At 45.0% G+C, this 72,089-nt stretch overlaps 1 protein-coding gene across 1 annotated transcript; it reads right to left on the bottom strand.

Moving 5' to 3' along the window:
- Positions 1–36,432: 36,432 nt before the first annotated feature.
- Positions 36,433–59,659, bottom strand: LOC144673017 (putative G-protein coupled receptor 139). The gene is made up of 2 exons (XM_078535015.1): positions 59,455–59,659; positions 36,433–37,343 (listed from the first exon to the last, which is right to left on the bottom strand). Exons 1-2 carry the CDS (start codon positions 59,657–59,659, stop codon positions 36,433–36,435), a joined length of 1,116 nt encoding a protein of 371 aa, XP_078391141.1.
- Positions 59,660–72,089: the final 12,430 nt, after the last annotated feature.

The raw sequence follows: 72,089 nt of genomic DNA, 5'->3' as shown, positions 1-72,089 counted from the left end.
GAGACAAACATAGAGATATACACAGAGACAAACACACAGAGAGATATACACTGAGACAAACACACAGTGAGATGTACACAGAGACAGACACACAGAGAGATATACACAGAGACAGACAAACAGAGATATATACACAGAGACAAAAGCAGAGACAGAAATACACAGAGACAAAAACACAGAGAGATTTACACAGAGACAAACACACATAGAGAGATATACACAGAGACAAAAACACAGAGAGACTTACACAGAGACAAACACACAAACAGATGTACACAGAGACAAACACACATAGAGATAGACAGAGAGACAGACACACATAGAGATATACACAGAGATAAATAGACACAGAGATATACACAGAGACAAACACACAGAGAGATATACACAGAGACAAACACACATAGAGATATACACAGAGACAAACACACAAAGAGTTATACACAGAGATAAACACACAGAGAGATATACACAGAGACAGACAAACAGAGATACATACACAGAGACAAAAACACAGACAGATATAGACAGAGACAGAAACACAGAGAGATTTACACAGAGACAAACACACATAGAGAGATATACGCAGAGACAAACAAACAGATAGATAAACACAGAGACAGGCACACATAGAGATTTACACAGAGACAAAAACACAGAGAGATATACACAGAGACAGACACACATAGAGATATACACAGAGATAAACAGACACAGAGATATACACAGAGACAATAACACAGAGAGATATACACAGAGACAAACACACATAGAGATATACACAGAGATAAAACACACAAAGAGATATACACAGAGATAAATACACATAGAGATATACACAGAGACAAACACACAGAGATATACACAGAGACAGGCACGCATAGCGATATAAACAGAGACATTCACAGAGAGAGACATACACAAAAGCAATCACACAGAGAGATATACACAGAGACAGAGACATTAGAAATATACAGAGACAGATACACATAGAGATATACACAGAGAAAAACACACAGAGAGATATACACAGAGACAAACACACAGAGAGATATACACAAAGACAGACAAACACAGAGATATACACAGAGACAGACAAACAGAGATATATACACAGAGACAAAAACACAGACAGATATACACAGAGACAAAAACACAGAGAGATTTACACAGAGACAAACACACATAGAGAGATATACGCAGAGACAAACAAACAGATAGATATACACAGAGACAGGCACACATAGAGATTAACACAGAGACGAAAACACAGAGAGATATTCACAGAGACAGACACACAGAGAGATATACACAGAGACAGACACACAGAGAAATATACACAGAGAGAAAAACACAGACAGATATACACAGAGTCAAAAACACAGAGAGATTTACACAGAGACAAACAAACATAGAGAGATATACACAGTGACAGACACACAGAGACAAACACAGAGAGTGTTATACACAGAGACAAACACACAGAGACAAATACACATAGGGATATACACAGAGACAAACACACATAGGGATATATAACAAATGATAGAGAGAGATACAGAGACAGGAACACACACAGAGATATACCGAGTAATAGAGATACACACAGAGACAAGCACACATAGAGGTATACACAGAGAAAGACACACAGAGAGATATACACAGAGACAAACACACAGAGAGATATGCACAGAGACAAACACACGGAGATATACACAGAGACAGATACACATAGAGATATACACAGAGACAAACACACATAGAGATATACACAGAGACAAACACACATAGAGATATACACAGAGACAAACACACATAGAGGTATACACAGAGACAAACACACATAGAGATATACACAGAGATTGACACACATAGAGATATACACAGAGACAAACACACATAGAGATATACACAGAGACAAACACACAGAGAGATATACACAGAGACAAACACACAGAGAGATATACAAAGAGGCAATCACACAGAGAGATATAGACAGAGACAGAGACATATAGTAATATACAGACAGACACACATAGAGATATACACAGAGACAAACACACATAGAGATATACACAGAGACAGACACACATAGAGATATACACAGAGACAGACAAACATAGAGATATACACTGAGATAAACACACACAGAGATATACACAGAGACAAAAACACAGAGAGATATACACAGAGACAAACACACGTACAGATATTCACAGAGACAAACACACAATGAGATATACACAGAGACAGGCACTACATAGCGATATAAACAGCGACAAACACACAGAGAGATATACACAGAAGCAATCACACAGAGAGATAAACACAGAGACGGAGACATTAGAAATATACAGAGAGAGACAAACATAGAGATATACACAGAGACAAACACACAGAGAGATATACACTGAGACAAACACACAGTGAGATGTACACAGAGACAGACACACAGAGAGATATACACAGAGACAGACAAACAGAGATATATACACAGAGACAAAAACAGAGACAGAAATACACAGAGACAAAAACACAGAGAGATTTACACAGAGACAAACACACATAGAGAGATATACACAGAGACAAAAACACAGAGAGACTTACACAGAGACAAACACACAAACAGATGTACACAGAGACAAACACACATAGAGATAGACAGAGAGACAGACACACATAGAGATATACACAGAGATAAATAGACACAGAGATATACACAGAGACAAACACACAGAGAGATATACACAGAGACAAACACACATAGAGATATACACAGAGACAAACACACAAAGAGTTATACACAGAGATAAACACACAGAGAGATATACACAGAGACAGACAAACAGAGATACATACACAGAGACAAAAACACAGACAGATATAGACAGAGACAGAAACACAGAGAGATTTACACAGAGACAAACACACATAGAGAGATATACGCAGAGACAAACAAACAGATAGATATACACAGAGACAGGCACACATAGAGATTTACACAGAGACAGAAACACAGAGAGATATACACAGAGACAGACACACATAGAGATATACACAGAGATAAACAGACACAGAGATATACACAGAGACAATAACACAGAGAGATATACACAGAGACAAACACACATAGAGATATACACAGAGATAAAACACACAAAGAGATATACACAGAGATAAATACACATAGAGATATACACAGAGACAAACACACAGAGATATACACAGAGACAGGCACGCATAGCGATATAAACAGAGACATTCACAGAGAGAGACATACACAGAAGCAATCACACAGAGAGATATACACAGAGACAGAGACATTAGAAATATACAGAGACAGATACACATAGAGATATACACAGAGAAAAACACACAGAGAGATATACACAGAGACAAACACACAGAGAGATATACACAAAGACAGACAAACACAGAGATATACACAGAGACAGACAAACAGAGATATATACACAGAGACAAAAACACAGACAGATATACACAGAGACAAAAACACAGAGAGATTTACACAGAGACAAACACACATAGAGAGATATACGCAGAGACAAACAAACAGATAGATATACACAGAGACAGGCACACATAGAGATTAACACAGAGACGAAAACACAGAGAGATATTCACAGAGACAGACACACAGAGAGATATACACAGAGACAGACACACAGAGAAATATACACAGAGAGAAAAACACAGACAGATATACACAGAGTCAAAACACAGAGAGATTTACACAGAGACAAACAAACATAGAGAGATATACACAGTGACAGACACACAGAGATATACACAGAGACAAACACAGAGAGTGTTATACACAGAGACAAACACACAGAGACAAATACACATAGGGATATACACAGAGACAAACACACATAGGGATATATAACAAATGATAGAGAGAGATACAGAGACAGGAACACACACAGAGATATACCGAGTAATAGAGATACACACAGAGACAAGCACACATAGAGGTATACACAGAGAAAGACACACAGAGAGATATACACAGAGACAAACACACAGAGAGATATGCACAGAGACAAACACACGGAGATATACACAGAGACAGATACACATAGAGATATACACAGAGACAAACACACATAGAGATATACACAGAGACAAACACACATAGAGATATACACAGAGACAAACACACATAGAGGTAGACACAGAGACAAACACACATAGAGATATACACAGAGATTGACACACATAGAGATATACACAGAGACAAACACACATAGAGATATACACAGAGACAAACACACAGAGAGATATACACAGAGACAAACACACAGAGAGATATACAAAGAGGCAATCACACAGAGAGATATAGACAGAGACAGAGACATATAGAAATATACAGACAGACACACATAGAGATATACACAGAGACAAACACACATAGAGATATACACAGAGACAGACACACATAGAGATATACACAGAGACAGACAAACATAGAGATATACACTGAGATAAACACACACAGAGATATACACAGAGACAAAAACACAGAGAGATATACACAGAGACAAACACACGTACAGATATTCACAGAGACAAACACACAATGAGATATACACAGAGACAGATACACGTAGAGATATACACAGAGATAAACAGACACAGAGATATACACAGAGACAAACACACAGAGAGATATACACCGAGACAAACACAGAGGGAGATATACACTGCGACAAACACACATAGAGATATACACAGAGACAAACACACATAGAGATATACACAGAGACAGACACACATAGAGATATACACAGAGACAGACAAACATAGAGATATACACTGAGATAAACACACACAGAGATATACACAGAGACAAAAACACAGAGAGATATACACAGAGACAAACACACGTACAGATATACACAGAGACAAACACACAATGAGATATACACAGAGACAGATACATATAGAGATATACACCGAGACAAACACAGAGAGAGATATACAATGAGACAAACACACAGAGAGATAAACACAGAGACGGAGACATTAGAAATATACAGAGAGAGACAAACATAGAGATATACACAGAGACAAACACACAGAGAGATATACACTGAGACAAACACACAGTGAGATGTACACAGAGACAGACACACAGAGAGATATACACAGAGACAGACAAACAGAGATATATACACAGAGACAAAAACAGAGACAGAAATACATAGAGACAAAAACACAGAGAGATTTACACAGAGACAAACACACATAGAGAGATATACACAGAGACAAAAACACAGAGAGACTTACACAGAGACAAACACACAAACAGATGTACACAGAGACAAACACACATAGAGATAGACAGAGAGACAGACACACATAGAGATATACACAGAGATAAATAGACACAGAGATATACACAGAGACAAACACACAGAGAGATATACACAGAGACAAACACACATAGAGATATACACAGAGACAAACACACAAAGAGTTATACACAGAGATAAACACACAGAGAGATATACACAGAGACAGACAAACAGAGATACATACACAGAGACAAAAACACAGACAGATATAGACAGAGACAGAAACACAGAGAGATTTACACAGAGACAAACACACATAGAGAGATATACGCAGAGACAAACAAACAGATAGATATACACAGAGACAGGCACACATAGAGATTTACACAGAGACAGAAACACAGAGAGATATACACAGAGACAGACACACATAGAGATATACACAGAGATAAACAGACACAGAGATATACACAGAGACAATAACACAGAGAGATATACACAGAGACAAACACACATAGAGATATACACAGAGATAAAACACACAAAGAGATATACACAGAGATAAATACACATAGAGATATACACAGAGACAAACACACAGAGATATACACAGAGACAGGCACGCATAGCGATATAAACAGAGACATTCACAGAGAGAGACATACACAGAAGCAATCACACAGAGAGATATACACAGAGACAGAGACATTAGAAATATACAGAGACAGATACACATAGAGATATACACAGAGAAAAACACACAGAGAGATATACACAGAGACAAACACACAGAGAGATATACACAAAGACAGACAAACACAGAGATATACACAGAGACAGACAAACAGAGATATATACACAGAGACAAAAACACAGACAGATATACACAGAGACAAAAACACAGAGAGATTTACACAGAGACAAACACACATAGAGAGATATACGCAGAGACAAACAAACAGATAGATATACACAGAGACAGGCACACATAGAGATTAACACAGAGACGAAAACACAGAGAGATATTCACAGAGACAGACACACAGAGAGATATACACAGAGACAGACACACAGAGAAATATACACAGAGAGAAAAACACAGACAGATATACACAGAGTCAAAAACACAGAGAGATTTACACAGAGACAAACAAACATAGAGAGATATACACAGTGACAGACACACAGAGATATACACAGAGACAAACACAGAGAGTGTTATACACAGAGACAAACACACAGAGACAAATACACATAGGGATATACACAGAGACAAACACACATAGGGATATATAACAAATGATAGAGAGAGATACAGAGACAGGAACACACACAGAGATATACCGAGTAATAGAGATACACACAGAGACAAGCACACATAGAGGTATACACAGAGAAAGACACACAGAGAGATATACACAGAGACAAACACACAGAGAGATATGCACAGAGACAAACACACGGAGATATACACAGAGACAGATACACATAGAGATATACACAGAGACAAACACACATAGAGATATACACAGAGACAAACACACATAGAGATATACACAGAGAAAGACACACAGAGAGATATACACAGAGACAAACACACATAGAGATATACACAGAGACAGGCACACATAGAGATTTACACAGAGACAAAAACACAGAGAGATATACACAGAGACAGACACACATAGAGTTATACACAGAGATAAACAGACTCAGAGATATACACAGAGACAAAAACACAGAGAGATATACACAGAGACAAACACACATAGAGATATTCACAGAGATAAAACACACAAAGAGATATACACAGAGATAAATACACATAGAGATATACACAGAGACAAACACACAGAGATATACACAGAGAAAGACACACAGAGAGATATACACAGAGACAGACACACATAGAGATATACACAGAGACAAACACACAGAGAGATATACACAGAGACAAACACACAGAGATATACACAGAGACAGTCACACATAGAGATATACACAGAGACAAACACACAGAGAGATATACACAGAGACAAACACACAGAGAGATATACAGAGAGGCAATCACACAGAGTGATATACACAGAGGCAGAGACACATAGAAATATCCAGAGACAGACAGACATAGAGATATACACAGAGACAAACACACAGAGAGATATACACAGAGACAAAAACACAGAGAGATTTGCACATAGACAAACACACAGAGAGATATACACAGAGACAAACACACATAGAGATATACACAGAGACAAAATCACAGAGAGATTTACACGTAGAAAAAGACACAGAGAGATATACACAGAGACAAACACACATAGAGATATACACAGAGGCAATCACACAGAGTGATATACACAGAGACAGAGACACATAGAAATATACAGAGACAGACAGACATAGAGATATACACAGAGGCAATCACACAGAGTGATATACACAGAGACAGAGACACATAGAAATATACAGAGACAGACAGACATAGAGATATACACAGAGACAGACACACAGAGAGATATACACAGAGACAAAAATATAGAGAGATTTAGACAGAGACAAACACACAAAGAGATATACACAGAGACAAAAACACAGAGAGATTTACAGAGAGACAAACACACATAGAGATATATACACAGAGACAAACACGCAGATACAAATACACGTAGAGATATAAACAGAGACAAACACACATAGCGATATGGACCAAATGATAGAGAGAGATACAGAGATAGGAACACACACAGAGATATACCGAGTAACAGAGATATACACAGAGACAAACACACAGAGAGATATACACAGAGACAAACACACAGAGAGATATACAAAGAGAGAAACACACGGAGATATACACAGAGACAGGCACACATAGAGATATACACAGAGACAAACACACAGAGAGATATACACAGAAGAAATCACACAGAGTGATATACGCAGAGACAGAGACACATAGAAATATACAGAGACAGACAGACATAGATATATACACAGAGACAAACACACAGAGAGATATACACAGAGACAGCCACACATAGAGATTTACACAGAGACAGACACACAGAGAGCTATACACAGAGACAACGACACAGAGAGATTTACACAGGGACAAACACACAGAGAGATATACACAGAGACAAACACTCATAGAGATATACACTAGGAGAAACAAACAGAGAGATATACACAGAGACAAACACACAGAGATATACACAGAGACAGGCACACGTAGCAATATACACAGAGACAAACACACAGAGAGATATACACAGAGACAGACACACAGAGAGATATACACAGAGACAAAAACACAGAGAGATTTACACAGAGACAAACACACAGAGAGAAAAACACAGAGACAAACACACAGAGATATACACAGAGACAGGCACACATAGAGATATACACAGAGACAAAAACACAGAGAGATTTACACAGAGACAAACACACAGAGACATACACAGAGACAAACACAAAGAGAGATATACACAGAGACAAACAAACAGAGAGAAATACACAGAGACAAACACACAGAGATATACACAGAGACAGGCACACATAGAGATATACACAGAGACAAACACACAGAGAGATATACACAGAGACACACACACACACAGAGATATACACAGAGGCACTCACACAGAGAGATATACACAGAGACAGAGACACATAAAAATGTACAGAGACAGACACACATAGAGATATACACAGAGACAAACACTCAGAGGGATATACACAGAGACAAACATACAGAGAGATATACACAGAGACAGGCGCACATAGAGATTTACACAGAGACAAAAGCAAAGAGAGATATACACAGAGACAGACGCACAGAGAGATATACACAGAGACAGACACACAGAGATATATACACAGAGACAAAAACACAGAGAATTACACAGAGACAAACACACAGAGAGATAGACAGAGACAAACGCACATAGAGAGATATACACAGAGACAAACACACAGAGAGATATACACAGAGACAGACACACAGAGATATACACAGAGACAAACACATAGAGAGATATACACAGAGACAAACACACATAGGGATATATACCAAATGATAGGGAGAGATACAGAGACAGGAACACACACAGAGATAGACCGAGTAATAGAGATATACACAGTGACAAACACACATAGAGATATACACAGAGACAGACACACAGAGAGATACACAGAGAGACAACCACACAGAGAGATATACCAATTAATAGAGAGATACACAGAGACAGGCACAAAGATACAGTGATGCATAGAGGGAGATACACAGAGGCACACACACACACACACACACACACACACACACTGATATACCGAGTAATAAATACAGAGACAGACACAAAGATACAGAGATGCACACAGCGAGATACACAGAGGCACACACACAAACACACACAGACACAAACACAAACAGATATACCAAGTGATACAGAGAGATACAGAGACACACACAAAGATACGGAGATACACACAGAGAGATACACAAAGACACACACACACTGACATACGGAGTGATACAGCGAGATACACAGAAACAGACACAGAGATACAGAGATTCACACAGAGAAATACGCAGAGACAACACAAAGAGATATACGGAGAGACACGGGGATACACAGGCATGGAGATACAAAGATACACACAGAGAGGTACACAGTGACAAACGCACACAAAACTTTACTGAGAGATGCAGAGAGACAGACACACACACCGATATATGGAGTGATACAGAGAGATACACAGAGACAGACACACACAGATATACAGAGTGATACAGAGAGATACACAGAGATAGACACACAGATATACAGAGTGATAGAGAGAGATACACAGAGGCAGACACACACACAGATATACAGAGTGGTACAGAGAGATACACAGAGACAGACACAGACACAGATATACAGAGTGATACAGAGAGACACGCACAGGGGGCAGAGTTTTCCATTTGTGAGATTAAGTGAGATATTGGGTGGTTTTCGCGGTACCCACCAGGCTAGCCAGAATGACGAGCACTCGTGCCCGATTCCCTGCTTGGAAGCTCATTAATTCTGCCCGGGCGAGTATCAGCCCCATTCCTCTGATGGGGTGAGAGCTGAAACGTCAGCTGATGGGGTCAAAGGTCCAGGTGCCATATTTAAATGCCAATCAATCAAATACGGGGTCAAAATCATGGAACGCCCCTCCTAACAGCACTGTGGCTGAACTACTCTCCACACCCTTGTGTGACGCCAGGGAGATGTGTTTAAATCTTTACTGGAAGTGTGTGGTGTAAGCGTTTCTATCCCTTCTTCCTCAAGGAAAACTATTGAGTGAGGGCAGCTCATCAGGATTGATATTCTGGTGGCATGCGTGCCTTCTCAGTGTTAGTGGCACAAGGAAAGACATGCACGGGAGGAGGAGATCACTAGGAATCTCCACATCTCAGTTGCAGTAGTGTTTGCATCATTAGAGAGCGGTGAAGACTTCAAGTCTTCTCTCGCATCGATCTTGTTGCTCAAGGGACTCTCAGTTCCCAGTTCTCACTCACAGGGCCCCACGGACCAAAGCAAAGCCCATGGCCTGGCCATTCCTAAGCTCAGAATGTGCAAGTGTGAATGCGGGGCTCGTTCTGACTGAAAGTGGGCAGGGACAGGCCCTGAGTTGAAAAAAGTGGCATTGAGGGCGAGGAGAGATGTGCCCCTTTGCCCTCACTTAACTTCACCCTTCCTGGGACCTGTCAGCGATCAGTGTATCACGGGCACGTCTCCCACATCTTCCCTCCTCCATGATGTGATGGCACTCACACTGACCCTCAGCAGCCCCCTGAAGTTCCTGGACCTCCGGGTCATCATCCTCTGATCAGCTCCCATCCTCCTCCAGGTCATCCTCTGGCAGGGAGTCACCTCTTTGCATAGCCAGATTGTGAAGGGAGCACCACACCTGCGATGATGCGGGGGACCCTGTCGGGAGTGTATTGGAGTGAGCCACCTGAGCGGTCCAAGTATCTGAAACTGCATCTTCAGGCGCCCTCTGGCCTGCTCTGTAAGGGAGTGTGTGGAGCTGTGAGCAGCGTTGCACCTCTCCTCGGGACGACTATGAGGGCGACACACTGGTCTCACCCGCCAGCACTTCAGTGGGTACCAGTTAACCCAAAGCCCCCTTTTCTGTAGACGTAATGCTCCCTCGAAAATCTCAGGAACCTGGGAGTGACTCAGGATGTAGGAGTCTCGGCAACTCCCAGGGCACCATGCACAAACGTGCTGTTCGTTCTTCCGGTGACCACCTGACAGTTGTTCACTGATGGAATGATAGCTCTTGCGGTTTATAAACATTAGGGGCAGCTGCCATGAAGCCTGTATAGCCACATGGGTGCCTCAATTGCACCCTGCACTCTTGGGAAGCCTGAGATGGTGGCGAAGCAGGTGAATCTCGCAGCCTGGCAATCTTCATCCAGAGCAAACCTGGCATAATGATGGGCCTTCCTGCAAAGCCTGCACAACCCTCCCTATCTCTGTAACCTCCTCCAGCCCCTACAACCCTCCCTATCTCTGTAACCTCCTCCAGCCCCTACAACCCTCCCTATATCTGTAGCCTCCTCCAGCCCCTAAAACCCTCCCTATCTGTGTATCCGCCTCCAGCCCCTACAACCCTCCCTATCTCTGTAACCTCCTCCAGCCGCCCCTAAAAACCTTACTATTTCTGTAGCCTCCTACAGCCCTGACAGCCCTCCTTATCTCCTTAACCTCCGCCAGCCCCTAAACCCCCCCTTTCTCTCAAACCTCCTCCAGCGCCTACTATCCTCCCTATCTCTGTAGCCTCCTGCAGCCCTTACAACCATCCCTATCTCTGTGGCCTCCTCCAGCCCCTACAACCCTCCCTACCTCTGTAACCAGCTCCAGCCCCTTCAACCCTCCCTATCTCTTTCACCTCCTCCAGCCTCTGCAACCCTCCCTATCTCTGTAGCCTCCTCCAGCCCCTGCAACACTCCCTATCTCTTTAAACTCCTCCAGCCCCTACAAATCTCTCTATCTCTGTAGCCTTCTCCAGCCACTACAACACTCCCTATCTCTGTAACCTCCTCCAGCCCTGACAACACTCCTTAACTCTGTAACCTCCTCCAGCCCCTATACTCCTCCATATCTCTGTAACATCCTCCAGCCCCTACACCCCTCTCTATCTCTGTAACCTCCTCCAGCCCCTACAGACCTATGTATTTCTGTAACCTCTTCCAGCCCCTACAACCCTCCCTATCTCTGTAACCTCCTCCTGCCCCTAGACCCCTCCCTATCACTGTAACATGCTCGAGCCCCTAAACCATTCCCTATCCCTGTAACCTCCTCCAGCCCCTACACCCTTCCTTATCCCTGTAACCTCCTCCAGCCCCTACAACTCACCCTATCTCTGTAACCTACTCCAGTCATTACAACCCTCCCTATTTCTGTAACCTCCTCCTGCCCCTACCACCCTTCCTGTCTCTGTAACCTCCTCTAGCCCCAACACCCCTCCCTGTCTCTGTAACCTCCTCAAGCCCCTACAGACCTCCCTATATCTGTAACCTCCTCCAGCCCCTAACATACCTCCCTATCTCTGTAAGCTCTTCCAGCCCCTGCAAACCTCCCTATCTCTGTAACCTACTCCAGCCCCTACAGACCTATCAATTTCTGTAACCTCCTCAAGCCCCTACAATCCTCCCTATCTCAGTAACCTCCTCCAGCCCCTAGACCCCTCCCTATCACTGTAAAATGCTCGAAACCCTAAACCATTCCCTATCCCTGTAACCTCCTCCAGCCACTACAACCTTCCTTATCCCTGTAACCTCCTCCAGCCCCTTCAACCCTCCCTATCTCTGTAACCTACACCAGTCACTACAACCCTCCCTATTTCTATAACCTCCTCATGCCCCTACCACCCTCCCTGTCTCTGTAACCGCCTCTAGCCCCAGCACCCCTCCCTGTCTCAGTAACCTCCTCAAGCCCCTACATACCATCCTATCTCTGTAACCTCCTCCTGCCCTTACATACTTCCCTATCTCTGTAAGCTCTTCCAGCCCCTACAACCCTCCCTATCTCTGTAAACCTCCTCCAGCCAACTACAACCCTCCCTATTTCTGTAACCTCCTCCAGCCCCTACAACCCTCCCTATATCTGTAACCTCCTCCAGCCCCCTACAACACTCCCTATCTCAGTTACCTCCACCAGCCCCTACAAACCTCCCTATCTCTGTAACCTCCTCCAGCCCCTACAACCCTCCCTATGTCTGTAAACTCCACCAGCTCCCACAACCCTCCCTATCTCTGTAACCACCTCCAGCCCCTTCAACCCTCCCTATCTCTGTAACCACCTCCAGCCCCTACAACCCTCCCTATCTCTGTAACCTCCTCCAGCCCCCTCCAACCCTCCCTATCTCTGTAACCTTCTCCAGCCACTGCAACCCTCCCGATCTCTGTAACCTCCTCCAGCCACTACAACCCTCCCTACTCTTTAACCTCCTCCAGTCACTGCAACCCTCACTATCTCTTTAACCTCCTCCAACCCACGAAAACCCTCCTTATCTCTGTAACCTCCTCCAGCCACTACAACCCTTCCTATATCTGTAACCTCCTCCAGCCCCAACAACCCTCCCTGTATCTGTAACCTCCTCCAGCCCCCTACAACACTCCCTATCTCTGTAACCTCCTCCAGCCCCAACAACACTCCCTATCTCGGTAACCTCCTCCAGCCCCTACAACACTCCCTATCTCTATAACCTCCTCCAGCCCCCTACAACACTCCCTATCTCTCTAACTTCCTCCAGCCCCCTACAACACTCCATATCCCTGTAACCTCCTCCAGCCCCTACCACCCTCCCTATCTCTGTAACCTCCTCCAGCCCCCTACAAATCTCCCTATCCCTGTAACATCCTCCAGCCCCCTACTACCCTCCCTATCTCTGTAACCTCCTGCAACTCCTAAAACCCTCCCTATCTCTGTAACATCCTCCAGCCCCCTACAACCCTCCCTATCTCTGTAACCTCCTTCAGCCACCTGCCACCCTCCGAGATATCCTCACTTCTCCAATTCTGGCCTCTTGAACATCCCGAATCATTACTGCTCGCACATTGGCGGGTTGTGCGTTCAGTCGCCTGGGCCCTTCAGCTCTGGAATCCCCACCCCCCAAATCTCTCCACCTCTCTCTCCCTCACTTCCCTGCTTTGGGTCACTCCTTTAACCTACTTCTTTGAACCGAGGTTTCCTGTTGAATCCTGAGGCACTGGACAGGTTTCAACAAGAAACAGACAAACTTTATGCCAGAGGAGTTGTCATTTGCTACATTCTTGAACTGGGTCCCTCGACAAGAAGCCCCGCCCTTGGATTACCCACGCTTGGAGCTCATTGGTCACCAACCACATCACGTGATCCCTGATAGACAGGAGGTAGAGGCTGTACCTTCAGATGCCACAGGTCTGGTCACTGGAGCTCATTTCTCCTCATGGGGCTCCCTGGTTTAATTTGTTTTATAATGTTCCTGTGCCACGCCCTGGGACTTTTCCTGATGTTTAGGGTGATACGTAAATTGGAAGTTGTTGTTGTTATGAAACTCTTTGCGACATTCTGGCAAACTGAAGGACTCTGTACCCAGGGGGAGTTCTGTGTTTCGGTTTGGCATCTCAGGGTTGTTACATTTCCACCCCTCAGTGGTGCGGGGGTGGGGAGTGGAGTGAGGGGGAAGATGTCACCTCCAAAGACAACAGAAGAGCTGAACTTGAAAGAAAATTTGGCCGCGTCTTATTTCTCGACGTTGGGGAGATTGGGACAACATTTCGTACAAGCCCCTGGAGGAACAGGTGGGAGGAACACGTTGTTTGGTGTAATTTTGGGATGGGTCCGGGGGGCGCCTGGAGAGGGGAGAATCTCCCAGTTCCTGCGGGTCTGTGGGGAAGAGCACATGCCTGCAATAAACGCCGAGACCATCGTGCGCCTGTGTCCGATTGGGCGATCGACGGGACTCAAAGATACGGAGACATCACCAAATACAACGCTGAGCTTGACCTTAAGAGTTTTCACTATCCCCGAACCATTTCTCCACGGACACTGAGAGGTTATTCGAGAATCCCGGGTCTTTCGGAGGATGGATGAATCCAACGGGCCAAAGAGACGAGATTCGGGAGATTCAATTCCAGGTCCCTCCATAGGTGAAAGGGCCTGGAAGTTTGTAAATAAGACATTCCTTGTGCCAATTATAACTTACGGTGTGGCTGTCTGCAAATACTCATTAAAGGAAAGGCAAGAGGGAGCCTTACTCCCTCATGATGAGAACTGTGGGGTCAGGCGGGTGTTGTATCTTAACCCTCCACTCGAGAGGTAATGAAAGAGTTGAGGTGGGGCTGGGGTGGGGCGAGTTTGGTCCTTTGACAGTTCACCACCAGACATTTCCCTGGCGGGACTGTTTTCTGATCACCATGGAGACCATGGTCACTCTGGGTAGATCAGGATTATGTCTCTACAAGTGATGCTGCATGAAAAATTCACCCACCCGCCCCCCCCTCTCAAGCTTCCAAACCCTCAACCCCCATCCCATCTACCGAACACCCCCCTGACCCCGTCCCCACATTCCCACCTCCTCTTCACACACCACCAGCTCTCCTTCTACCTAAAGATCAAAACACTGCCCTCACCAAAATCGCCAAACCATCCCCTTTCCAAACCAACATAGAAAGCTGGAAGGGGTGAATGGCCTCCCCCTGTTCCTGCGTAACAGGCTGGTGATTGGGGTTGTGGTGGATAAATGGCCTCCTCCTCTTTGTGTGTAACACGCTGGTGAAAGAGATGAATGACCACCTCCTGTTCCTGTGTAAAAGACTCGAGGGGCTATATCGCCTCCCGTTGATGTTTAACAGGCTCCAATAGAGGCCAGACCAGGTAAGGATTGCAGATTTCCTTTGCTAAAGGACACCTGGTCTTCCTGGTGGTGACAGGTGGACAGTAGAGGGGCAGTTGTCAGAGAAGAACACTGATTGACTTTGATGAATCTGACTGTGAATACTCGGGACTCAAACAGCAAGTCTATCCGGGAGTTGGACACTTCCGGCCACGTGACCAGGTGTATGTACACTGTGCTCCATCTACCTTGACCAGGTGTATGTACACTGTGCTCCATCTACCTTGACAAGGTGTATGTACGCTGTGCCCCATCTACCATGACCAGGTGTATGTACACTGTGCTCCATCAACCGTGACCAGGTGTATGTACATTGCCCTCTGGCTACTACACATATACTGACACACACACACACACACACACACACACGCTGGGTTTTAATTGAATTGCAGACAGTCCATCTGGAACTTTTGAGTTATCAAAAGGGAAGCTGGGTTCGAAATGCTAAATACGTAAACATGGCTGCAGTTTTGGAATGTGAGGTGTAAGAAAGATTACATTTTTAGATAAACCAGTGTAGTTTGAATTGCAAAGAAATGGTAAGGTGTTGCACTTATCCTAAACAAGTTAAGCCAAACAGCGTGATTATTTTTTCCATAGGTTACTGATAATATGAGTACTATGGAAGATGTGTATTATGGGAAAAGTTAAGTTGCAAATGCATATTGGGACAATGGAATTCACATTAAAAAGGGAGAAACATGTATAAAGGAAGTGACATTCTGTGTAAGGAGAAAGGAATTCTAAGATCTAACACAAGTGCGAAAATTCTCCAGCCTCTGTGCATTAAGTTGCTGTCTACAGGAACCGAAACTAAGGAATCTCACTGGAAATATCTCTGTCCAGGGTATTGTGTGATGTGCCTGGGTCTGTTGAAATCTATTTCGTTTTACTGCTGGTATAAAAGGGAGCTAGGTTAATAAGATTTAAGATTTATTATAGTCGTGTTTTGTAGGCCTACGTATGTGCTTAAAATATTTCCTGCCATTAATAAATGGTTAATTTAGTTTTGTAAAAAAAAACTCTAAGACTGGGTGGCCTTGTTAATACTGAATTCAAGGCTTGCATCTCGAAATAAACATACAAATTGCAAAGCAGTTGCGGCAACTGGTTGACGTTTCCCTCTAGGATTTGAACAGCTCGCTATTTTGCATCGGTTGTGCCACAACACACATACACACACACGCATGCACAGTGAAACACACACACATATAATCATGCACACAGACACAGGCATGCACACACACACACACGCACACACACAACCCTAATCTTCAGCAATCTCCCATTGCCCCTCGGGCCTTCTCCACCATCCAATAGGATCATGGCTGATCTGATTGCAATCTCCCCGCTAACTGCAACAAACCTCCGCCACCTTGTTTATCCAGACTCTTTATAACTCCAACTTCAATCAGTCAAAGGCCCTGCTTCCACCATCCTTAGAGGAAGGGACTTCCAAAGACTCACTCACCTCGGAGGGAAAGAAAAATCTCCTAATTTCTGTTTTAAATGAGCGACCCCCTTATTTTTAAACAGTGACCCCCCTCGTTCCAGAACCTCCCACAAGAGGAAACGTCCTCTCCACATCCCCCCCTGTCTTGGAACCCTCAGGATGTTTCATGTTTCAATCAGATCAATATTCAAAAAGTCATAATCACACACAATCACTATTCACCAGTGTATAAGCTGGTATTTAATTACTAAATGTGAATTGATAACCAATGCAGAGGAATGAAGTTGCTGTTCTATGCTTTATTGGACATGATAACTGATCCATAGGGTCTACACTTAGATCTTCCTTGTTAAAGTGAGCTTGGCAGCCTATACTCCGAGCGGTAAAGTGACTGCGAATTGTGAATTGGACATTATGATCATTACACAGAATATAAACTTGCAGCTCATTTTTATAGGGGGCTTGAAAACACCACGTGGGGCGAAAACTGCAGGCAGTTCTGACTTGGCGCTTATATGCCATTAACATTGAAAAGCACTGTGGACTGTGAGGAGGACTGTCCCGAATTTCAAAAGGACATCGGGCAAGTTGGTGCAATGAGTGGTCAGTGAGCGGGTGAAGTACAACACAGAGTAATGTGAAGTGAATCAATTTGGTATAATCCTATAAAATAGAGGGTGCGACTGGAAAGGGGCTGCAGGAGCAGAAGGACCTAGGGGTACATGTGCCAGAGTCATTGAAGGTGGCAGGGCAGGTTGAGAGTGCGCCCAGTGAAGCTTACCTGGGTTTCATTAATGTGTGTATGGAGAACAAGAACATGGGTTGTGGGTGAACTTGGAAAGACATTAGCTCTTTTCCGATTTTTATTCTTTCATTGGATGTGGGCACTGCTGGCTAGGGCTGCTTTTATTGCCCATTCCTATTTGCCCCTTGAGAAGGTGGTGGGTGAGCTGCCTTCTTGAACCGCTGCAGCCCCATGTGGTGTAGGTACACCCACAGTGCTGTTAGGGAGGGAGGTCCAGGATTGTGACCCAGCGACATTGAAGGAACGGCCGATATATTCCCAAGTCGGGATGGTGAGTGGGTCGGAGGGGAACTTCCACGTGGTGGTGTTCCCCATGTGTCTGCTGCCCTTGTCCTTCTACGTTGTAAAGGTTGTGGGTTTGGAAGGTGCTGTCTAAGGAGGTTTGGTGACTGTGTGCAGTGCATCTTGTAGATGGTGTGCACACTGCTGCTACTGTGGTTGATGGGGTGCCAAGCAAGCGGGGCTTCTTTGTCCTGGATGGTGTCGAGCTTCTCGAGTGTTGTTGGATCTGTACACATCCAGGCAAGTGGGAAGTATTCTCGCCGAAACTGTTCCCATCCGTGACAAGTTCGGGGGCCAGAGGGTACAGATTGAATGCAATTAGTAAAAGAGGCAAATACGATGTGAGGAGAAACCTTTTCACACAACGAGTGGTTAAGGAATGGAAATCACTGCCTGAAAGTCTGGTAGAGGCAGGTACAATTGAAGCAATTAAGGAGGGAATTAGACTGTTATCTGCCGGGTTACAAAAAGGAGGTGGGATAATGTCAACGAGGGAACTGCTCATCCGGAAGCCGGAAGCAGACAAGATGGGCTGAAAGGCCTCATTCTGCAACTTGTGGTCAGCACGGATCATGGCCTCAAATTGCTTACGGACATATTGAAGTTTAAAGTAAGGAATGTGCTTTTTAAAAAAGGACCTACAAGCAAAAGTTGGACGGGACTGTAAAGTACCCATTGGCTGGGAAATGCCTATGTGGATTACAAATGGCCAACTATCCAGAGAATGGAATGTCACACCGAAAATTCATCAAGGCCGACATCAGGCAGAGGCACTTCAAAGGAAGAGATGCAAAGCAAAATTAAAAAAAAAAACGGATCAACTCTCTCAGCAAGAATTATCTCCTGTTGAGTTTTCTCCCAGACTGTGGAAACGATCTAAGTTAAAAGAAAGCAGTTTCTGTGCAAATGACATGTTTGTTCTATTTGTTTTTCCCTTCCAGGAATACACAAGAAAAGTGGTTAAAAAGCCAACTGCAACCCTGCTCGCTGTGTGCTAGTGTTGACGTTGCAGGCCTGGTGTGGGAGGATGCGCTGTGAAGGTCACAGCTGAAGAACATCATCCAGGCATCCCTGCACTTGTGGGTAAAGAAGTCCCTTCTCTCTGATCGCAGGGACCATGTCACAATCAGCAAAGCCACAGCAGAAACGGGGAGCAGGGCAACCCCTTTCAGCCCACCTGCAGGACTGAGAATCGCCAAACCCACTGCACAACTGGCAAAGTCACCTCTACCGGAATCACCCAGCTTAATGGCCGCAACGCTTCACCTCACGGACAAGACAAAGACTCATTCGTATATATTACTTAACTTTTACTTTTGGACTCAAGACTCATTTCTAATCCGTGTGCTTGTGTTGCATTTATATCATTTTTGATCTCCTTATATTAATTAATACGCTCACTTTTTCTTTAACTCAAGAGAGCCTGGTTAAATTGGCTCCTTTTAAAACACAAATACTTTTGAACTGGGAAAAGGTACCAAGAGGGAAGGGGACCTTTTTAAGGAGCAACCGAGAGGGTTGATTAAGGAATGGGAGCCAGTTGGTCCCTCCGCCCCCGGGAGCAGAACAACTTGGGGTCCCTCCTCTGGGGTTATAAGAAATTGAGGCAACCTCGCCTGTGGACTGGTCATAACAGCTTAAATAATTCTGTGAATCTGCTATTTTATTTTGTGCTGGCTCTTCCCTGGGTCCCTCTTCTCTCACCCTCTGAACATCAAGGAAATATAGTTGCCCGACCCTAATTCCTCAGCGTGTCTCTGCTTTAAGAGGCGTTGCTCACGGCTCCCATCAGGAGCGGGCGACATGACGTCATGACGCTGGGCGGTGACCCTGTGGGAATTCCACTCCGGGGCTGCAATCACGATTGGTTCACAAGCCTCAAGGGCACCCTCGGATTGGCTTGCGGGAATGTCAATCACACTGTGTCTTTGGTGTGGAAGGGGTGGGAGGGCCGACGAGATTGCTCTGTGATTGGTCTGAAAATGACGCCTTATTTGCATTTCTCCGGGTGGGGGTGTGCAAGGGCTAGGACGGTCCTCTGATTGGATGACAAAACAAAAACAGAATTACCTGGAAAAACTCAGCAGGTCTGGCAGCATCGGCGGAGAAGAAAAGAATTGACGTTTCGAGTCCTCATGACCCTTCAACAGAACTGAGAAAAAATAGGAGAGGGGTGAAATATAAGCTGGTTTAAGGTGGGGGGTGGGGCGGGTTGGGGGAGAGAAGTTGGGGGGGGCGGTGGTTGTTGGGACAAGCAATCAGTGATAGGAGGAGATAATCAAATGATGTCACAGACAAAGGATCAAAGAGGTGTTGAAGGTGGTGATATTATCTAAGAGAATGTGCTAATTAAGAATGGGTGGCAGGACACGCAAGGTACAGCTCTAGTGGGGGTGGGGTGAAAAGACTGACAGGGCATTACAGGTATAGATTTAAAAATAATGGAAGTAGGTGGGAAAAGAAAAATCTATATAAATGTAAAGGGGGTGGGGATGGAGGAGGGAATCCAAGATCTAAAGTTGTTGAATTCAATGTTCAGTCCGGAAGGCTGTAAAGCGGCTAGTCGGTAGATGAGGTGCTGTTTCTCCAGTTTGCGTTGGAATAAAATGAAACTGAGGGCATGCGCATCTTTGAAAAAGGGTGCGGCGGTGCTGCTGGAGGGAGAGGTCGAGTGTGTTCATACAGCGGCGCATGGCACTGAGTGTGGATCTCAGAATGCGACGGGAACAGCAGTCCGAGAAACGTTTTATGTCCCGGTGATACCTGTAATCCTGGGCGGGTTCGAAACAAGAGGGATGGTATTTCATTTGAAATCCACGTGGGGTGAGTCGGAGATGGAGACAGTCTCTGAGAAAGGAAATCTGGCTGTGAAAGCAGGTTTTAGTAAACACCTTGTCAAACACCAGGAGAGAAATGGAAAGCAATGAAGGTGAACAAGGCAGAGGACAGATACGAAAATCCTGTCGGAGAGCAGAGCAGCACTTCTTCAAGGTAAGCATTTCTTGAAGAGAGGTGGCAGTTAATTAAACACAAAGATAAAAACATCTTAATGGATGAGGCAGCTGTCATTCAGGCACCGGTCGTCTCCAATTGGACAGGTTGGGTGCAGCTTGCACTTTCTATTGGTCGGGCCACCTCTCAGTCGCACCTCACCACCTCCCCTCCGATTGGCCATTAGGCCACGCGGGATGCGGGAATCGGATTGGCCTGCCCGATTGGTTGGGGCCAATTGTCACTCCCGGAAGGATCTCGTTGATTGTCTGAGGCGGCTGTCACTTAGCGGGAACAGCCTTCTCATTGGTGGAAGAAGAGGTCAGTCACAGTCCGAGCTGTCTGATTAACTGAGGCGGCTGCCAATCACTGGCCGGAGCGCCCTGATTGGCTGATCCGGCTGCCAAACGCTGGCCGGAGCTCCCTGATTGCCTGAGGCGGCTGCCAATCGTTGGCCGGAGCTCCCTGATTGGCTGAAGGCAGAATCGGTGGAGGCGGGAGGTTTAGGTCCAGCCCTGCAGACGTCAGCTCCTCCCCCATGGTTCACTGACTCTGCCCTGTAACTATTGGGAGTTTGCCGATAAATATTCCATTCATGGGCAGGAAACCCTGGGAGTCGCTCCTGGGCTGTTCTCAGATGTTTTCCTTCTTCATTAATTGAACAATGGGTGTAAGTGGATATTTCACCGCCTTCTTGACCTGTTCTCTGAACTTGGACTGAGTCACCCCATAAATAAATGTGTTTGTGCAGCAACTGAGATTACTCAGCACAAATCCGACTTCCCCAAATATATATTCGGGATCGGTGTAATCACTGGGATCTCTTCCTGTGATGGTGTAATATAAGAAATCTATAACTAACACCGACCACAGGAGAATGAAGCTGCCGGAGATGGTGAAGAGTAAAATCACAGATTTCCTCCTGCTCTCCATCTCTGGGTCACTGCGATTCTCTCCCTGGCTCTGACCCCTCAGTCCCTTACGTACCCGACTGGCCACTAAAATGTGTCTGACTGTCAGAGCGTTGAGCGACAGGATTAAAGCGAAAGGGAGCAGTGGGGTTAAAACCGTATCAAACCAGTCAAATCCCACCCATCCGGGATCAGTAAAATAGCTTGGCATGGTATTACAGAACCAGGGTACATTGTCGATTATCTCTCCAGGTTCCTGTGTTAAGTAATGTGGGGTGTTTTTTAAAGAGAGCAGAACGCAGGTTGTTGCTAGAACCATAGCCGCAGTTTTCTCAGTGCAATATGTTGTTTTCAGCTTCTGGCAACAAATGGCCACAAATCGGTCAAAGGAGAACGTGACGGTGAACCAGACGGAACAGTCTGTGGCTGCATGAAGCAGGACCACGACAACACTACACACAGGGGTGATGTTCAGGAAACAGTGTGGGAAATAGTAATAACTGAGCCTCCACAGTATGACGTTAGTGATAACGAGCAGTAGATCCGCCGTTGCCATGGCCACCAGGTAGCGAGTGGTGCAGGTGGAGAGGCCACACTTTCCCCGGGATAGGATCACAATCGACAGGAAATTAACTGTAAGAGGGAGAAGGGAAAAGAGACTGGAAATGAAATGATCAAACATACCCTGTGTCTGACACGGACACTAGGGGATGGATTGAAGCACCAAAAGACGTCAGTAGGGAATGTGTGAGAGGCTGATATTTGAAAATATAAACCCTCATCCCGAACCAACACATCACCATCCTGCACAATTCCGCGAGCACAATTCCACATACCCACTTGCACATTATCACCGGTCCTGAGTGAAGCAGATCCCTCTGAACCACCTATCGGCTTCCCTGGTAACTATCTCAGATCGATGACCTCCGGTTATGCCCCTTCGCACAAGAAGAAATATTCTCTCTGTACCTACTCTATCAAAATCGTTCATTATTTTACATTTTTAATTACCGCACCCCTCAGACTTCTTACCCCAGGAGAAAAAGGCAAAGCCTGTCAATCCGCTCCTGATATTTATACCCACGCATATCTGATATGATCCATGTAAATCATCTCTCCACCCTCTCCGGTGCCTGTATATCTTTTTTAGATATAATATCCGACCAGAACTGTATCCACTGTTCAACATGTAGTTGAACCAAGGTTCGATACAGGTTTAGCATATCTGCTCAACTTTTCAATTCTTTCCCTCCGAAATAAATTCTTGTGTATGGTCCTGCTAATCTGCCACACAACATTTAGTGATTCGTCTATTTGTATTGCGAGATCCCTTTCTAACTCACCCACAATTAGCTGTGCACATCTCAAGTAATAAGTGACCTCAATGTTTTCCCCACCAAAATGTACCACTTCATATTTAGGTGTGTTGAACCTAATTTGTTAAGTGATCCCCTCCGGTTAGTGACCTAAACTCAGTACAATTCTACACTGATAGATACTCCCGCTAATACACAGTAACTGGGGTCAGGTATTTCCCTCCAATAGTGACCCATCCTCAGTACAATTCTACATTGATAGCTACTCCCTGTAATACACGCTGACTGGTGTCAACCGGACCCTCACTGATTACCGTTCTACACGGGTAGATACTCCCAATAATAGTCTTTCTGTGAGTTGCCTGAACTGATTCTAGAGCTCCTGATATTCCACTGGAGAACATAAGGTGATATTTCACTGTGTGTGAGAGTAATTGGCAACGCCTGATTTTCAGTTGAAGCAATGGAACGAATCGATAGAGATAATCCAGGTTATTTGACTGTAGAAGATCCTACCACTGATCGGGTGTCTACATAACTCCACCACTAGGTTAACATGTAACATTATGAGTATCAGAATAAAATCACAGAACAGCTCACATACAGTTTTACAGACATTCAATGCACACATCCACTTACCCGGTACACCTATGATTGCCAGGATCAGGTAAAATATTTTCTTGAAACTGTTAAATGTTTCAAGCATATTCTCTGTGAAATGATGTGTTCCTTCGTGCAGCCGGCAATCCCTCTGTATTAAACTGTGGGGCGATACATTCCCAAAGCCTTTAATTTATACCCTGTGAGAGTGCCTCGGGGAATTTGAAGTTGAACCTTTACCTAAACTTGCACAAGCAGACCACGAAAGTGAGTTAATTCCCTATTGTGTTAGCATGTATTTAGCACAGAGACTCTATTGGACGATTCTGATCACATCAATTAGCTAACAAAAAAACATGGAATTTCTTATTCACACAAAACTTATCTGCTCACTGGAAAAAAAGACACATTTTGAAAACAACATTCAGACATCGAATGGTAGACCATCTCTGTCTCTGTCCCTCTCCCTCTCTCTCTCTCTCACACACACTCTGTCCCTCTCGCTCTCTCTCTCTCTCTTACACACACACACTCTGTCTCTCTCCCTCTATCTCTCACACACACTCTGTCCCTCTCCCTCTCTCTCTCTCACATACAGACTTTGTCTCTCTCTCTCACTCGCAGGGATGTGACTGCCCTCATTAATTGTAGTCCTACATTCAAAGTGTAGAATGTGTCAGTGAGGGTCACAGATTTACACAATCTAAATTTTTGCCATACAATTGAACATTTCAAATGAGGTCTCTAAAGGAATAGGTTAAACTTGTGTAAAAAAAAAGAGCTGCTGGTAAATCTCAGTTGGGATAAAGCGACTATTTCCCATCTGGCAGGCTGATAGTACTGTGACTCTACACGGATCTGTGCAAAGACCAAAGCGATTAACAATATACATCAGAGACTCAGATGAAGGGTCCGAATGTAATGTATCCAGGATTATCAGCTTCCCGGCCTTTTGGCTAAGATCAAGTGTAGGCATGAAGCGATGGCTGTAACCAGTCCAGCCCAATACCATGGGGGACCTAACACCGTCCGGGTGAGGGTGAAGGACAGTGAAGGTGGGGAACCCATGGATCAGGCCTTCTTCATCAAGCGGTTCCTGTTGAAGGGCGTGTGGATTTGAAGCGGAGGAGATCTACTCCCTGCAGGACCCTGCATGTTTCGAGGTGACTTTCAAGCGAGTTGCAGCTGGCGTCCAGTTACTGAAGGTGTTCGAGGAGAAGAGAGACCAGCCGGAGATGAAGATCCTGACGGTGGAGGACAATCTTTGCTCTGTCGTTGCAACGTGACCGGGTGGTGTTGGTGCATCTCTACAAACTCCACGTCCCTGTCGCCGACGTGTTCACCTTCCTCACTGGGTACTTCGACAAGGTTGGGAATGGCACCGAGTTTAGAGACGCCTTGGGATTTGGACATGCCAACGCGAGATTAAGGTGACTGACGGTAAGGGAGCCATCTTCCAGCCTCGTTCCAGCTTCGCTATCGGGGGAAGCCGTGGCTACCTTGGCTACGCTGGGCAGCCCCAAACTTTGTCGCTCATGCGGTAAGTCTGGTCCTGTGGTGGCCAACTGCAGTGCCGTCCTCTCTCCCCTGTCCTGTTTGTGTGTTGCATAGAACACTTTGCTGAGTCCATCAGGAAGGATCCGGGCATAAGAGGAGTGACGATCCCAGGCAGTGGAGGCACTCAGGTCAAAGCTTCCGTGTACATGGACGATGTCACCGTCTTCTGCTCGGATCCGCTGTCGGTGCGCAGACTGATCCACATCTGCGACCAGTTCGTACTGGCCTCTGGAGCCAAGATAAATCGTGGGAAGAGTGAGGCCATGTTCTTTGGGAACTCGGCTGACCGATCCTTTGTCCCCTCCACTGTCAGGGCTGACGGCCTGAAGGTGCTGGGGATATGGTTCGGAGGAACCGGGGCATGCGTTAGAAACTGGAAGGAGCGAGTGCCTATGGTGAAAAGGAACCTGGGCATGTGGGAGCGACGCTCCCTCCCCATTGCGGGTAAGAACCGGGTCATCAGGTGTGAGGCACTCTCGCTGTTGCTGTACGTGGCGCAGGTCTGGCCCATTCCAGACTCCTGCGCGATGGAGATCACCCGAGCCATCTTTCACTTTATCAAGAGGTCGAAAATGGATCATGTCCCCAGGGACATAATGAACAAGCCTCTAGATAAAGGGGGAAAAAACCTGCCCAACATCGCCCTCATACTGATGGCCACCTTTGTGTGCAGCTGCATCAAACTGTGCGTAGAACCTCGGTACACAAGCACCTAGTGCCACTACATGCTGAGGTTCTACCTGTCCCCAGTGTTGTGAAGGATGGGTCTGGCCATGCTGCCGCAGAACTCTCCAAGTAATTGGACCGTGCCGGACCACCTGTCCCTCGTGGAAAAATTTATGCAGAGAAACATGTTTAATCACAAGTCCATCAGGTGGTGGTCGGCACGTACCTTCTTAGAGGCCCTGAGGGAAAAGGAGAGGGTGGATCCTGTCGGCTGGTTCCCCGAGCAGACTGTCAAAGTCATTTGGTAGAATGCCTCATGGCCAGAACTTTCCAACAAGCACCAAGATGTAGTTTGGCTGGTGGTGAGAAATGCTCTCCATGTCAGACCCTTCCAACATGCCAGGAGACTCACTCCCTCTGCAAGTTGCCCTCGAGGTGGCTGCGGTGGGGACGAGACCGTTGTTCACCTCCTTGCGGATTGGGCCTTTGCAGAGAAGGTCTGGAGAGAGATGCAGTGGTTTCTGTCGAGTTTCATCCCGAGCAGTTCTGTGACACAGGACTCTGTGCTCTATGGGCTGTTCCCAGGGACACACACCTAGACAAACATCAACTGCAGCTGGAGGATCACCAACTCGGCGAAAGACGCTCTTTGGTCTGCCCAAAACTTGCTCGTCTTCCAGCGCAAATAGTTGTCCCTGAGCGAGTGTTGTAGACTGGCACATTCCAAGGTCCAGGACTACATGCCGAGGGACGCACTAAAGCTTGGGGCAGCTGCTGCAAAGGCGCAATGGGGAAAGGTCGCTGTCTTAGACCTTTCTGCCCACAGTGCACCGAGGGGCTAGGAACTGTTGAGAGCCCCTCGGGCTGCACAGCTCACAATGTATGTCTGCATTGAATACTAATTGTATTATAATTGTATTGAAGCACCTCAGAGAGCAACATGATGTATGTTGATAACTCCAATCCCATTGTCTGATTGTCTGCATTGACTAGATTGAAATGACTGTAATATGCATTTATTGTATTGATGCACCTTGTGATCCATGTGTAAAAGTTAAGTCTGATTGTACTTTTGTGAGGGTGATTTTGAAATTGTTTGGAATGTACTTCCAGATATTTTATGAATAAAGTATATTTTTCAAAAAAAAAAGTCTCCCAGATTATCAGCTTTCCAGCGTTATGGGCTGACTGTGAGCTGTGAGGAGGACACACAAAGGCATATGGAGACGTGAATTCAGTGAGTAAATAAGGGGGAGATGGAATAGAAGATCGAGCATTGGGACGTTATTCACTTTGGTGTGAAGAATGGAATAAAATCAGGATACTGGAGTTCAGAGGGAATTGTGCATCCTCGTACACAAAGCACAGAAAGTTAACTTGCCGATGTAGCCAGCAATTAGGAAGGTTAATGGTCTGTTGGCCTTTGTAACACGGAGTATGAAATACGATTAGGAAAATCTCACTTTTATTGTAAACGACTCTGGTGTGATCAGACCTGGAATACTGGGCACTGTTTATTGAATGCGGACCTTAATTGAAAACTGTTTCATGCTAATGAGTATCCATGTCATGTAAATATATTACATGTAGAAACCCGCCACAAGCCGGTGTAAATATCCATATTCCACAAAGACGCCACTGTCTTCATCGCTGCATTCCAACACGCCGTCCGCAAATCCAAATTTATCATCCCGCCTAAAGATTCACCCTCACCACACTTTTCCCGCTCCTGTGGACTCCATAAAATACCCCCCATACAGACACTGGCAGATACACACACACAAAGACACATACACACACACTCACACACATACACACTCATTCACACACACACACACAAATTCACACATGCACACACACACTCGCACACATATACACACACACTCGCACACACACACTCACAGACACACACACTAGAACACACATACACACTCACACACACACACATACACACACGCACTCGCACACACACACACACTCGCACACACACACACACACTCACACACACACACATACACACTCGCACACACATACACACTCGCACACACACACACTCGCACACACAGACACTCGCACACACATACACACTCTCTCACACACACACACTCGGACACACATACAGAAACAAAGGCACACACACACACGCACAAACACGTGAACGCACCCACCCACACACACACAAAGGCACACAAAGCACACACACACACCCATACACACGTGCACACACACACACACACACACGCGCACATACAGAAAATAAAGAGTATCTGCCCAGTAACAGTTGAGGGCAGTTTACTGACCCTGGAGGATAAACAGGCAGCTCACAGAGCGTGTTGATTTCAGTCGCTTGTGATAACAGCATCCCGCTCTCTGGCTGAAGTGTTTGGAAAGTTTTCCCTCCATTTTCCTCATCCTCCTCTGGCCCATCTTCCACCTGAAGAAGGCAGCTGCCCAATGGGAATGGACACCTCACCAGCACCTCGGCAGGACCCCTCACCAGGACCCCTCACCAGCACCTCGGTGGACCCCTCACCAGGACCCCTCACCAGGACCCCTCACCAGGACCCCTCACCAGGACTACTCACCAGGGCCCCTCACCAGCACCCCTCACCAGGACACCTCACCAGCACCCCTCACCAGGACCCCTCACCAGCACCCCTCACCAGGACCACTCACCAGGACCCCTCACCAGCACCTCGCCAGAACCCCTCACCAGCACCTCACCAGGACCTCTCACCAGGACTCCTCACCAGGACCCCTCACCAGGACCCCTCACCAGGACCCCTCACCAGGACCCCTCACCAGGAAACCTCACCAGGTCCCCTCACCAGCAGCTCGGCAGGACTCCTCACCAGGACCCCTCCCCAGGACCCCACACCAGGACCCCACACGAGGACCCAACACCAGGACCACTAACCAGGACCCCTCACCAGGACCCCTCACCAGGACCCCTCACCAGGACCCCTCACCAGGACCACGACCCGGCCCCCTGTGCCTGAGAGCTTGTCAATATACCCTTTGCCTGGGTACTGGCAGCTTACCTCGTGTCCGTCATCTATCTAATTAACTATTCTGACCATCAGATACAGGACAGGTTTTGTTTTTATTCATTCCAGGGATGTGGGCGTCGCTGGCTAGGCCCAGCATTTATTACCCATCCCTAATTGCCCTTGTTCTGAGGGCAGGTAAGAGTGAACCAAGCTGCTGGTGGAATTTAAATTCAGTTAACAAAATCTGGGCAATCCACTCAGATGGGCGATGCCCACATCACATGACAGAATAAATGTTTTTTAAAAATACTGTGAGGAAAGAGACCGTCAATGGGGTAAGAATGGATCAGGGCTGAATAAATTGGGGTCAAAAGTTGGAGGGAGAAACTGCAGCAGAACAATGGGCTACCTTCAAAGAAGGGGTAATTCCGACAAAGTCAATAGGCATTCCCTGGAAAGGAAAAAAATACGATCGAGAACCAGACTGAGGGAAGTGAGAGTGGAAATTGCAGAGACACTGGCCATAAATTTTCAGCTTTCCTTAGACTCAGGGGTGGTGCCAGAGGGCTGGAGAATTTCAAACTTCACATCCTGGTTCAAAAAAGGGTGTAAAGATAATCCCGGCTAATGGCGGCCAGTCAGATGGACTTGGGTGTCGGGGAAACTTCTAGAAAAATGACTCTGAAGAAAGGAAATAGACACATGGACAAATTGGTATTAATTAAGGAAAACTAGCGTGGATGTTTAAAATAGAAATTGTGTTTAACTAGCTTGCGGACTGCCTTGAAGAAGTAACAGGGCAGGTTGATGAGGCCAATGCTGTAGATGTGGTATACAAGGGCTTCCAAAACACATCTGATAAAACACTGCACAAAAGACTTGTGAGCAAAGTTATAGCTCATGGAAGAAAAGAGTCAGCAGCAACACAGAACCGAGTGACAGGAAACAGCAAGGAGTGGTTAATGGATTTCTATTTACCACGCGAGATGAAGAATTGTAGTGAAGTTCCTCAGTTGTGAGTGTTGGAAACTCCTGCTTTTCCTGATAATCATTAGTAACCCAAACCTTGGTGTACAGGGCACAATTTCAAAATTTGCAGATGATCCACAACTTAGAATCCTTGTGAACTGTGAGGAGGATGGTGTAAAACTGCAAAATGCCAGAGACAAGTTAGTGAAATGGGTGGCCAGAGGAAGGTCAATGCAGAGAAAGGTGAAGTGATTCATTTTCGTATGAAGAGCATGGAGAGACAAAGTAATGTAAATGGGGACAACTCTGAAGGAGGTGGAGCAGCAGAGTGACCTGTGTGTATATGTGATTCATTCATTGAAGGGGGCAGGGCAGGTTGAGAGTGTGGTTAATAAAGTATACACTATCCTCAGCCTTATTAATAAGGGCATAGAGTACAAGAGCAAGGAGGTTATGTTGAACATGTAGCAGACACTAGTTCAGGCTCAGCTGGAGTTATACATCCAGTGCTGGGCACCACACAGTTAGGGTGTGAAGGCATTCGGGAGAATGCAGAAAAGATTCACTAGAATAGTTCCAGGAATGAGAAACTTCAGTTATAAAGGTAGGTTGGAGAAGTTCGGGCTGTTTTTCTCAAGGAAAAGAGGAGATTTCATGTAAATATTCGAAACCGTGATGATTCTGGACAGAGTCGATAGGGAGAAAATGATCCCACTGGTGAAAGGATCGAGGACGAGAGGGCACAGATATAAGGACATTGTCAAAAGAAGCAATGACGACATGAGGGAAACAATGAGGCAGCGAGGGATTAGGATCTGGAATGCACGATCTGAGAGTGTGGTGGAGACAGGGTCAATCGAGTGGTTAGGATCTGGAACGCACTGTCTGAGAGTGTGGTGGAGACAGGGTCAATCGAGTGGTTTGGATCTGGAAAGCACTGTCTGAGAGTGTGGTGGAGACAGGGTCAATCGAGTGGTTAGGATCTGGAACGCACTGTATGAGAGTGTGGCGGAGACAGGGTCAATCGAGTGGTTAGGATCTGGAACGCACTGTATGAGAGTGTGGTGGAGACAGTGTCAATGGAGCGGTTAGGTTCTGGAACGCGCTGTCTGAGAGTGTGGTGGAGACAGGGTCAATCGAGGAATTCAAAAGGGAATGAGACTGTTATCTGAAAAGGGAGAACGTGCAGGGATACAGGGAGAAGGTGGGAGAATGGAACTGAGGGAATTGTTCATTCAGAGAGCCAGTACAGACACGATGGGCAGAATGATCTCCTCACTGAGCTCTAACAATTCTGTGATTCTGATTCTCTCTCCCAGCCTCTCTCTCCCTCGTTCTCTCGCAGTCTCTTTCTCTCCCAGTCTCTCTCTCTCTCTTTCTCTCTGTCTGCCTTTACCACCGAGTCTCTCTCTGTCTCTCTCTCCCTTCCAGTCTATCTCTCTCCCAGTCCCTCTCTCTCTCTGTGTCTTTCTCTCCCAGTCTCTCTCTCCCTCTTTCCCTCTCTCTCTCCCAGTCTCTCACTCTTTTTCACTCTTTCTCTTTCCCTCCTGCTCTCTCTCTCTTTCTTTCTCAACCAATAACTCTTCCTCTCTTTCTCTTTATTTCTCTCGCAGCTTCACTCTCTCTCTTTCTCTCCCAGTGTCTCTCCCTCTTTTTTTCTCTTAGTCTCTTTCCCTCTCTCTTCTAGTCTCTCTCTCTCGTTTTGTCCCGGTCTCTCTCATTCTCTGCCAGTCTCTCTCCCTTTCTTTTTCTCTCCCCATTTCTCTTTCTCTCTCTATTTCTCTTTCTCTCTCTATCTCTCCCAGTCTCTCTCTCTCTTTTTTTCTCTCCCAGTCTCTGTCTCCCTTTCTCTCCCTCTCTCTTTCCCAGTCTCTCTCTCGCTTTTTCTCTCTCCCTTTCTCCCTCTCTCCCAGTCTCCCTTTCTCTCACGCTCTCTTTCCCATTCTCTCTCTCCCTTTCTCTCTCTCTCTCTCCCAGTCTCTATCCCTCTCACTTTCTGTTCCAGTCTCTCTTTCTCTTCCAGTCTCTCTCTCTTATTCACTCCCAGTCACTCTCTCTCTTCCTCTCACAATCTCTCTCTTTCTCTCTCCCACAGTCTTTCTCTCTTTCTCTCACTCTCTCCCAGGCACTCTCTCTGGTCCTCTCCCAGTCTTTTTCTTTTTCTCTCTCCTAGTCTCTCTCTCTTTCTCTCTCTTTTCTCTCTCCAAGGCTCGCTCTTTCTCTCCCAGTCTCATTCTCCATCTTCCTCACCCAGTCTCTCTCTCTCTCTTCATCTCTTTCTCTCCCATTCTTCTCTATCTCACTTTCACTCTTACTCTCCTAGTCTTCTCTCTCCCTATCTCTCTCTCTCACTATTTCTCTCCCAGCCTCCCACTTTCTCTCCCTCTGTCTTTGTGTCTCTTTCTTTCTCTCTTTTTCTCTTCCAGTCTCTCTCTCTCTTTCTCTCCCAGTCTTCTCTCTCTCCCTCTCTCTCTCTCTTTCTCTCCCAGCATCTCTCTTTCTCTCCCTCTGTATTTGTGTTTCTTTCTTTCTCTCTCTTTCGCTACCAGTCTCTCTCTCTCTCGCTTTCTCTCCCTGTCTCTCTCTCATTCTCTACCAGTCTCTCTCTCTCGCTTTCTCTCCCTGTCTCTCTCTCTTTCTCTACCAGTCTCTCACTCTTTCTCTCCCAGTATATCTCTCTCGTACTCTCCCAGTCTCTCTCTCCCTTTCTCTTTCTCTATCTCTCTCCCAGTCTCTCACTTTCTCTCTTTCTCTCTCCCTGTCCCTCTCTCTCTCTCTTTCTCTCTCTTTCTCTCCTAGTCTCTCTCTCTCTTTATCTCCAAGTCTCTCTCAATTTCTCTCCCAGTCTCTCTCTTTCTCTCCCAGTCTCTCTCTTTCTCTCCCAGTCTCTCTCTCTTATTCTCTCCCAGTCCGTCTCTCGCTTTCTCTCCCAGTCTCTTTCTATTTCTCTCTCTCCTTTTCTTTCCTATTCGCTCTCTTTTTCTCTCTCTCTCTCTTTTTCTCTCCTAGTCTCTCTCTTTCTCTCCCGGTCTTATTCTCTCTCTTTCTCCACCAATCTCTCTCTGTCTCTCCCATTCTTCTCTCTCTCACTTTCATTTTCCTTGCCCAGTGTTCTCTCTCCCAATCTCTCTCTCTTTCTTTCCAAGTCTCTCACTCCCTCTCTCCCTCCTTCTCTTTCTCTCCCAATCTCTATCTTTCACTCTCTCTCCTTATCTCTCTCCGTTTCTCTCTCTCTCTCTTTCTCTTCCAGTCTCTCTCTCACCCTCTCTTTTTCTCCCAACTTCTTTCTATCACTCTCTCTCCAGTCTCCCTCCCTCTCTTGCCGACCCACTCTCTCTCTCTTTCTCTCCCAGTCTCTCTTTCTTTCCCAGTCTCTCGCTCTCCCTTTCTCTCTCTCCAAGTCTCTCCCTCTCTTTCTGTCTCTCTTTCCCAGTCTCTATCTCTCCCTCTTTCGCTCCCAGCCTCTCTCCCTCTTCCAATCTCTCTCCCTTAATATCTCCTAGTCTCTCTCTCCCTCTCTCCCAGTCCCTCACTCTCTTTCCAGTGTCTGTCTGTCTTTCTCCCCAGTATCTCTCTCTCTCTTACTCTGCCAATGTCTCTCTCTCTTTCTCTCTCTCTTTCATTCTCTCCAAGTCTCTCTTCCTCTCCCAGTCTCTCTCTCATTCTTTCCCAGTGTCTCTCTTTCTCCCTCTCTCCCAGTTTCTCTCTTTCTCTTGGAGTCTCTCTCTCTCTCTCCTTTTCTCCCAGTTTCTCTATCTCTCTGTCCCAGCCTCTCTCTCCTTCTCCCCAATCTCACTTTGTCTCTCTCTTTCTCCCGTCTCTCTCCCAATATCAATGGGGTGAATGGCCTCCTTCAGCACTATAACAATTCTATGATTTTATTTGCTCCTTTCTCCTCCCTGTGTTCCCGCTTTCCCACCCTCTGGATTTCTGCTGTTTGATGCCTGATTGGTTGTGACGACTGCCTGTGATTAGGCTCAGCACACTGATTGGTTGAAGTGGCTGTCGGACAGAGCTTGAGATCGTTGATTTGCTCAAACTTCTGGGAGTCACCGGGTGAAGCTCCCTGATTGGATGCAGCTGCTGTCCGTCTCAGAGTGACATGAAACGATTGGTTGAGGAGTCCATGGGCCAGGCTGTAAGGAGGCAGAGACAGTTTGAGAAAGTTGTATTTGCATTTGTGGGTGTTGGCAATGAGGTTCAGCTTCTAATATAAAATTTGATTTGCATTTCTTCATCTGTGTGTCATCAGAGGTCAAATGGAGTTTTAGTTCCACTTTAAAAAGGGGTTTGCATTTCTAATGAGGAGTTTTACGACTCCAAAAGGAAAGGTAAAAAAAAAAGGGCAGAAGAATTGCACTGTTGCCTAGCAACAGGGGAGAAGTGAGGCAGGTCCCTCCCACAGACACACACACAGAAGTTTTGATTTGAAGTTGTGGAATTTGCTTGTTTTATTTTATTCAAAGCTGCTGCCAGGAGAGGCTGGTGCAAAGGGTGCAGATTGCCAGCCCCAAGCTAAGGAAAAGACCCCAAAAATCCAGGGGAGCGAAGCAGGAGAAAGTAACAAGCAGACCTCCTAGGCAAAGGAAGGACAGGAACCTAGGGGATAAAAAGGTCCTGTTAGTGTTCTTAAGAGTGAAGGGCAAGTAGTAAGGCTTCAGGCTTCAGATTAAAACAGACAAAAGCTGCACAAAGCAGTTTTGAAGTGAGAACAGCTTTCAAGAGGCAAGAAAGCCCAAAGAGATGGCTAAATTACTGTAACTGTTTGCTATGTGAAAATTGAAGCAGTGGGGTGCTGTGGAGGTGGAGTTGGTGAGAGGGAGAGTGTGTGGCAGACAACTTGAATGCATATGGTGACCCAGGGAAGAGGAGCTTTGGAAGGAGAGTTCGTATCCCTGGAGATGATCCCTTGCGGAAGGCGTCTGAGAGAAAAACTCAGTTTGGGAGATGATTTGAAGATGATGTCTTGGAGAGCGGAGATTGGAAACCTTCAGGTGAAGGACGGAGTTCAGTGAGACTGAAGGTTGGCTCATGGTTTAACAAGCGGGAATTGAGGAGAGAGCCATAGAATCTGGTTGAGGTGATATCTGTCACTTGGTTTCAGAGTGTTAGGCTTACGTGGACTGTGTATTTACAGTGAATATTAGAGTTTAAGGTAACTTTTGTAACTTGTACTATCCATACAAATCTGTATATATCTGTAAAGGTATAGCTGTGGGCGTAGGAGTATTGTGATACAGCTCATCTTTTATTGTTGAATCAATGTCTTATTTTTTTGTTCAAAGTCCATCAGCTGACACTGGTGAATCTGTTCAGTCGCCACTCTCCACGTATTTAAACAATCAAATAACAGTTAGGATCTATCAAGCTGGGTTCCACTCTGGGATCAGGCTTGTCCATTGATAACCTCAGCTGGGAGCGTCAGACCGGCGCACAGGTTCCTGATTGGCTGAGGATGCTGTGCGTGTCCTAAGGGTGTTGATCCCCGATTGGTTGAGGGGGGGGGGGGGCCGTCAGTCACCGGCGGAGCTCCGTGATTGGATGGGGCTGCTGTCCATCTCAGGCTGGCTGGAGCTGATTGGGAGTTTGTGGATAAATATTCCACTCATGGGCTGGAAACGCTGGGAGGCGCCTCTGGTCTGTTCTCAGTTGTTCTGTTTCTTCATTAATTGAACAATGGGTGTAAGTGGATATTTCACCAAATTCTTTACCTGCTCTCTGAACTTGGACTGAGTCATCCCATAAATAAATGTGTTTGTGCAGCAACTTAAGTTCACCAGCATCCATCCGACTTGTGCAAAAATATATTCAGAATGCGTGTAATCACTGGGATCGGTTCCTGCGATGGTATAATATAAGAATTCAATAACATACACCGACCACAGGAGAATGAAGCTGCCGGAGATGGTGAAGAGTAAAATCACAGATTTCCTCCTGCTCTCCATCTCTGGGTCACTGCGATTCTCTCCCTGGCTCTGGCCCCTCAGTCCCTTACGTACCCGACTGGCCACTAAAATGTGTCTGACTGTCAGAGCGTTGAGCGACAGGATTAAAGCGAACGGGAGCAGTGGGGTTATAACCGTATCGAACGAGTCAAATCCCACCCATCTGGTATCAGTAAAATAGCTTGGCTTTGTAGAACAGAACCAGGGTACATTGTCGATGATCTCTCTAGGTTCTTGTGTAAAGTAGCGTGGGGTGTTTTTTAAACAGAGCAGAACGCCGGTTGTTGCTAGAACCACAGCCGCAGTTTTCTCAGTGCAATATTTTCTTTTCAGCTTCTGGCAACAAATGGCCAGAAATCGGTCAAAGGAGAACGTGACAGTGAACCAGACAGAACAGTCTGTGGCTGCACGATTCAGGACAATGAGAACACTACACACGGGAGTGATTTCCAGTAAAGACACTGGGAAATAATAATAACTGAGCTGCCTCAATACAACCTCAGTGATAATGACCAGTAGATCCGCCGTTGCCATGGCCACCAGGTAGCGAGTGGTGCAATTGGAGAGACCACACTTTCGCCGGGAAAGTATGAGAATTGCCAGTAAATTAGCTGTAAGAGAGAGAAGGGAAAGGAGACTGGGAATTAGTGATGCACAATTGTCCCTTTCAGGCTCAGAAAATAAGGGCAGGAATTTACCACCGGATAACGTGTGGTATGGTTGGTCAGTGTGCGTGTGTGTGTGTGTTTGGCTGTATGTGTGTGTCTGGGCGGGGTCTGTGGTGTGGGGATGGGGAATGGATTAGCAGGGTTTGAATTTCAATAATCATAGCCATGACTTGAACCCAATGTAAATATTTTACTGACGTTGCTTTCCGTGTTTAACTCTGAACCTCTGTGTTTCCTCGTGGGTCCCTCCTCCCCATCCAGAGCCATGTTGAATTGGCGTTCGGAACCAGAGCACCTACCACACCCCCAACACAAACTCCCAGTTTTGGAGCTTCCCAGGATTGGGACCTCTCAAAGGATTTGACCACAGCCCAGCTTCAGACCCTCGCCGGATCGGAACATTCTCGCGATTGGAGCCTGGGTGGGGCTAGACTGCTCTCTCCCTTTATTGGTATCGCTGTGCTCGGACTATCCCCGAGTTCTGACCTTCCCAGATCGGGACCCTCACCAGGTTCGGACCCTCCGAGGTTCGTACCCTCCCAGGTCGGGACCCTCACCAGGTTCGGTCCCTCGCTAGGTTCAGAACCCCCACCATTTTAACACCACAGGCCACAAGCTAGGAGTGTGATGGAATAGTCCCCACTTGCCTGGATGAGTGCAGCTCCCACAACACTCAACAAGCTCGACACCAACCAGGACAAAGCAGCCCAGCTTGATTGGCACCCCATCCACAAACATTCACTCCCTCCACCACCGACGCACAGTAGCAGCAGTGTGTGTACCACCTACAAGATGCACTGCAGCAACTCACTAAGGCTCCTTCCACACCTATGGCCACTACCATTTAGAAGTGCAGGGGCAGCAGACACATGCGAACACCATCACCTGGAAATCACTCACCATCCCGACTTGAAAATATATCGGCCGTTCCTTCACTGTCGCTGAGTCAAAATCCTGGAACTCCCTACCTAACAGTGCTGTGGGTGTACCTACACCGCACGGGGACTGAAGCGGTTCAAGAAGGCAGATCACCACCCACCTTCTCAACGGGCAATTAGGGATGGGCAATAAATGCTGGCCCAGCCAGCGAAGCCCACATCCCGAGAATGAATAAAAGGAAAACAATCACCATGTTGGGACCCTCAATAGGAATGCCCACTCCCTATTTTTTACCCCACTCAGACACCAACCCCTCCCCCAAACCCAGCAGTTTTCAAGTGTATTTGCATTCGGACCATCATCCGGTTCGGACATTCCCCAGGTTCTGACTCCCACGGGTTAGGACACTTGCCAGGTTAGTATCTACACCAGGATTGGGCTCCCGGGTTCAGACCCTCCCTGGGTTCTGACTCTCCCCAGGTTCGGACCCTCCCCAGGTTCAGACTCCCCCCCACCCCGGGTTCAGATCCTTACTGGTTCAGTCCATTCCAGGGAACAGATTCTCCCCATATTCTGACTCTCCCCAGGTTCAGACTCTCCCCGGATTCAGTCTCTCCCCATGCTCAGACCCTCCGCTGTTTCAGACTCTCCCTGGGTTCTGTTCCTCCCAGGGATCAGACCCTCCCCGGGTTCAGACCCTCCCCGGGTTCAGATTCTTACTGGTTCAGTCGCTTCCAGGGATCAGATCCTCCCCATGTTCTGACTCTCCCCAGGTTCAGACACTCCGCTGTTTCAGACTCTCCCTGGGTTCCGACTTTCCCCAGGTTCAGACCCTCCCCTGGTTCAGACCCTCCCCGGGTTCAGATTCTAACTGGTTCAGTCCCTTCCAGGGATCAGACTCTCCCCATGTTCTGACTCTCCCCAGGTTCAGACCCTCACTAGCATCAGGCCCTACCCGCTTCAGGTTCTCCCCGGGTTAAGGCACTCCTCAGATTCACACCCTCCTCAGGTTCAGACTCTCCCCAGGTTCACATTCTCTGCGGCTTGGCCTCTTCCTGGGTTCAGACTCACCCTGGGTTCGCCTCTTCCCGAGTTCAGACTCTCCCCAGGTTCAGACCATCCTCAGGTTCAGACTATCCCCGGGTTCAGACTCTCCCCGGGTTCAGTCTCTCCCAAGGTTCAGGCCCACCCCAGGTTCAGACCCTCCTTGTTTTCAGAATCTACCCAGGTTCAGACCACCCCCGGATTCAGAGCCTCACCAGGTTCAGAGCCTCACCAGGTTCAGACTCTCCCAACGGTTCGGACCCTCACCAGGTTTGGACCTTCCCCATAATCATAACATTCTATTAACTTTCCTAATTACCCGCTGTACATGCACACTAACCTTTTGAGGTTCATGCACTAAGACACGCAGAACCCTCTGCATCTCAGAACTCTGCAATCTCTCACCATTTAGATAATAAGCTTCTTTTTTATTCTTCCTGCCAAAATGAACAATTTCACATTTGCTCACATTATACTCCATTTGCCCGATCTTTGCCCACTCACTTTCTATGTCCCTTTGTAGCCTCCCTACGTCCTCTTCACAATTTACTTTCCCACCTATCTTTGTGTCATCAGTAAATTTAGCCACCATTCCTTCGGTCCCTTCATCCAAGTCATTGATGTAAATTGTAAAAAGTTGAGGTCCCAGCACTGATCGCTGTGACACACCACTCGTCACATCCTGCCAACCTGATAAAAGACCCATTTATGCCTACTCTCTGCTTCCTGTTAACCAGCCAATCTTCTATCCACGCCAATATGTTACCCCCTAAACCATGAGATTTATTTTCTGCAATATCCTTTCATGTGGCACTTTATCAAATGCCTTCTGCAAATGTAAGTACAGAACTTCAACCGGTTCCCCTTTATCCACAGCACATGTGACTCATTCAAAGAACTCCAATAAATTGGTGAAACATGATTTCCCTTTTTCAAAACCACATCGACTCTGCCTGATTAACTTGAAGCTTTCTAAGTGCCCGACCATGAATATTTTAAACTATAGCTTCTAACATTTTACTTGTCACAGATGTTAGGCCAACTAGCCTATATTTTCCTGCTTTCTGTCTCCCTCCCTTTTTGAATAACGGATTTACATTTGCTATTTTCCAGTCTAATGGAGTCTATGGCATTAAGCAAAATTAAAACAAGCGCATCAACTATCTCACCAGCTGCTTCTTTCCAGACCTTTAGGGTCAAGTCCATTCGGACCGGGGATTTGTCAGCCCTCAGCCCCAACAATTAGCTCAACACCACTTCCCTGGTGATTGTAATTTTCCCGGGTTCCTCCTCCCTTTACTTTTATTTGCGGGTCGTTACTTGTGCACTTTATAGTGAAGACCGAAGCTAAATACCTGTTTAATTCATTCGCCGTTTCCCGACTTTCCATTATCAATTCCCCAAACACACTCCCTATAGGACCAATTCTCACTTTGTTAGCTATTTTCTGATTTAAATATCGATAGAATCTCTTACTCTCTGTCTCGATATTACTAGTGAGCTTTCTCTCACACACTCATTTTTCTCTCTTCATTAATATTTGCCGCATCCTCTGCTGTTCCTTCTGTTCTTTCCAATCTTCTGACCTGCCACCCATCTTTGCGTAATTATATTCTTATTCTTTAAGTTTGATACTGTCTTTAAATTTTGTAGTTAACCACAAGGGTGGGTCCTCCCCTTGGAACTTGTCTTTCTAATTGGAATGTATCTATTCTGTGCATTCTGAAATATCCCTTTAAATGTCTGCCACTGAACCTCTCTTGACCTGTCCCTCTTCCTTGTTTGGCAGTTCACTTAAGCTAGCTCCAATTTCATGTCCTCATAATTGCCCCAATTTAAATCTAAAATCCCAGTTTTAGGCGCACTCGTTTCTCCCTCAAAATGAATGTACAATCAAGTCATTTTATGATCGTTGCATCCTAGGGGTGTCTTCACCATGAGGTTATTAATTAATCCTACCCAGTCACTCTTTACCAGGTTCAGTATAACCTGCTCTCTGGTTGGCTCCTGAAGGTGATCTTCTAAGAAACGACCCCGAAAACATTCCATGAACTCTACAACTACGACACCTTTGCCCATCTGATTTTTCACCACCAGGTTCAGACCCTCCCTGGTTTCGAACACTCACCAGAATCGGACCCACACCAGCATCGGACTCTCACCAGCATCGGACCCTCACCAGTATTGGACCCTCACCAGGCACAGACCCTCACCTGGCTCAGACCCTCAACTGGCTCAGACCCTCACCAGGCTCAGACCCTCACCTGGCTCAGACCCTCACCAGGCTCATACCCTCACCTGGCTCAGACCCTCACCAGGTTCAGACCCTCACCAGGCTCAGACCCTCACCAGGCTCAGACCCTCACCTTGCTCAGACCCTACCCAGGTTCGGGCCGTTGCTGGATTCAGGCCCTCTCATGGTTTGAAGAATCCACAGGTTCAGACCCTACCCAGGTTTGGACCTTCCACAGATTCGGACCCTCCCCGGGTCCATGCACTCTCTGGGTATGGACCTTCCTAAGGTCAAACCTTCACCAGGAGCGTAACTCTCATCAGGTTCCGATCCACCCCAGATTCGGGCACTACCCAAACTAGAACCTTGTTAGGGATCCGAGCATCGGCCGATGGGACTAAAGGCTCTGGGGAATAATGAAGGAGTTTCAGAAGCACTGGTGTGGAAGGCAGCATTGTCAGAACAGATGGAGCGGAGGAGGGGAAACTGGGAGATATTGGAACAGAATCATCCCAGGAAGTGGGGAGGGATGAAGTATAATCCAGGGAGCTGTGAGAGTCGGTGAGATTATAGTAGATATTGGTGGAAAACCCATTCCCTGAAATGGGGGTAGAGAATTCGAGTAAACGAGGGGAAGGGAAGTTCCTGAGATGGACCATGTGAAGAGAAGGAGGTGGAAATTAGGAGCAACATTGTTTGCTTTAGAATCAAAGGAAGAAGATGGCAAAACACAGTCATCAAAGGACCCAGGAACCTCAGAATGATGGGAACAAAGACTGGTCCATGCATCCTACATAAAGGCAGCATTGCGAGCTCACATACAGGCTCTCTCCGCGGGACAATTGGAGTGTCTAATATCCCTATGATTCCACCCAAGGTCCACACACCTACACTTCAACACAGGCTCCCTGTCCACAAATCAGGATGATGACCCTGTGAGGGTTCTCATTCCTGGAACAGAACCGATGAAGAGAGAGAGGAGATCCAGCTGGAATGGAGAATGAACAAAGCAGAACGATCCCATCCCAAATGGGATACTTGGAATGACCCAGAAGGAGATGGTGGTGGGGAACTGGCCGCGAAATGGCCTGGTGATGTCTGTTAGGAAAGATCCCACCCACTGTGTGCTAAAGGAGAGTTCGGGATTCACTGCAATCTGGAGCAGAGGGAACTCGACTTCAGAGCAAGGCTCCCAGCTCGGGATGAAGGGAGTCAATTGGGTTGTGGGACAGATAGAGATATCTGTGGGGTGCGGGGTATTGGAGGGGAGGGAGGGGGGAGGAAATAGAGACACCAATGGTAATGAATAAATACAACCCAAAAACGACAACATGTTTCAGGCTGGTTTTTGATAAGGTGATGAAGGAGAAGGTAAATCCTTTGGGTTGGATGGAAGGCCTGGATACAGACTGAAATCAAACAGATAGGGAGAGACAGCAGGGACGTTATTCAATATACATTAACCATCACTAGAACATGATTAGAGGACACAACTACAGCTCATATAATTCATATATTAAAAACAGAACATAGACCAAGTCCAAAGAACTATAGACCCGTTCACACAACGTCAGTGGCGGGAAAAATAACGGAGTCAAAAATCGAATAGAAACACATCCAGAAACACACAATATAATGAAAAGTAGTCAGCACAGAGTCCAAAAGCCAGGTCATACTTGAGTAACTTCATTGAATTATTGACCCGTTATCAGACATTTTAGATCAGATTAGTACAATAGATGGAAAACATTGTCACTCTCTAAAGACCTTCAGTAAGTTACAACATCACCGATTGGTGACTAACCTCAGAGCCAGTGGAGTTAGGGGACAAGCAGTAAAATGGACAGGGAGCTGGCTACAAAGAACAGGAAACAGGGAACACGGGATAAAGAGGATTTACTGAGGCTGGTGGGAGGTGGGGAGTGGTGTTCCACAGGGATCAGCCCTGGGATCACTGCCCTTCACCATTTACATCAAAGATATGGAATCGGGAAGCAAAAAGATAATTTCTAAATTAACAGCCAAATCCAAATTGAGAGGATAGTGAACACAGAGCAATGATAAAACAAAATACCTGAACACATTAATAAAAACTAATATACTTGCCCAGTGGACATTTCAATGGGAAATTCATTTTAACATAACTAAACATCAGGTGCTGCATTTTGATAGGAACCGTGAGGGTCCCAAATAATCCTTGCAAATGACTTTCCTCAAAGGGGTCGAGAGGTTCAGGGTTCGGGGGAACAGGTTCACAAATCATTAAAAATAGCAACACAGGTTAACAAGAAGATATAAATCCAAACAAAGCAGTGGGCTTTATTTCTAGAGGAATGGAAGTGAGAGGATAAAAAAACAAAGAGGATTGGAATACTGTAACAATGCTGTCGGGTCACTCAAATGTCAGCAACTCAGTGAAGTCTGTTTATGTTCAAGTAGTTCAATAGAAAACAGAGAAATATCGAGGCGTGTGATGTGATACACCCATTACTAAACACCTTCAATGAACAGCTCAACTCTTGCCTTTTTCAGCTATTCCATTGCTAAAATACAGAGGCTCCATGGAATGGAGAGAGCACTCAACAAACAAAAAACATAGAACCAACTTACTTCATTCGGGTTAGTGGCCCGCAGTAAGCACAATTCTACACTGACAGATATCCCCACTAATACATGGTCGGTTGGATCAGGTATTGAACTTTGGATAGTGGCACATAATCAGAATAATTCCCCAATGACAGATACTCCGAGTACTACATGCTCATTGGGGTCAGATTTCACCAATGGTTAGTGATCAATACTGATTACAATTCTACACTGTCAGGTACTCCTCGTAATACATGGTCACTGGGGTCAGGTATTCAGCTCTAGAAGTGACCCAAACCCAGTGTGATTTTAATCTGATTCCCCCTAATACCTCCCTTCAGGGAATCTGACTTCACTGAGTTCAGGTTCAACATTACACAATATTCCAGTAAAATCAATAACTTGATCATTCAGAAAGTCTCTCAGTTACAGAAAGATGTTTATTAACTTTTATGGAAATGGATTGAAAATGCAGAGAACTCAAGACATTTGACTGAGGCAAATGAAATCACTGATCAGGTGTCTGTATAGTGGTGACCACTAGATCAGCAAGTAACATTCTCAGTCACAGAGTAAAACCAGAGACCAGCTCACACACAGATTTACACAACGTCAATGGTTATAGACACTCACCAGGAACTCCAATAATAGCGAGGAAGGTGTAATATATTTTTTTAGCCATTTCAATCGGCAGATGCATTGTCAGTGTGAAGTGATGTGTCCCTTTGGGCTGCAGGCAATCTCTGTTTTGAACTCTGAGGCGATACATTCCCAAGCCTTTCATTTATACCCTGTGGGATCACCTCTGTGGATATGGAGATTGGAGCATCCTTCAACTTTGCTTTCAACAATGAAGAAACAGATTGTGACATGGAGTTCGGTGATGGAACATGTTTACTCCTGAGATTGAACTGCCACATCCCAAAGACTGGACAATGTGGAGCACATTGTTTAAATAAAATGAGAAGCTGTATTCTCCCACCAATGGCGATGTCACCTCAAACACCACATCAGCCTCCCTGGGTCTCATATTGTTTCAGTGACATCCTTCACTTGACTGCGACCCATTCAGTAATTACATTCCAAATGTTCGAGTGTCTCTCTCAAAGCTGTTCCACTACACTCTGGGATGTAGCTGCCCTCTCTCAATGTGGACATTCAGTGAAATGATGGAAGTTCGTTAGTTTTAATTATTCATTGTAGAATTCAAACCATGATGGACCTGAAGCTACTTCAACAGGCTCAAAATGCTTCCACATCTCAACCGAATACAGCAACTCAAACTGGTCCATGACTTTAACCCAATGGAACAGTACAGTCCTTCCAAAACATAACAAACACATCAACTGATACAGCCCAAGAACTGGTAAAGATGCAACAATGGATGCAGACCCTCAAACTGGTACAGACCCTCCAACCGTGACGGTTTCTGATTCATTTATGTGATTCTTTTCTCTGGCTTCTTTTTCTGACATTTTCATTCTGACTTTTCATTGACCTTTTTACAAGATGCACAGCAGGAACTCACAAAGTCTCCTTCGACAGCCCCTTCCAAGCCCATGGCCTCTACCCTCTCGAAGGACAAGGGCAGCAGACACATGTGGAACACCACCAACTGGAAGTTCCCCTCCGAGCCACTCACCATCCCGACTTGGAAATATATAGGCCGTTCCTTCACTGTCGCTGGGTCAAAATCCTGGAACTCTCTCCCTAACAGCACTGTGGGTGTACCTACACCACATGGGACTGCAGCGGTTCAATAAATCAGCTCACCACCATCTTCTCAAGGGGGCAATTAGGGGTGGGCAATAAATGCTGGGCCCAGCCAGCGACGCCCACATCCCGTAAATGAATTTTTAAAAATGTGAGTATTTTTAAAAATGTGAGTGTTTTAAGACTTCTTTACGACTCTATTTTCAGAATTTATTTGGCACAAGTTCTCCCCTGAGCCTCAATTTGGGGGTGGCGCTGTCACTACCTTTTTTTGTGTGCGCTGTAATTTCGGGACGCTCCCTCAATTTTTCCCTCCCCTCAATATTTGGAGCGCTCGCTCATTTTTGGGGTTCCCTTCCTAAATATCCAGCCCCACCACTAACATTTAAGGCCCTTCTATGAATGCTGTAGCCTTCCCTCTTTGCCTCACACGCACTCCGCCCCCCACACAACTTGGAGCCTCCATTTAAAGCCATCTGCATTTTCCTGTCTCCCTCAAGTTAAGGGCCCCCCCACCCCTTCAATTTTTTCCCTCCTTTTTTTTTCCCTCTTACACGCTCCCCCCTGTCTCAATGTTTGGGTGTTCCCACCCTCAGTGATGGGGAACCCCCTCAATTTTGTGGGGCTCTCCCTCAAGGCTGCCATTCCTCTATTTTTGGGTGACCTGTCAATTTACTGGGGTGCACCCCAAATTTTGGGCCACTCTTTAAATCGGGCCAGTCTCCATTTTGGCCCCACCATTCCGCCACCCCCCCCACCACCAAAATCTTCCCTCCCAACCCTGCCCCTGCCACACCCTCAATTTACGCAGTATTTTTCAGGCCCGCTTGATATTTCCTGACTTTCCTTCTGACATATTTTCCTGACAATTTGTGCTCCCTCCTCAGTTTTGGGGTTCCCTCACCTCATTATCAGGGGGCCGCCATCATTTGTTTCCACATGCGCTGCAATTTTTGACCATCCTCTGAATTTTCCTATCCACTCAATCAATATTTGGAGAGTACACCTCAATTTTTGGGACACACGTCCTCAATATTTCCCCCCCACCCCACTTCAATGTGGCATTCCAGCTCCTGCTCCCCTGCCTCCACCCCTCACCCCGCACCTTTTGCCACCTCAATTTGACAGCAATCTCCATTTTCTAGTCTCCCTCAATTGATGCCACCTTCATATATTTACTGACCGTTCTGTTCCTGATTCTTTGCTTTTGACTCTCCTCCACCTCAACTTTGCAGTGTTCCAACCTTCAATAGAGTGGCTCTCCCTTAACTATCGGCCTCCAGACCACAATTCTGCGCCCCTCAATTTTGGAAGGCCCCTCAGTTCATTGGTGTCCATGCCAATTTTGGGCCATGCCTTCCGATTTGGGATTGTCCATCCATTTGGCACACCCTTCCCCCACCCGTGCCCCTCTCCTTGCTTCCCACCCCTGGACACTTCAATGTGGGGTGCCCCTACTCCATAGTCCCTCCCCCTCAACTTTGGGCCCCACCATCGATTTTCCAGTCCTCCCATCTGCTCCCAACAAACCCACTCCAGCTCCAGGGGCCCCTCATTCATTTTTCAACATCCTTCATATCCAATCTTCTTCTCCCTGCAAATCGCCCCCTCCTAGCACATTCCTTCTGAAACATTTTCTCCCTTCAATTTATTTCCTGAAAATCTACACTTCCCCCCCTCCTCCCCACCCGGGACAGAATTTATCAACCCCTCAAATATTGTCCCAATTCCATTCTGAATTTTTAAATTCATTCACGGGACATGGGCTTCACTGGTTGTGCCCAGCATTTATTGCCCATCCCTAATTGCCCCTTGAGAAGGTGGTGGTGAGCTGCCTTCTTGAACCGATGCAGAGCATATGGTGTTGGTACACCCACAGTGCTGTTAGGGAGGGAGTTCCAGGATTTTGACTCAGCGACAGTGAAGGAACAGCCGATATATTTCCAAGTCAGGATGGTGAATCGCTTGGAGGGGAACATCCAGGCGATGTTGTTCACATCTATCTTCTGTCCTTGTCCTTCTAGATGGTAGCGGTCATGGGTTGGGAATGTGCTGCCGAAGGAGCCTTGGTTAATTCCTACAGTGCATCTTGTAGATGGTACACACACTGCTGCTACTGGCGTCGTGGTGGAGGGAGTGATTGTTTGTAAATGGGGTGCCAATCAAGCAGGGCTGCTTTGTCCTGGATGGTGTCGAGCTTCTTGAGTGTTGTGGGAGCTGCACTCATCCAAGCAAGTGGAGAGTATTCCATCACACTCCTGACTTGTGCCTTGTCGATGATGGACAGGCTTTGGGGAGTCAGGAGGTGAGTTACTCGTCGCGGTATGCTTCAGTATATCAGGAGTCGCAAATAGTGGTGAACATTGTGCAGTCATCAGCGAACATCCCCACTTCTGAACTTATGATGGATGGAAGGTCATTGATGAAGCAGCTGAAGATGGTTGGGTCGAGGACACTGAGGACTTCCTGTAGTGATGTCCTGGAGCTGAGATGACTGACCTCCAACAACCATCTTCCTTTGTTCTCGGTATGACCCCAACCAGCGATGAGTGTCCCCCCCTGATTCCCATTGACTCCAGTTTTGCTCGGGTTCCTTGATGCCACACTCGGTGAAATGCTGCCTTGATGTCAAGGGCAGTCACTCTCACCTCATTGTTTCTGATAACGGCACGGCATTTACCAGTGCTGAGTTTAAATGGTTCATAAGCCTCAATGGTATCACTCATGTAAAAACTGGGCTCTCCCACCCTTCTCCAAACGGACTGGCTGAAAGGGCTGTTCAAACTTTCAACGCAGGCTTGAAGAAGCTAACTGGAGATTCCTTAGCAACCAACCTAGGCCGCTTTCTTTTCCATTATAGGTCCACCCCTCACACAACAGCAGGTGTCTCAGCTGAGGAGTTATTGTCGAAACACCGCGTCAGGACCAGATTGAGCTTAATAATGCCGGAATTAGAGGGGAAGGTGGAAAGGAGCCAGGGAAGACAGAAAACTAGACATGACTGGCATAGTCGCGAGAGGAAATTTACCGTGGGAGAGATGGTATACGTGAAAATCTTCGGGGAAGGACCAAAGTGGTGACCGGGGAAATAACTGCGGTGACTGGACCTCTCACTTACCACGTGGGGGTGGCAGACTGAGTCACACGGAGACATGGTGGACCATTTAAGGAAAAGGGAGACAGGTCACCAAGATATGATTCCAGCAGTGACCATGACTGGGTTAGCATTTCCTGTTGAGGGAACTCAACCCAAGAGTAACATGTCTGATCCTGTAAGGGTTAAGGATACAGAACTGCATGTGCCACCGAAACGCCTGATGTTCAAGCATCTCGGAAAAGGAGATTCCTGACAAAGAATCTGAAGTTGTGGAGCTGAGACGTTCCACACGTACCAGGAAACCACCTGAAAGTCTGGACTTGTAATTTCCTTACCCCGTGTAAATACTTTGCTGCCTTGAGAAAGTTGTACTTGTAAATACAAAACGTACGTCCGAGTAAAGGTGTGGAATGTGGTAATCGTGCTTTTATTTAGTGTGTAATATACCTTTAAGAAAAATTCTTGCAAGTAGGATCACATAATCTTTAGTAGCGAATAGGAGAGTAGCGCGGGCTACCTTAGCTGTTTGTAATTAGTGGTCAGTAGTGTGGAGATAGAGTTTGAGTTGAAAGCACACATGTAGTTGCTGCTGATCACCTTTGTAAATAAAGTTCAGGTTTCCACCTACGAAGTGTCTGCTAATCCAGTCTATCAATAGCAGCAACTCGGCCACTACTCACAACCTCTCCCCTCAACCTTCTATTCTACAAGGAGAAGAGTTTCATCTTCTCCAATCTCTCTTCATAACTGAAGTTCCTCTTCCCTGGAATCATTCTGGTGAATCTTTTCGGCACTCTCTCCAATTCCTTCACATCTGTCCTGAAGTGAGGGGCCCACAACTGGACACAATACTCCAGCTGAGGATGAACTTGTGTATCTACAAGTTCAACATAACCTCCTTGCCCTTGGGCTCGATGTCCCTTTTAATAAATTCTCGAATGCCGAATGCTTTGTTAACCACGATCTTGACCTGTCCTTCCACCTTCACTGACTCATGCACATATATTCCCGGAACCCTCTATTATTGGAGACGTGCCCTTTATTTTATATTGCCTCCCCATGTTCTGCCTATCAAAACGAAATACTTGATATTTCTCAGCATTGAACATCAGCTGCCACTTGCCTGACCATTCCACCAAATTCCCTACGTCCTTTCCAGAAGTTCCAGACTATCCTTGCCACAATTGTCAATGCTCCCAAGTCTCGCATCGACCACTAATATTGAAACTGTGCCCTGCAACACCAAGGTCTCGATCATGAGTGAATACTGGGAAAAGCAAGTGCGCCGACATTGACACCCGGAGAGCTGCAGATGCCAAAAAAAAACACTTTCCAAAATCCCGAATAAAGGCAAATAAACATGAAGCGCTCTTCCCTGTTTCCTGTCACTGGGCTAATTTCATATCCATGTTGCTACTGCCCCATTAAAATCCATCAGCTCTGACTTTGCTCACAAGTCTGTTGTGTGGCACAGTATCAAATGCATTTTGGAAGTCCGTGTCCATCATAACAACAGGAGATCCATCATCAACCCCTCACTGTTACCTCTTCAAAAAAGCTCCAGCAAGTCACTTAAACATGACTTTCTCTTAAGAAATGGATGCTGGCTTTCATTAACTAACCAGCGTTTGTCTGTGTGGCTTTGTCCCGGCTTTTACCCCCACACACCCCTTTCACCACTCCACCCCCCTTCCCCCCCTCTCACCAGGCGCGCCCCAACGGAGGTAAACTGGCTGGCTTGTCCATACTGTGCTTCAGATTTGCTATTCTCCAGCTCCATGGCACTGGCTGAGGAAGACTGAAATACTGGGGCCAGTGCCTCTGCAATTCCCACTCTCATTACCCTCAGTGCCCTAACATGCATCGCATCCGTTCCTGGGGCCTTATTAACTTTCAGTGTAGATAGCCTTTCCAACAACCACTCCTCATCAATGTTATGCCCTCCTCGTGTTCGAGTTATCTTCGCTTTCACAATGGCCTGGGTAGCATCTTCTTCCTTGGTAAAGACAGATGGAAAGTGTCCATTTAATACCGCAGCTATGTCCTTTGCCTCCATGTCTCAAGGCCTTTTTTGGTCCTCATTTGGCCCCAGGCATTTGACCATCCTTTAACTATTTATATGCCTACAGAAGACTTTGAGATTCTCGTTTATGTTCACTGCCTGCTTTTTTTCATACTCCCTCTTTGCTCCTCTTATTTGCTTACTCAACTCTACTCCGAAGATTTTATATTCAGCCTGGTTCTCAATTAAAGTCCCAACTGACATCTACTGTGGACGCACTTTATCTTAAATTATATCCATTTGTCATACATGGAGCTCTGGATTGGTTCCATCTGCTTTTCCCTTTCGAGGGAATATACCTTGACTGTGCCCGAAAAACCTCTTCTTGGAACTTCGCCAAATCTCCATGTTTTGTTTTCCCGCCAATGTATCTACTCAGGCACGTTATTATCCAGTTGAATTTGACTTTTGCTTAGTCATTCTTCTCTGGATTGCGATTTGTGCTTCTCCATATCCAACATAAACCTGATGTTACAATGACCACTGCCCCCTGAATGTTCTCCCACTGAAGATTGATCCACTTGTCAAGAAGCAGTTGTAGCATTGCCTCCTTTCTCCTTGGATTGGAAACATCCTGCTGTAGAGAAAAGAAATATCTCAACAAAGTCTAGGAAGTCTTTCCCCTCTCTGCCCTTTATATGACTGGGGATGGACTCATTGGAAGGGATAAAGAGCGACGAATGGGGAGGGAGTTTATAATCGGTCCATATTCTGATGGGGGCGAGGGTGAACAGGTTTGAAACAGATTTCAGCGCGGGATGGATCGACCCATCATCCAGAGTTGGGGGGAGTCTCATTGATCCATATCTGGGATGGGGGTTGGATCAGTCCATACTGACATGCAGGAGCGGGGTAACGCTTCGGTCCATACCCAGTGCTTACAGGGGTGGGGAAGGTGAACATTCTGTTGTCTAGCCTGGGGGAACCGAGTCATCTCATGCGTCAATCGATATGATTGCAAACAGTTTGTGTTTCCTGAAAGGGGAAAGGATATTTTGGACAAGGCCAGATTCCTTTCAGTGAGGAGTGTGTTTGGACAGGTCCATAATCAGGGGAAATGGTGGCTTCTAACTTTGTTAATGGGAACTGCCCATTGAGAGGATGGGGAGAATTTGGGTGGGACACTCATGAGTCCACGTCCTCAGGATTTGCGGGGGGGCAGAATGGGGCCATGGCATTTACTTGGGTGTTGGGTGGGTCTGGGCGGCTGCATTTTCCAAAGGCTTGAACCCATTCAGACTGGATGGGGGCATTTTGACGCATGGGGGTAAGTGGTTTGGAGGGGATGGAACTCTGCCTGGGGAATCTCACCCTGTGCATCTTTCCCTCCCCTCTCCCCGTCCCGCCCCACTCAGGCCTGTCCCCGATGTAACACGGGGAGGAAGGACACTGTGCTGATCAAGTGTTTCCACCTCTTCTGCTTCGAGTGGGTCAAGACACCGGGTTGACCCGCGGTGGCGCAGTTGTCCGGAGCGTAACGCTACCACTGGGGCCAATGGCTTCCAGCGTATCGACACCCGATGAGGCTGAATGGATCCCCCATCCAGGGTGAGCAATTGGAGGGGGCGATGTTACCGGGCAGCACGGCTACCAAAGCCAAGGACAGGTCCCAGGGTGACCAATACCCTGGCTCCTCCTTCTCTGCATGTCTCACCCCCTCACTACCCTGATGTCCCATTCCCGCACGTCCCAGTGAAGGACACGGTCGGGTCCGGGGCTTGGCTTGGGTGAGTGTTTGTTTGATTCTGTTTGAAGCATTGACTTTGGGAGTAAACATGTGGTTTGAGAAGCGTGGGCGTGGAGCCTGTTTCCATCAGTCACTTTGCTGCTCTCCCACACTGAGTCCCCGAGTGTCGCTGGGTCGATTGTGAACACTTTCAGACTCTGCACCTATTGAAGAAGATACGTCCCTTAGAGAGGGTGCAACAAAGGTTCAATATTTTGATTTCTGGCATGTGAATGTTGTCCTGGGTGGAGAGGTGAGTAAAATGTTGCTATATTGCCCGGAGTTAGTAGGGTCAGAGATGATCTCATTAAGACATTTAAGGTTGTTGGAAGATTTGACAGGGTAGATGCTGAGAGACTCGTTTCCCCCTGGATGGGGAGCCTAGACCATCATGTGACAGTCTCAGGAAACGCGGTCGCCCTTTTTAGACTGAGATTAGGAGAAATTTCTTCACTCAGAGGCTTGTGAATCTTCGGAAGTCTCTACCCCAGTGAGCAGTGGATGATCAGTCGTTGAGTATGTTCAGGACTGAGATCAAGAGATCTTTGGACTCTAAGGGGGTTAAGGGATATCATGATACTGCGGGAAAATGGATTGGAGGGTGATGATCAGCCCTGATCGAATTGAAGAGCGGAACAGGGTCGAGGATCCGAATGGGGTCTCCTCATACTCCTCACTCTTGCAAAGCCAACAATGGAGGACATACAGAAACTGACCTTCAGGAGTGACCATTCTTGCATTGGCTGAGTAACTTTAACTCTTCTCATCATTTCTGGAGATCAGTTTCTGTGGATTTATTAACCGTCTGGATTAATTTGAGGCCTCGACTGAAAAGTCTATCAGTTTCAGGTGACATTTTATTTTGACTCGTTCTATTAGATTTTAGGCGGCATTTCACTGGAAGGGGCTGTTGGATAGTTTATATCGTTTGGAGGGGATGTATTGGCTGGAGGGTCTCTGCATGAGTTACCAGCTTATATCACTTGGAGGATTCTGAGCAGTCAGTGGGTCTGTATAAGTTGGGGGGTCTCTATCAGTTGGAAAGCCTGTATCAGTTAAAGTATCTGGACCAGTTGGAGGGTCTCTATCTGTGTGAGGGTCAATATTAGTTGGAGGCTCCCTGTCAGTTTAAAGTTCCTTATCAGTTCAGGGGTACGAATCATGTGGTGCGTCTCGATCAGTTGGAGATTCTGTATCAGTTGGAGATTCTATATCATAGAATCACTGAATCACACAATGCAGGAGAGGCCCTTCGGCCCATCGAGTCTGCACCGACACGTGAGAAACACCTGACCTACCTACCTAATACCATTTACCAGCACTTGGCCCATAGCCTTGAACGGTATGACATGCCATGTGCTCATCCAGGTACTTTTTAAAGGATGTGTGGCAAATTGCCTCCACCACCCTCCCAGGCATCACAATCCAGACCCTCACCACCCTCCGGGTAAAACAGTTTTTCCTCACATCCCCCCTAAACCTCCTGCCCCTCACCTTGAACTTATGCCCCCTCATGACTGACCTTTCTACTAAGGGGAACAGCTGCTCCCTATCCACCCTGTCCATGTCCCTCATAATCTTGTGCACCTCGATCAGGTCACACTTAAGTCTTCTCTGCTCCAAAGAAAACAACCCAAGCCTATCCAACCTCTTTTCATAACTTAAATGTTTCATCCGAGGCAACATCCTGTTGAATCTCCTCTGCACCCCCTCCAGTAAAATCACATCCTTCCTATAATGTGGCAACCAGAACTGAACACACTACTGCAGCTGTGGCCTCACCAAGGTTCTATACAACTCCAACATGACCTCCCTACTTTTGCAATCTATGCCTCGATTGATAAAGGCAAGTGTCCTATATGCCTTTTTCACCACCCCACTAACATGCCCCTCCGCCTTCAGAGATCTATGGATACACACGCCAAGGTCCCTTTGTTCCTCACAACTTCTTAATGTCATGCCATTCATTGAATACTTCCTTGTCAAATTACTCCTTCCAAAGTGTATCACCTCTCACTTTTCAGGGTTAAATTCCACCTGCCACTTATCTGCCCACTTGAGCATCCTGTCTATAGCTTCCTGTAGCCCAAGGCACTCAACCTCACTGTTAACCACCTCGCCAAACTTTGTGTCACCCGCAAACTTACTAATCCTACTCCCCACATGGTCATCCACGTCCTTTATATAAATGACAAATAATAGTGGACCGAGCACAGATCCCTGTGATATGCCACTGGACACTGGCTTCCAATCACTAACGCATCCTTCTGTCATCACCCTCTACCTCCTACAACTAACCCAATTTTGAATCCACCTGATCAAATTACCCTGTATCCCATGTCAGATTCATCAATTGGAAATTCTGTATCATTCGGAGATTCTGGATCAGTCGGAGATTCTGTATCAGTTGGAGATTCTGTATCAGTCAGAGATTCTGGATCAGTCGGAGATTCTGGATCAGTACGGAGATTCTGTATCAGTTGGTGGTTCTGTATCAGTTGGTGATTCTGTGTCAGTTGGAGATTCTCTATCAGTTGGAGATTCTGTATCAATTGGAGTTTCTTTATCGGTTTCTGATTCTGTATCGGTTGGTGATTCTGTGCCAGCTGGTGATTCTGTATCAGTTGTTGATTCTGTATCGGTTGGTGATTCTGTATCAGTTATATGTATATATAGGTCACAGTCGTGTGAAGGACATTAGTGAAACATTATGAGATCTCGAGATGGAACTCATGGTCTTTGTGTGTTGAACACCATCGCAGCAGAATGCTACTTCTAATTTTAAAACTTCGCTAAATGTTAACAGAATTGTCCACATTTTGAAGATTTCTAATTTAACCTCGGAAATAAAATCAAAAAATCACTTCACGGATTGAAGTCAATGTCGTAATCTGTTCACTTTAAAATAAAATCTAAATTGCACAATGTTGCATTCTCAATATCCCCAGAGGTGGTCCCACAGGGTATAAATTAAGGGCTTTTGGTATGTGTCACCTCACAGTTTAATACAGAGAGACTGTGCACAGCATGAAGGGACACATCACTGCTCATTGAAAATGTGGGAGACTTTTGAAATTCTGAATAAAACGTTCTATTTGATTCTTGCCATCATTGGTGTACCTGGTAAGTGACAGTAACATTGAAGCTGCATAAATCTGTGTGTGAGCTTCTCTCTGGTATCACTCTGTGACTGATAATATTGTACTACCTTATTAAATAGAATTCCTTGCAGTGTCTCAGCAGTTATTTCCTAGTTCCTCAGATCGCAATAAAACTGTTTGTGTAACTCACAGTGTCTCTGAATTATCAAGTTATTGTATTCAGTGAAATATCGTATAATGTGAATGAGACCTCTGTAAAGACAAACTCTCTGAAGGCAGGTACTAGTGCCTGTCAGGATAAAATCACACTGAGCGTGGGCCACTACCCAGAGCGACCGTGTATCACTGGGAGTATCTATCAGTGTAAAATTATACTGAATGTGGGTCATTGACCAGAGTGGAATACTTGACCCTATTGATCTTGTATCATTGGTAGTATTTGTCAGTGTAAAATTGTACTGAATGTTGGTCATTGACCAGAGTGGAATACTTGACCCTAGTGACCATGTATCACTGGGGATATCTGTCAGTGTAGAACTGTACTGAGTGTGGGGCATTGAACCAGAGTTGAATACGTGACCCCAATGAACATGTATTACTTGGAGCATTCGGCAGTGTAGAATTGTACTGACTGTGGGTCACCAACTGGAATGAAATAAGTTTGTTCTATTTGAAATCATGCTTTATTTGCTGTGTGATCTCTCCGTTCCATGAAGCCTCTGTGGTTTACCAATGTAATAAATGGAAGAAATGAATAGTTTTGCTGTTCGTTCTAGGTGTTTGGTAATGAGTGTGCAAAGAGCACTGTCTCAATAATTATCACTTTCCTATTGAACTGCTCCAACAGGAACATATATCAACCAGGCACTGCCATTTGAACAACCCAACAACACTGTTACGTTATTTGGATCCTCTTCACAATGATTGATTCTTAAGCTCTGTATATTTACAGTAAATACTTTACATTTTAACGTTATTTGATGTCTTTTACCCTAAATGGTGCTGACAATCTCTGGATTCATATTTGGCTCAGCTGACTGAATCACCCACTTCTAGGATTGATTGAGGTTTTACAGATCAGTTCTTCTCAATGTTTCAGAGAGTTTACATGTGTCACCTGTACCAATATCTCTCCTTAACTCAATGGGTTGTGCCCTTGTGAGGACACAAGCCTATAACTGAAGAACAGATATAACGGATTTTCAGAATAGATAGATCAGAACGAGTGCAGTAATTAATAAGCTCAGTCACTTTCTAATGATGAAATAAACTGTTCAGATGTCTCAATTATGAAATCATCCTGGATAAAATAATTGCACCCTCTCCAGTGTATCGATTCCATTTTTTTAATGTAATACAGAGAACGCGCTCTGAGCAGTAATCTCAATGTTGCATAACCAAGATTCTATGTCAGTCAGTCACAGAGCATCGATTTCTTTTCAATCTCATTGCTCTAGAAATGGACCCAAACCATTGTTTGAGTTGTTGAGAGTCTTGATTTGACGTGTGAATTATTTCACCCGTTCACCTGAACACCGAAGCCCTTGACCCGAATCAGATCATTATTTCCCAAGAAATATTATAAGAACTTACGGTTCCAGCCGCAATGCATCTGCTGTTGCTTAGCTGTATTGACATTATTGAGCCATTTTTAAAAATAATTTTAAAAATTATTAATCTTCCAGAATAAATTCAAATTTCTTTTAACGTTTCAAGTACACTTGACTCTTCTTGGGAGCTAAAGAGAAGTGGAAATGTGATGGATTGTATACCGGAAGAGAGGATGGAACATTTGGAGTGGGGTTAGGTGACAGCCAAGGAGAGATTGACAAAGATGTGATGGGCACAAGACAAAGGGAATGTTAATGGTAGCGGTAAAGACTAAAGGAGGTGCTGATAGTGGCATAAAGGTAAGATAGCAGATGGTGTTAAGAGTAGAACAAGGGGCAGTGCTCTGTGAAAGCACAACTTAGAAACACGAGACAGAGGGCCCTGTGTGGGAGGGGATGTGTGGGGAGGAGGGATAAAAAAATGCAAAATATCAATACAATTAAAAAACCATAAAAAGTAATTGAATAAATAAATAAAAGTTGGATTAAAAAATGGGGTCAGGATGGGGGTGAGAGTTCATGTTCTGAAGTTGTTGAACTCGATATTTAGTCCAGAAGGCTGTAAAGTGCCTAGTCAGGAGATGAGGTGCTGTTCCTCCAGTTTGCGTTGAGCTTCACTGGAACAATGCAGCAGGCCAAGGACGGACATATGGGCATGGGAGCAGGGTGGAGTGTTAAAATGGCAAGCGACAGGTAGGTCTGGGTGATGTTTGCAGACAGACCGAAGGTGTTCTGCAAAGTGGTCACCCATTCTGCGTTTGGTCTCTCCAGTGTAGTGGAGACCGCATTGGGAGCAATGAATGCAGTAGATCAAATTCAGGGATGTGCAAGTGAAGTGCTGCTTCACCAGAAGGGAGTGTTTTGGATCATGGATGGTGATTAGAGGGGAGGTAAAGGGGCTGGTGCAGCACCTTCTGCGATTGCATGGGAAGGTGCCGTGGGAGGGGGTGGGGAGTAGGGGGTGATGGAGGAGTGGACCAGGGTGTTAAGGAGCGAGTGGTCTCTATGGAATTCTGACGGGGGCGGTGGTGAGGGAGAGATGTGTTGGTGGTGACATCATGCTGGATTTGATGGAAATGGGGAAGGATGATCTTTTGAATGCGGAGGCTGGTGGGGTGAAAAGTGAGGACAAGGGGGACCCTATCATGGTTCCGGGAGAGAGAGGAAGGTCTGAGAGCAGAAGTGATGGAGGAACTGAACCTGAGCTATCTAAAATGATGGCCAATTTATGATTCTGCATTGGATCCAGTCCTGGGTGGGAACAAATCCTAGGGAATATCTGAATCCGGGAATGGGTCTGAATCTGCGGAATGAGTTAGATCAAATCCTATGGCGTGGTCTTAACTTGGTGAGGTTATGAACGTAGTGAGGGTTGGATCTGGGGAGGGTCTGAACCCGGGGATGGTCAGCCTCGGGGATGGTCCAAACCCAACCTCATTACAGCCTTGGTTCAAACATGGCCAAAAGAGCTGAATTCCCGAGGAGAGGTGAGTGTGACTGCCCTTGACATCAAGGCAGCATTTGACCGAATGTGGCTTCTAATAGACCTAGCAAAACTGGGGTCTATGGGAATCAGGGGGAAAACTCTCCGCTGCTGGGGTCATACTGAGCGCAAAGGAAGATGGTTGTGGTTGTTGGTGGTCAATCATCTCAGCTCCAGGACATCACTGCAGGAGTTCCTCAGGGTAGTGTCCTCGGCCCAACCATCTTCAGCTGCTTCATCAATGACCTTCCTTCGATCATAAGGTCAGAAGTGGGGATGTTCGCTGATGACTGCACATTGTTCAGCACCATTCGCGACTCCTCAGATACTGAAGCAGTCCATGTCCAAATGCAGCATGACCAGGACAATATCCAGGCTAGGGCTGACAAGTGGAAATTATCCTGGTGCAGGACTGAACCTGAGAAGTGTCTATACCCGTTGAGTGGCAGAAGCCTGGGATGATGCAAACACGGGGAGAGTCTGAACCCAGGGTGATACTGAAGTTGGAGAGGGTCCAAACCTGGGGAGGGTCTGAACCCAGGGAGCGCCCGAGCCTGGTGAGGTCCGAATCTGGTGATGGTCCGAGTCCGCGGGGTGTCCGAACCTGGGGAGAGCAGCCCAATCCCATAGAGGCTCCAATCACGGGAACGTTCTGATCCAGCGAGGGTGTGAAGCTGGGCTGTGGTCGAATCCTTGGAGAGGTCCCAATCCCTAGGAAGCTCCATAATTGGGACATGGGGCGGGGGTGTGGGTAGGTGCTATCGTTCCGAACACCATTCCCAGATGGCTCTTGATGGGTTGGAGGGTCCGATGAGGAAACACAAAGAGTCAGAGTTAAACCCGAAAAGCAACCTCAGTAAAATATTTACATTGGCATCAGGTCATGGCTGTGATTTTAAATTTCAAACTCTGATAATCTATTCCCCCACCCCAACCTCTCCTCCCTCTCCCATACACACACACACACACGCAGGCACACAGAGATACACAGACACACAAACACACACAAAGGCCCACACAGACTCACAGACATACACAGACACAGAATCACACAAACACAAACACACTCAAAGACGTACACACAGGATTGCACAGACCCACATACACACACACACACAGACTCACACACATACACACACACAGACACATACCGAGACACTAACACGCACATCAACACACAAACACACACATACAGACACACACACACACACACACGCACACTGACCACTCATACCACACGTTATCTGGTGGTAAATTCCTGCCCTTTTCTTCTAAGCCTGACAGAGACAATTGTGCATCACTAATTCCCAGTTTCCTTTCCCTTCTCGCTCTTACAGCTAATTTACTGACAATTCTGATACTTTCCCGGGGTAAGTGTGGTCTCTCCAATTGCACCACTCGCTACCTGGTGGCCATGACAACGGCTGATCTACTGGTCATCGTCACTGAGGTCATACTGAGACAGCTCAATTTATATTATTTCCAACTGTCGTTCCTGGACATCACCCCTGTCTGTAGTGTCCACAATCCCCTGCTTCATGCAGCCACAGACTGTGCTGTCTTGTTCACAGTCACTTTCTCCTTTGACCGACTTGTGGCCATTTGTTGCCAGAAACTGAAAAGAAAATATTGCACTGAGAAAACTACGGCTGTGGTTCTAGCAACAACCGGCATTCTGCTCTGCTTAAAAAACATTCCACACTGCTTTCCACAGGAACCTGGAGAGATCATCGACAATGTACCCTGGTTCTGTTATACAAAGCCAAGCTATTTTACTGACCCCGGATGGGTGGGATTTGACTAGTTTGATACGATTTTAACCCCACTGCTCCCTTTCGGTTTAATCCTGTTGATCAACGCTCTGACAGTCAGACACATTTTAGTGGCCAGTCGGGTACGGAAGGGGCTGAGGGATCAGAGCCAGGGAGAGAATCGCAGTGACCCAGAGATGGAGAGCAGGAGGAGGTCTGTGATTTCACTCTTCACCATCTCCGGCAGCATCATTCTCCAGTGGTCGGTGTATGTTATAGATTTCTTATATTACACCTTTACAGGAAGAGATCCCAGTGATTACTCCGAGTCTGAATATATATTTGGGCAATTCGGATTTATGTTGAATAATCTCAGTTGCTGCACAAACACATTTATTTATGGGGTGACACAGTCCAAGTTCAGAGAACAGGTCAAGAATTTGATGAAATATCCGCTTACACCCATTATTCAATTGAGGAAGAAACAAAACAACTGAGAACAGGCCAGGGGCGGCTCCCAGCGTTTCCAGCCCATGAGTGGAATGTTTATCCACAAACACCCAATTAGTTCATGCCAGCCTGAGACGGACAGCAGCCCCATCCAATCAGGGTATTTCCCACTCTTTCGGACTGAGAGACATTCAATCAGAGCGCTCGCTATATGACTGGCAGCTGATGAAACCAATGGAAAGTGCCTAAGTAGCGACCTATATCTACCCAGTCAACAGCAACAGAAAACGCTGTCTCATGGACAAAAGGACAGAGGGGGTGTTAATGGTGGTGGTAAGGACTAGAGGAGGTGCTGATTTCGGCATCAAGGTAAGAAAGCAGAATGTGAAAATAGCAGGACAAGGGTAAGCACCATGTGAAAGAACGACATGAATCAGTGACAGGCGGCCCTTGTGGGTGTGGGCTGAGGTGGGTGGGAGGGGACAGTTGGCAGGGGAAAAAAGATCGAAAATAAGATAAAATGTGGGAATAAAACAATGAATGAATGAATAAAAATTCAAAATAAATAAAAATAAAAATAAGTGGATAAAAAACAAAAAAAAAATGAGAGTGTATATGGAAAAAAGGTATAAAACGGGGGTGAGGATGGAGTAGGGTTAGTTCATGGTCTGAAGCTCTTGAACTCAATGTTAAGCCCGGAAGGTTGTGCCTAATCGGATGAGGTTATAAATGGAGTAAAGGTCCGTCTGCAGCATCCCCAGAGCACGAGCAGGGTGGGTGCAGCACGGGGTTAGGTACCAAGTCAATCTCTCTCCTCACTGACCCCATCAAACCACCATTCTTCATCAATATGTTTTCCAGACTTTCATTAGCTTTGCACAGATGTGCTTAAAAATGTTTTCAGAAGTTTTATTTCTAAGCCTTTCCCTCATTAACTTACACTTTATACTAAGATTTCCGTTAAACACTGATCACCTCTCTATCTTCGCACTGAATTGTGTTGATGTTCCTGTCACATTGATGGACGCTGGGTGATGTTGTCCCCTCCCTGATTGAATATCTGTCGAATTTCCCACTCCGCATGTGTAGGAGAATCCATCAGCCAGCACAGGGTCACGTTGTATCACTAAAATCACATCAGAGAGGAACAGGTTTCAGAGAGAGAGGTTTTGACAGATTTTTGTTTTTAACTTTATTCGCCCCCCAAATCCAGAAATAACATTTCCCATTGCACAGAGAGATATACACAGATACAGACACACAGAGCGATAAACACAGAGACAGACACACAGAGAGATATACACAGAGACAGACACACATATAGATATACACAGAGACAAACACACAGAGAGATATACACAGAGACAAACACACAGAGAGATATACACAGAGACAAACACACAGAGAGATATACACAGAGATTGACACACATAGAGATATACACAGAGACAAACACACACAGAGATGTACACAGAGACAAACACACAGAGAGCTATACACAGAGACAAACACATATAGAGATATACACAGAGACAAACACACAGAGAGATATACACTGAGACAAACACACATAGAGATATACACAGAGACAAACACACATAGAGATATACACAGAGATTGACACACATAGAGATATACACAGAGACAAACACACATAGAGATATACACAGAGACAAACACACACAGAGATGTACACAGAGACAAACACACAGAGAGCTATAAACAGAGACAAACACATATAGAGATATACACCGAGGCAAACACACAGAGAGATATACACTGAGACAAACACACATAGAGATATACACAGAGACAAACACACATAGATATATACACAGAGATTGACACACATAGAGATATACACAGAGACAAACACACATAGAGATATACACAGAGACAAACACACAGAGAGATACACAAAGAGGCAATCACACAGAGAGATATAGACAGAGACAGAGACATATAGAAATATACAGACAGACACACATAGAGATATACACAGAGACAAAAACACGGAGAGATATACACAGAGACAAACACACATGGAGATATACACAGAGACAGACACACATAGAGATATACACAGAGATAAACACACACAGAGATATACACAGAGACAAAAACACAGAGAGATATACACAGAGACAAACACACGTACAGATATACAAAGAGACAAACACACAATGAGATATACACAGAGACAGATACACGTAGAGATATACACAGAGATAAACAGTCACAGAGATATACACAGAGACAAACACACAGAGAGATATACACAGAGACAAACACACATAGAGATATACACAGATATAAACACACACAGAGATATACACAGAGACAAAAACACAGAGAGATATACACAGAGACAAACACACGTACAGATATACACAGAGACAAACACACAATGAGATATACACAGAGACAGATACATATAGAGATATACACCGAGACAAACACAGAGAGAGATATACACTGAGACAAACACACATAGAGATATACACAGAGACAAACACACATAGAGATATACACAGAGACAGACACACATAGAGATATACACAGAGACAGACAAACATAGAGATATACACTGAGATAAACACACACAGAGATATACACAGAGACAAAAACACAGAGATATAAACAGAGACAAACACACGCACAGATATACACAGAGACAAACACACAATGAGATATACACAGAGACAGATACATATAGAGATATACACCGAGACAAACACAGAGAGAGATATACACTGAGACAAACACACATGGAGATATACACAGAGACAAACACACATAGAGATATACACAGAGATTGACGCACATAGAGATATACACAGAGATTGACACACATAGAGATATACACAGAGATTGACACACATAGAGATATACACAGAGACAAACACACACAGAGATGAACACAGAGACAAACACACAGAGAGCTATACACAGAGACAAACACAAAGAGAAATATACACCGAGGCAAACACACAGAGAGATATACACTGAGACAAACACACATAGAGATATACACAGAGTCAAACACACATAGAGATATACACAGAGATTGACTCACATAGAGATATACACAGAGACAAACACAAAGAGAGATATACACAGAGACAAACACACAGAGAGATATACACAGAGACAAACACACAGAGAGATATACAAAGAGGCAATCACACAGAGAGATATAGACAGAGACAGAGACATATAGAAATATACAGACAGACACACATAGAGATATACACAGAGACAAAAACACGGAGAGATATACACTGCGACAAACACACATAGAGATATACACAGAGACAGACACACATAGAGGTATACACAGAGACAGAAAAACATAGAGATATACACTGAGATAAACACACACAGAGATATACACAGAGACAAAAACACAGAGAGATATACACAGAGACAAACACACGTACAGATATACACAGAGACAAACACACAATGAGATATACACAGAGACAGATACACATAGAGATATACACAGAGATAAACAGACACAGAGTTATACACAGAGACAAACACACAGAGAGATATACACAGAGACAAACACACATAGAGATATGCACAGAGACAAACACACAGAGAGATATACACAGAGACAAACACACATAGAGATTTACACAGAGACAAACACACATAGAGAGATATACGCAGAGACAAACAAACAGATAGATATACACAGAGACAGGCACACATAGAGATTTACACAGAGACAAAAACACAGAGAGATATACACAGAGACAGACATACATAGAGATATACACAGAGATAAACAGACACAGAGATATACATGGAGACAAAAACACAGAGAGATATACACAGAGACAAACACACATAGAGATATACACAGAGATAAAACACACAAAGAGATATACACAGAGACAAACACACAGAGATATACACAGAGACAGGCACGCATAGCGATATGAACAGAGACAAACACAGAGAGAGACATACACAGAAGCAATCACACAGAAAGATATACACAGAGACAGAGACATTAGAAATATACAGAGACAGATACGCATAGAGATATACACAGAGAAAAACACACAGAGAGATATACACAGAGACAAACACACAGAGAGATATACACAGAGACAGACAAACACAGAGATATACACAGAGACAGACAAACAGAGATATATACACAGAGACAAAAACACAGACAGATATACACAGAGACAAAAACACAGAGAGATTTACACAGAGACAAACACACATAGAGAGATATACGCAGAGACAAACAAACAGATAGATATACACAGAGACAGGCACACAAAGAGATTAACACAGAGACGAAAACACAGAGAGATATACACAGAGACAGACACACAGAGAGATATACACAGAGACAGACACACAGAGAAATATACACAGAGACAAAAACACAGACAGATATACACAGAGTCAAAAACACAGAGAGATTTACACAGAGACAAACAAACATAGAGAGATATACACAGTGACAGACACACAGAGATATACACAGAGACAAACACAGAGAGTGTTATACACAGAGACAAACACACAGAGACAAATACACATAGGGATATAAACAGAGACAAACACACATAGGGATATATAACAAATGATAGAGAGAGATACAGAGACAGGAACACACACAGAGATATACCGAGTAATAGAGATACACACAGAGACAAGCACACATAGAGAGATATACACAGAGACAAAAACACAGAGAGATATACACAGAGACAAACACACAGAGAGATATGCACAGAGACAAACACACGGAGATATACACAGAGACAGATACACATAGAGATATACACAGAGACAAACACACATAGAGATATACACAGAGACAAACACACAGAGAGATATACACAGAGACAGACAGACAGAGAGATGTACACAGAGACAAAAACACAGACAGATATAGACAGAGACAGAAACACAGAGAGATTTACACAGAGACATACACACATAGAGAGATATACGCAGAGACAAACAAACAGATAGATATACACAGAGACAGGCACACATAGAGATTTACACAGAGACAAAAACACAGAGAGATATACACAGAGACAGACATACATAGAGATATACACAGAGATAAACAGACACAGAGATATACACAGAGACAAAAACACAGAGAGATATACACAGAGACAAACACACATAGAGATATACACAGAGATAAAACACACAAAGAGATATACACAGAGATAAATACACATAGAGATATACACAGAGACAAACACACAGAGATATACACAGAGACAGGCACGCATAGCGATATTAACAGAGACAAACACAGAGAGAGACATACACAGAAGCAATCACACAGAAAGATATACACAGAGACAGAGACATTAGAAATATACAGAGACAGATACGCATAGAGATATACACAGAGAAAAACACACAGAGAGATATACACAGAGACAAACACACAGAGAGATATACACAGAGACAGACAAACAGAGATATATACACAGAGACAAAAACACAGACAGATATACACAGAGACAAAAACACAGAGAGATTTACACAGAGACAAACACACATAGAGAGATATACGCAGAGACAAACAAACAGATAGATATACACAGAGACAGGCACACATAGAGATTAACACAGAGACGAAAACACAGAGAGATATACACAGAGACAGACACACAGAGAGATATACACAGAGACAGACACACAGAGAAATATACACAGAGACAAAAACACAGACAGATATACACAGAGTCAAAAACACAGAGAGATTTACACAGAGACAAACAAACATAGAGAGATATACACAGTGACAGACACACAGAGATATACACAGAGACAAACACAGAGAGTGTTATACACAGAGACAAACACACAGAGACAAATACACATAGGGATATAAACAGAGACAAACACACATAGGGATATTTAACAAATGATAGAGAGAGATACAGAGACAGGAACACACACAGAGATATACCGAGTAATAGAGATACACACAGAGACAAGCACACATAGAGGTATACACAGAGAAAGACACACAGAGAGATATACACAGAGACAAACACACAGAGAGATATGCACAGAGACAAACACACGGAGATATACACAGAGACAGATACACATAGAGATATACACAGAGACAAACACACTTAGAGATGTACACAGAGACAAACACACATAGAGATATACACAGAGAAAGACACACAGAGAGATATACACAGAGACAAACACACATAGAGATATACACAGAGACAAACACACAGAGAGATATACACAGAGACAAACACACAGAGATATACACAGAGACAGGCACACATAGAGATATACACAGAGACAGGCACACATAGAGATTTACACAGAGTCAAAAACACAGAGATATATACACAGAGACAGACACACATAGAGTTATACACAGAGATAAACAGACACAGAGATATACACAGAGACAAACACACAGAGAGATATAGACAGAGACAGAGACATTTCGAAATATACAGACAGACACACATAGAGATATACACAGAGACAAAAACACGGAGAGATATACACTTCGACAAACACACAGAGAGATATACACAGAGACAGACACACATAGAGGTATACACAGAGACAGACAAACATAGAGATATACACTGAGATAAACACACACAGAGATATACACAGAGACAAAAACACAGAGAGATATACACAGAGACAAACACACATACAGATATACACAGAGACAAACACACAATGAGATATACACAGAGACAGATACACATAGAGATATACACAGAGATAAACAGACACAGAGTTATACACAGAGACAAACACACAGAGAGATATACACAGAGACAAACACACATAGAGATATACACAGAGACAAACACACAGAGAGATATACACAGATATAAACACACATAGAGATATACACAGAGACAAACACACAAAGAGATATACACAGAGACAAACACACAGAGATATACACAGAGACAGGCACGCATAGCGATATAAACAGAGACAAACACACAGAGAGATATACACAGAAGCAATCACACAGAGAGATAAACACAGAGACGGAGACATTAGAAATATACAGAGAGAGACAAACATAGAGATATACACAGAGACAAACACACAGAGAGATATACACTGAGACAAACACACAGTGAGATATACACAGAGACAGACACACAGAGAGATATACACAGAGACAGACAAACAGAGATATATACACAGAGACAAAAACAGAGACAGAAATACACAGAGACAAAAACACAGAGAGATTTACACAGAGACAAACACACATAGAGAGATATACACAGAGACAAAAACACAGAGAGATTTACACAGAGACAAACACACAAACAGATGTACACAGAGACAAACACACATAGAGATAGACAGAGAGACAGACACACATAGAGATATACACAGAGATAAACAGACACAGAGATATACACAGAGACAAACACACAGAGAGATATACACAGAGACAGACAAACAGAGATATATACACAGAGGCAAAAACACAGACAGATATAGACAGAGACAGAAACACAGAGAGATTTACACAGAGACAAACACACATAGAGAGATATACGCAGAGACAAACAAACAGATAGATATACACAGAGACAGGCACACATAGAGATTTACACAGAGACAAAAACACAGAGAGATATACACAGAGACAGACATACATCGAGATATACACAGAGATAAACAGACACAGAGATATACACAGAGACAAAAACACAGAGAGATATACACAGAGACAAACACACATAGAGATATACACAGAGATAAAACACACAAAGAGATATACACAGAGATAAATACACATAGAGATATACACAGAGACAAACACACAGAGATATACACAGAGACAGGCACGCATAGCGATATGAACAGAGACAAACACAGAGAGAGACATACACAGAAGCAATCACACAGAGAGATATATACAGAGACAGAGACATTAGAAATATACAGAGACAGATACGCATAGAGATATACACAGAGAAAAACACACAGAGAGATATACACAGAGACAAACACACAGAGAGATATACACAGAGACAGACAAACACAGAGATATACACAGAGACAGACAAACAGAGATATATACACAGAGACAAAAACACAGACAGATATACACAGAGACAAAAACACAGAGAGATTTACACAGAGACAAACACACATAGAGAGATATACGCAGAGACAAACAAACAGATAGATATTCACAGAGACAGGCACACATAGAGATTAACACAGAGACGAATACACAGAGAGATATACACAGAGACAGACACACAGAGAGATATACACAGAGACAGACACACAGAGAAATATACACAGAGACAAAAACACAGACAGGTATACACAGAGTCAAAAACACAGAGAGATTTACACAGAGACAAACAAACATAGAGAGATATACACAGTGACAGACACACAGAGATATATACAGAGACAAACACAGAGAGTGTTATACACAGAGACAAACACACAGAGACAAATACACATAGGGATATAAACAGAGACAAACACACATAGGGATATATAACAAATGATAGAGAGAGATACAGAGACAGGAACACACACAGAGATATACCGAGTAATAGAGATACACACAGAGACAAGCACACATAGAGGTATTCACAGAGAAAGACACACAGAGAGATATACACAGAGACAAACACACAGAAAGATATGCACAGAGACAAACACACGGAGATATACACAGAGACAGATACACATAGAGATATACACAGAGACAAACACACATAGAGATATACACAGAGACAAACACACATAGAGATATACACAGAGAAAGACACACAGAGAGATATACACAGAGACAAACACACATAGAGATATACACAGAGACAAACACACAGAGAGATATACACAGAGACAAACACACAGAGATATACACAGAGGCAGGCACACATAGAGATATACACAGAGACAGGCACACATAGAGATTTACACAGAGACAAAAACACAGAGAGATATACACAGAGACAGACACAGATAGAGTTATACACAGAGATAAACAGACACAGAGATATACACAGAGACAAAAACACAGAGAGATATACACAGAGACAAACACACATAGAGATATACACAGAGATAAAACACACAAAGAGATATACACAGAGATAAATACACATAGAGATATACACAGAGGCAGGCACACATAGAGATATACACAGAGACAAACATACAGAGAGATCTACACAGAGACAAACACACAGAGAGATATACAGAGAGGCAATCACACAGAGTGATATACACAGAGACAGAGACACATAGAAATATCCAGAGACAGACAGACATAGAGATATACACAGAGACAAACACACAGAGAGATATACACAGAGACAACAACACAGAGAGATTTGCACATAGACAAACACACAGAGAGATATACACAGAGACAAACACACATGGAGATATACACAGAGACAAAATCACAGAGAGATTTACACATAGACAAACACACAGAGAGATATACACAGAGACCAACACACATAGAGATATACACAGAGGCAATCACACAGAGTGATATACACAGAGACAGAGACTCATAGAAATATACAGAGACAGACAGACATAGAGATATACACAGAGACAGACACACAGAGAGATATACACAGAGACAAAAATATAGAGAGATTTAGACAGAGACAAACACACAGAGAGATATACACAGAGACAAAAACACAGAGAGATTTACAGAGAGACAAACACACATAGAGATATATACACAGAGACAAACACGCAGATACAAATACACGTAGAGATATAAACAGAGACAAACACACATAGCGATATGGACCAAATGATAGAGAGAGACACAGAGACAGGAACACACACAGAGATATACCGAGTAATAGAGATATACACAGAGACAAACACACAGAGAGATATACACAGAGACAAAAACACAGAGAGATATACAAAGAGAGAAACACACGGAGATATACACAGAGACAGGCACACATAGAGATATACACAGAGACAAACACACAGAGAGATATACACAGAGGAAAAGACACAGAGAGATTTACACAGAGACAAACACACAGAGAGATATACACAGAGACAAACACTCATAGAGATATACACTGGGAGAAACACACAGAGAGATATACACAGAGACAAACACACAGAGAGATATACACAGAGACAAAAACACAGAGAGATTTACACAGAGACAAACACACATAGATAGATGCACAGAGAAAAACACACATAGAGAGGTATACACAGAGACAAACACACAGAGAGATATACACAGAGACAGACACACAGAGACATACACAGAGACAAACACATAGAGAGATATACACGGAGACAAACACACAGATACAAATACACGTAGAGATATAGACAGAGACAAACACACATAGCGATATGTACCAAATGATAGAGAGAGATACAGAGACAGGAGCACACACAGAGATATACCGAGTAATAGAGATATACACAGAGACATACACACATAGAGATATACACAGAGACAGACGCACCGAGAGATATACACAGAGACAAACACACATTGAGATATCCACAGAAACAAACACACAGAGAGATATACACAGAGACAAACACAAAGAGAGATATACACAGAGACAAACAAACAGAGAGAAATACACAGAGACAAACACACAGAGATATACACAGAGACAGGCACACATAGAGATATACACAGAGACAAACACAGAGAGAGATATACACAGAGACACACACACACACAGATATACACAGAGGCACTCACACAGAGAGATATACACAGAGACAGAGACACATAAAAATGTACAGAGACAGACACACATAGAGATATACACAGAGACAAACACTCAGAGGGATATACACAGAGACAAACATACAGAGAGATATACACAGAGACAGGCGCACATAGAGATTTACACAGAGACAAAAGCAAAGAGAGATATACACAGAG

This window comes from Cetorhinus maximus, unplaced genomic scaffold (assembly GCF_964194155.1).
Source record: "Cetorhinus maximus unplaced genomic scaffold, sCetMax3.hap1.1 HAP1_SCAFFOLD_197, whole genome shotgun sequence".
NCBI classification, from domain to species: domain Eukaryota; kingdom Metazoa; phylum Chordata; class Chondrichthyes; order Lamniformes; family Cetorhinidae; genus Cetorhinus; species Cetorhinus maximus.
Note: the sequence above shows the minus strand (reverse complement) of the source record. Positions and strands in the feature narration are given on the sequence as shown.

Bases quoted from the DNA above. Each gene is read 5' to 3' on its own strand.
- LOC144673017 (XM_078535015.1), bottom strand. From the start codon at position 59,659: ATGGAGCTTCCTAGGGATTGGGACCTCTCCAAGGATTCGACCACAGCC. The intron at 37,344-59,454 runs GTTTGGACCCTC...TCTCTCTTACAG, and splicing joins TGGGTTCAGACCCTCCCCAG to CTAATTTACTGGCAATTCTC.